At 45.2% G+C, this 53113-nt stretch overlaps 2 long non-coding RNA genes across 2 annotated transcripts; both read left to right on the plus strand.

Annotated features, from left to right (window-relative positions):
• Positions 1–14580: 14580 nt before the first annotated feature.
• LOC120048582 lies at positions 14581–15608 on the plus strand. Its single transcript, XR_005477017.1, has 3 exons — positions 14581–14668; positions 14811–14886; positions 15021–15608. It is a non-coding gene; the product is annotated as an uncharacterized LOC120048582 (long non-coding RNA).
• Positions 15609–36479: 20871 nt separating this feature from the next.
• LOC120048583 lies at positions 36480–36967 on the plus strand. Its single transcript, XR_005477018.1, has 3 exons — positions 36480–36567; positions 36712–36787; positions 36919–36967. It is a non-coding gene; the product is annotated as an uncharacterized LOC120048583 (long non-coding RNA).
• Positions 36968–53113: the final 16146 nt, after the last annotated feature.

A 53113-nucleotide genomic window follows, 5' to 3' on the forward strand; every position in this document is an offset into this window, starting at 1 on the left:
ATTAAAGTTATGTATAGTAACCCTAGGTGTAAAATAGTAAATAATGGCAACATCTCAGAAAGTTTTAAACTGTCAAGAGGAGTAAAACAAGGTTGTCCACTATCGGCATATCTATTTATAAATGCCATCGAAATGTTAGCCGTTAAAATTAGATCCAACAATAATATTAAGGGATTAGAAATCCATGGCTTAAAAACAAACGTGTCATTGTACGCTGATGATTCATGTTTTCTTTTAAAACCACAATTAGAATCCCTCCACAGCCTCAGAGGATCTAGATACTTTTTCTAACCTCTCTGGATTAAAACCAAATTATGATAAGTGTACAATATTACGTATTGGATCAGTAAAAAATACAACTTTTACATTACCGTGTAGTTTACCAATAAAATGGTCTGACGGGAATGTGGATATACTCGGTATACATATCCTGAAATAAATAAATGATCTCACTCCAATAAATTTGAATAGAAAGTTAGCATAAGATCTTTCTACCATGGAAAGGAAAAATCACCCTGATTAACTCTTTAGTCATATCACAGTTTACCTATTTGCGTATGGTTTTGCCTACACCTAGTGACCTGCTTTGTAAATTATATGAACAAAAAATATTCTATTTTATTTGGAATTGCAAGCCGGAAAATATTAAAAGGGCCTATTTATATAACGAATACGAATTCGGAGGGTAGAAATGAATAAATATAAAAACATTAGACCTCTCACTAAAGGAATCGGTAATATAAAAGTTATAGTTAAATCTAAAATGGTTCTTTAGTAAATTACTAAGAATGTCTCACCGCATGTTCAAGAATGGCCTTTTTCCCTTTATTCAGATTACAACTGCTTACTTTTGGTTATTTGAAAATGAAATAATCTCCAAAATATAGGTATTTTTTTAAACAAGCCTTAGAAAGTTGGTTGCAATTTCAGTTTAATCCACCTGAAAAGACAGAACAAATTATACAACAATATTGTGGTTAAACTCAGGTCTTGGCTTGGTCTTCATCGACCTGGCCAAGGCTTTCGACTCAGTCAATCATCGTATTCTTATCGTCAGTCTCAACAGCCTTGGTTTCTAAAATGACTGCCTCGCCTGGTTCACCAACTAATTCTCAGATAGAGTTCAGTGTGTCAAATCGGAGGGCCTGTTGTCCGGACCTCTGGCAGTCTCTATGGGGGTACCACAGGGTTCAATTCTCGGGCCGAACCTTTTCTCTGTATATATCAATGATGTCGCTCTTGCTGCGGGTGATTCCTTGATCCACCTCTACGCAGATGACACCATTCTGTATACATCTGGCCCTTCTTTGGACACTGTGTTAACAAACCTCCAAACGAGCTTCAATGCCATACAACACTCCTTCCGTGGCCTACAACTGCTCTTAAACGCAACTAAAACTAAATGCATGCTCTTCAACCGATCGCTGCCCGCACCCGCCCGCCCGACTAGCATCACTACTCTGGACAGTTCTGACTTAGAATATGTGGACAACTACAAATACCTAGGTGTCTGGCTAGACTGTAAGCTCTCCTTCCAGACTCATATTAACAAGACATTTGTGGAGTGGTTGAAAAACGAGTTTTAATGACTCCAACCTAAGTGTATGTAAACTTCCGACTTCAACTGTATGTATATATACAGTGGGGGGAACAAGTATTTGATACACTGCCGATTTTGCAGCTTTTCCTACTTACAAAGCATGTAGAGGTCTGTAATTTTATCACACAAAAATCCAGAAAATCACATTGTATGATTTTTAAGTAATTAATTAGCATTTTATTGCATGACATAAGTATTTGATCACCTACCAACCAGTACGAATTCCGGCTCTCACAGACCTGTTAGTTTTTCTTTAAGAAGCCCTCCTGTTCTCCACTCATTACCTGTATTAACTGCACCTGTTTGAACTCGTTACCTGTATAAAAGACACCTGTCAACACACTCAATCAAACAGACACCAAACTCTCCACAATGGCCAATACCAGAGAGCTGTGTAAGGACATCAAGGATGAAATTGTAGACCTGCACAAGGCTGGGATGGGCTACAGGACAATAGGCAAGCAGCTTGTTGAGAAGACAACAACTGTTGGCGCAATTATTAGAAAATGGAAGAAGTTCAAGATGACGGTCAATCACCCTCGGTCTGGGGCTCCATGCAAGATCTCACCTCGTGGGGCATCAATGATCATGAGGAAGGTGAGGGATCAGCCCAGAACTACACGGCAGGACCTGGTCAATGACCTGAAGAGAGCTGGGACCACAGTCTCAAAGAAAACCATTAGTAACATACTACGCCGTCATGGATTAAAATCCTGCAGCGCACGCAAGGTCCCCCTGCTCAAGCCAGCACATGTCCAGGCCCATCTGAAGTTTGCCAATGACCATCTGGATGATCCAGAGGAGGAATGGGAGAAGGTCATGTGGACTGATGAGACAAAAATAGAGCTTTTTGGTCTAAACTCCACTCGCCGTGTTTGGAGGAAGAAGAAGGATGAGTACAACCCCAAGAACACCATCCCAACCGTGAAGCATGGAGGTGCAAACATCATTCTTTGGGGATGCTTTTCTGCAAAGGGGACAGGACGACTGCACCGTATTGAGGGGAGGATGGATGGGGCCATGTATCGCGAGATCTTGGCCAACAACCTCCTTCCCTCAGTAAGAGCATTGAAGATGGGTCGTGGATTGGTCTTCCAGCTTAACAACGACCCGAAACACACAGCCAGGGCAACTAAGGAGTGGCTCTGTAAGACGCATCTCAAGGTCCTGGAGTGGCCTAGCCAGTCTCCAGACCTGAACCCAATAGAAAATCTCTGGAGGGAGCTGAAAGTCCATATTGCCCAGCGACAGCCCCGCTGTCCCGCACGCACAGTGAGGCGAAGACTTTTGGAGGATGGCCTGGTGTCAAGAAGAGCAGCAAAGAAGCCACTTCTCTCCAGGAAAAACATCAGGGACAGACTGATATTCTGCAAAAGGTACAGGGATCGGACTGCTGAGGACTGGGGTAAAGTCATTTTCTCTGACGAATCCCCTTTCCGATTGTTTGGGGCATCCGGAAAAAAGCTTGTCTGGAGAAGACGGGTGAGCGCTACCATCAGTCCTGTGTCATGCCAACAGTAAAGCATCCTGAGACCATTCATGTGTGGGGTTGCTTCTCAGCCAAGGGAGTGGGCTTACTCACATTTTTGCCTAAGAACACAGCCATGAATAAAGAATGGTAACAACACATCCTCCGAGAGCAACTTCTCCCAACCATCCAGGAACAGTTTGGTGACGAGCAATGCCTTTTTCCAGCATGAGTGAGCACCTTGCCATAAGGCAAAAGTGATAACTAAGTGGCCCGGGGAACAAAACATCAATATTTTGGGTCCATGGCCAGGAAACTCCCCAGACCTTAATCCCATTGAGAACTTGTGGTCAATCTTCAAGAGGCGAGTGGACAAACAAAAACCCACAAATTCTGACAAACTCCAAGCATTGATTATGCAAGAATGGGCTGCCATCAGTCAGTATGTGGCCCAGAAGTTAATTGACAGCATGCCAGGGCAGATTGTAGAGGTCTTGAAAAAGAAGGGTCAACACTGCAAATATTGACTCTTTTCATCAACTTCATGTAATTGTCAATAAAAGCCTTTGACACTTATGAAATGCTTGTAATTATACTTCAGTATTCCATAGTAACATCTGACAAAAATATCTAAAGACACTGAAGCAGCATACTTTGTGGAAATTAATATTTGTGTCATTCTCAAAATTTTGGGCCATGATTGTACACACACACACACACACACACACACACACACACACACACACACACACACACACACACACACACACACACACACACACACACACACACACACACACACACACACACACACACACACACACACTCATTTCCCCCACAACAACCGTAGACTCGGATTCTCAACAGTTGCACCATCCCAGAGTCCAACTCAAGAAAGGTCTTGATTTCCGAATGCATATACAGTTGCTACTGTATGAGAAGGCATGCAAAACTGAGCAAAAAAAGGGCAGAAATGGGGAGATTTGATTAACCATTGTTACGTCCTAGATGATGGAGGTCAGATATAACCCCTTTCCCTGAAACACCCAAAACATGGTCCCCCGTAGTGACCATATTCCCAAGCATCTCCGTGCAGTCAGACCTTTGATTTTGTGCCACCATGGCCACAATAATATGATCCCTCTCTGAATGTCTGAGTGTGACCCCCTCCCCATAGGTTACTGCAGCCAGTGTGGGGGGAGGGGGCACCCCACCGGAATCCCCACCGGCTAGGTATAAGGTTGTCAAGGTTCTCATTAGCAGCTTTGAGAATTTCCTTGTGATTATGCTCTCCCATCAGTGGGCTTTGGATTTGCAGGACCAACCCTGCCAGGCAGGCTCAGAATCTTGAGGGGGCGGTGCTGCTTTAGTAGGTCTCTGACCACATTAATCTTTCTGATTTGGCTGCGCATAGGCTACTTACAGTAGGCCCATAAAACAGATAGGGACTTCTCCTTAGTATCTGGGTCGTTCAGGTGGGCGTCTAGGGTATAGGGCTGTGGACCCTTCCATCAATATAAGACCATAAATAAATTAGATGTATAATTAATTTTAAAAATGTAGTTCCACCATGATAGGACAATAAATAAATAAATTAGATGTATAATTCATTATAAAATGTATATCCCTCATCTGCACAACATTGAAAGCTTTCTCACAACCCCTACTCACAGACATACATTGGTTCTGGGATATGCAACCATTTCCTTTCTCACTCAATGCCACTTTCCCAAAAAACAAAAAACACACACCACACCATCCACACATACTGTGCCTTCTGTTTACTGTGTTTTCATCTCCATCCTGTTGAATTCGTGCTTTTGTGTTCCAATTAGTTATATTTGAAGATAGATAGAAAATATGTATATCAATATACCGTTTATCTACCACGAGAGCTACGCGTTTCCCTTTCAATCTATTTTTCTTGAAAATTGGATACAGAACTTTGCGCCGTTCTGCAATTTCCTTCGGCAACTGGTCATTCATGCATATTTTCGTGCCGGAAAGTATTTTACCCAGGCTTTTAACCATTATTTTATCTTTAAAGAAAGCAAATTTGGCAACGATTAGGCGTTCATACCTCTGCCCTCTCTGTCTGAAGCGATGTACACGTTCGATTTGGATTTTGTAGATAGCTTTGCGTGGGATCTGAAGCGCTGTTAGGAGGAATTCTCTAACTACACATTCAGGAACTTCTCCTTCTTTCTCTTGGATACCTGTAAGTACCAGATTCTCTCATGGATCTAGTCTGTATGTCAAGTAAAGCTTCTCTCAGAACAATGTTCTCCTTTTTAAGTTCATTAACTTCGGTTTCAATCTATTGACTGGCCCTTTTAGCTTGCTTGTGTCTTTCTCCAATGTGTGAACGCTGCGTGTAACACATCCGGTGTCAGGATGAATAAAAAGCAAGGTCTGCTAACTTTCTTTAATTATGTTTAATTACCGCAAACAATGAATGGCAAATGCAATTTTCGTATATACGGGTTCGCTGTATCACCACGCAGGGTTAACAGGGAACTGGCAGGAAGTACGTAAACAGCTGTTCTTATACCGTGATGACGTAGTTTCAGCGCGTCTGTTGGCCTATCACAGTAGAGGCTGGGCGCGGTTTAGACTTTGCCCCGCCTTTGCTGGCCCTCGGATTTGTCCAAGCCCCTTGGCGCGTTCCTTTTGTCCACATCTGGTTGCTGGGTAGATTAGATCCGTCTTGTGTCTGTTGATTCTACACTGAAACAGTTCCTAATATGGTATTGTCCAGTATTCTAACCTCCTGGTTGGTCTAGAGAGATGCACCCCTCCCCTCTCCAGACTGTCCACAGCTTTTATGGCCTGTGTTGGTCAGTCCTTACACCTACACACACACACCCCCCTCTGTATTGTTTGTGTGTGTGTGTGTAACAAAACAATATTCATCTTCAACCAATATGCTAACAGGCTATAGTGCATAAACATAAATCCTAACAATTTCCCCCTTTTTACACCCTCATGGGGTGTAACCAACTTATATATCCATATACTGGGTTGTCGTTGAAACCTTCAACCTAGGAGGATATTTATTTTCATGAAATGTATCATTTTTATGCAAAACAAAAATAAAAAACATCGGTGGGGTTTTAGATTCCCCCTTTTGACACCCCCAAGGGTGTCATCACAACAACATGATTAGACAGAATATATATTTTAAAAAAAATTAAACCCTCTGGTCTCTCCCTCTATACATCTTGTACCAGGTGGGCTCCTTGCCACCCGGGAACTTCAAACCTTCACAACAGGGAGGACTAATGTAATGACCTGGATAAAAAGTATATTGTTTCTTTTTATTATTATTAATTTTTATTTTTATTATACGACCACTTCACCCACAGCAAACCAAGGGTCATCCTCAGTCAGACCCATCTTTCTCCTGTAGTTTGACTCAGTATCAGCATCTCCATCCGGAGCATCAAACAAAGGCATCATACCAGCATCCTTCGCTACATCTGTAACAGATTTCTTTAGACAAGGTATGATGCAAGCAGCACAACACATTAACATAAGGAATACAACTACTAGGGTCAGAAATCCAGTAACCATCAATGTAGTGTACTTACCAAACCAACCACCCAGCCAGGGGAACAGTCCATCCTCCTCCACACCTGCAAAACCCTTTATCTCCACAGAACTTTTCCAACCCGCTCAGAGCTTTTGAATTGCTCCCATCCGGACTGGTATTTATTAGGAATAAACGTACAACACTGTTTTCCACACATCTTACAAACACCCCTCTGGTTGGCCAGAATCATGTCAAGTGCTAGCCTATTTTGTCTAGCGGTTCGAGAGGTGGCATCCAATTGTTCAGCCATCCCCTTAAGTGCGGTGTGGTTAACTCATTGTTGATTATAGTAAATATAATTGATCCAGGCAGTTTGCTTATCATCAACAATATCTGGGCCAATAATGGGCAACAAATGCCACAGACCATCATTTATGTTTAACACCTAGAATTCGTGGGGGACCCCTACAGGGAACCCCAACAGGTTGGTGTGGATGTTATCTGTACCCTCGGACCAAGGAGCGTCACGTTTCTGCCGTCTCCTGGGTTGGTCCCGCGCCTCTGTGTCATGTGTAGCTCCCAGGAGTTGGTTAGCTGTAACCTTAATAATAGTCAATGGTGTTATCAGACTGGCCAAAGCACATGTGCCCTGCCAGTCTTCTTTCAAAATGGAGGTCAACCGCCTGACAGGTCCACGCATCCACCATACATCAGCAACACCTCTAGTTTGGTTCAGCCCTTCAATGGGCCAGGTGGCATTAATAGTGACATTAGTGATGCAGTAGGGAGCCTCCCATAGTCTATACCCCTACCTGTACCAGTGATACAGCTGTAATTTCCCCCATATGCCTCAACTCCCCACGGTGCCTTCTGGGGGGGACTTCTGGGAACACAAGACTCAGAGCTTTACACAGGGTCGAATTTAGCTTGTTATGGTAAAAACCCTCCATCATGCACATCCAACCTCCCCACTGCTTAGGGCCAATGGGTGAGTAGCCAGAACAGGTCTAGCATGTCCACAGATCAGTCTTTTCTATTAAGTGTTCTGGCGGTGTATCTCCTATAGGCTAACCACATGTTCTCCCTACCCTCATATCCAGTTTCAGTCCCCAATTGGTCACTGTCTGCGATATCCCTTACATTTATTACCTGTACCGGATTGGAGAGCTTAGGTGATGATGTGGCACACGGTCTTGAAGTGGTGGAGGAGTTCGGCTGAACTTGGCCTTGGCCTGTTGGAACTGGTGGTGGTTTTGGCAGTACTGTGACGGTAACCATCCCCATCGTATCTGCCCCGTTTCTTTCCAATCCCAGGGTATAGGTACCTGCATCGGAGAGCTTAATAGACTTGATGGTTAGTAGGATTTCATCACCTTTACAAACATCAGTCTGCCCCTCACTCCTTCCCCAGATAATGGGAAACCTGTCTACTTTTGTCAGGTTCCCTTTGCTGTACGGGTAAACCCTCCTCCATTCCCAATAAGCACACCCATGCCCATTACACAGGTACACTGGCACACTCCTATACACAGGTGTTAAAACCAAACATTTTGGCTCAATTCTCCTGGTTCCACAAATATCTCAATTTCTTCCCTGCTTATCCAGATTAAGTGATCCTTCATGCTTGGTTAATACAAAATCCTCATCGTCTAAACTATGGGTCAGGTTTCCCTCTTTAGCCTTCTCGGGGGCTCATGGTGTATCAGGAATATGGCTCCCACAAATCAGACAGCACAGAACAACCAATACTCCTCTAAAGCCCCACCCTCTCCCAGAGAACACATCATCAGCCAGTGGCCAAGCCACACTTTCACTTCTATGAACGCTCACAGCGGTGAAAGGTCAGGTATAAGGAAATCTTCAGTAGAGAGTTGGCCCCCAGTACCCTGTTGGTTCTGGTTCTGCTCCTACCCCTGTGATTGTTCGACAGTGTCAGTGTGTCTTACCCTAATACAATGTGTGATATGCCCCCCAGGTAGCTCTTTCAGTTATCCTCACTGCGAATGCAGTCACCAGGAGTGCTTGGTATGACTCCTCCCTCCGTGGCTGCTTCCAATCCTTTTTCTTTAGTGATTGGACCCAGACCCAGTCCCCTGGCCCATTTATGTGGGTAATCTCCTCCTGTAGTTCTCCTGTAGAGCATACAATCTTGGACATACGGGTTTGGTTAATTAACAGTATTTTAATGTGTTCTGCTAGAACCTCTGTCATTCTATCTGTTCTATCTGATTAGCTAGAATGTCATCCATTATTATCCTAGTCAACCATCTCCAGAAATTTGTAACTAATAGGCCACACCACAACGTGTCCTATTCCATCCCCCTTTTGATACATGGCTCCGCCCTTGTATCAATACTGGCACAAATCTAACAATTCTCTGTCAAGTGTCTTATCTACTTTAAGAGTTATCAGTGCTGTCCCTTAAGTTCTTGAAACCAACCAAGTCTTCATTGTGTTTTCAGGCCCATATGCTTAAAATGTCCAATGGCGCCCTCTAGTGACTTTTCACCTTCACTACTATCCTTAACATTAATATCACCAATTTGTTATCAAATTACCTTAAACTCAAACGCCAAGGCCCTTATATTCTCCATTTTAAGTGGCTTTTCAAGGAGGTTGATCAGACAACCCTAAAAAGTCACTTTGGAAATCATACCCCCACTTTTGTGTGTTTATCCCTTTAAGATATTTTTTCACTGGGAAATTTAGAAATCCCCCTCTAACCCAAACGTTTACTACAAACAAAACCTAGTAGTTATAACTGTCCCTTTAACATAAGCTATCATAAACTTTTACGATTAAACTATTCTGACCTTCCTATTTTATAGTAAAATACAGTCCAGTAAACGCCAACAATCGGTGATGGCCACCTAGCATTTTTGTTGCTCGTTTTTAGCATCTTTTTAGACTACCCTGACGATATTCAGCTACTTTTAAAATTCTAAATTGGAACTTTTAACAACTTCTGAAAAGTGGCTCAAAGCTATAATGCACGCATTTTCCCTCTAAATGACACAAAACATTTTCTCTGTCCCTTCTCAGTCACAACATCATTGCTTCGATAAACCAAAACCAATTAATCACCATTGTATCACTAATGTTGGATCTTGAATAGAATTTACAACATCAATCAACATCTCTTAATCAAAATTATACTGCCCGAAGTACAGTAAATAGTGTACCTGAACGGTCAAACCCATTTGCATAACGTTATTGTGTATCCCAAATAGTGTCGCAGTTTTACGTAAAAGTTTTATCGTAAAAGTAAAATCAACTTTTCAACTTTCTCCACTCCCAACTTTTTAAAACCCCATGTACCTCGCTAAATTTATATCGCAATAATGTATTTTAGTCTCTCGGTACCAAGGCTGAGATACTAACCCGAGTCTCCCGCGCCGCAGTCAAAAAATGCTTCTCCGTCATAGCCAACCCTATCTGCGCCTCCCTATCTTGCCTTCTCCATAGCATCTGCAAGTTAACCCCTTCGTAACTCTCCCTCTCTTTTTCTGGCTTCAGACAACCACACTCTAGCCGTGTCTAGCCTCTCTACCGTCTGCTGTATCAACTTTATCATTAATTGTAATCTTTCTACATCCATACTCTCAAACTCGTACATTCCTCTCTACCCTGGGCATTAGATTCACCCAAACATTCCACCGGGTTCCCCGTCGACTGGGAGCCCCTCCTTCCACTCTCTATCACTCATCTCCTTACCATTATCCCTCTCTAGAACAGATTTCAACTTCCTCAAAAACCTTTCTATTTCTGGAGACATTATATATCCGGTGCGTATACTCGCGTATGTGTGTAAATTAATTTAAATGATCAACCTAATGTTATATCTTTATTTTAAATTATCAACCTAAATCTACCTTTTTAATACACTCAATTCTGCAATGTGGATCCCCTAGGAATATACAGTCTCCATCTGAAATATTCTACGTACTTTCATTCGCTAGGCAAATTGTCCCATATGAACTGTGTCCCTGACACTTCCTTTTAAAACATTCAATCTTGGTATTAGTACACCGACTAAATACCCAATGCACCACAATTACACGGCAAACTTATTTTTCTTATTAGACACAACCTTCGTCGTTATATCCACGTTTACCTCACACCTCACATACCAATAGATTCGTCGACCTATCCTCACACAAACTGGTAGATTTATTCTACCCAGTGCATTGCATTCGTTATCATATGGCAATTTAACCTCTATAGTCCCCGACTATTCTCACTTTTCCCACACTCGTCTTCACATCCACGTCAGTACATTTCACTTACACATTGCATTTTAGAGCTTTTGATCAAATAAAATTGCATTTGCCATTACCTGGTCCACGGCATTTTAGACTATTCGTATATTGGATATAAGGAATTTGGTAACTTACATCGAACAAGCGTCTCACAAAATAAATTTGGATAATGCCAATGTGCAGAACTTTAGTATTTTATACAATAGGTATCTGCTCACCCTTTTTTTTTTTTTTTTGTAGACCGGTCTTTGTGAGTAACGCCGTCTGACGACAGTAACTGTAAATTAGCTGGCTCGTCAATGTACAGTGAGTTCCTAAAACCCGGATGACGTCGGGGTCACCATGTGAACGCTGCGTGTAACACATCCGGTGTCAGGATGAATAAACAGCAAGGTCTGCTAACTTTCTTTAATTATGTTTAATTACCGCAAACAATGAATGGCAAATGCAATTTTCGTATATACGGGTCGCTGTATCACCACGCAGGGTTAACAGGGAACTGGCAGGAAGTACGTAAACAGCTGTTCTTATACCGTGATGACGTAGTTTCAACGCGTCTGTTGGCCTATCACAGTAGAGGCTGGGCGCGGTTTAGACTTTGCCCCGCCTTTGCTGGCCCTCGGATTTGTCCAAGCCCCTTGGCGCGTTCCTTTTGTCCACATCTGGTTGCTGGGTAGATTAGATCCGTCTTGTGTCTGTCGATTCTACACTGAAACAGTTCCTAATATGGTATTGTCCAGTATTCTAACCTCCTGGTTGGTCTAGAGAGATGCACCCCTCCCCTCTCCAGACTGTCCACAGCTTTTATGGCCTGTGTTGGTCAGTCCTTACACCTACACACACACCCCCCTCTGCATTGTTTGTGTGTGTGTGTGTAACAAAACAATATTCATCTTCAACCAATATGCTAACAGGCTATAGTCCATAAACATAAATCCTAACAAATGTCACAGCTTTTTCGTCACTCATCTCGAGGTTTGCCTTCAACTCTTTTATATCCTTACTGACTAGTGTTAAGTATGCCCAGTTTGTCATTTATTGATTTTAACAGATTGGTTTCGACCTTTACCATTCCCCGGTGGTGAAAAGATTAAATCGTCTGTGTATGTATGCAGCGGTCTTTATATGTACCACAGAAGAACCAAGAAATGAAGAGCGACACCACGGCTGTCTTTTTGGCTTTTACGTCGATCTGCAATAGTATTGTGAAAAGACAGGACAGGAACACATCAGTCTCCAATGCACCATCTGACAAGTTTTTCTTTCTCTCTCACACGGAACCCAAACCGTCTGCGCGCGTGCGCCATCGTGCATAAATGTATTTTGTCTCCCCCCACAAACGCAATCACGACATGCAGGTTAAAATATCAAAACAAAACTCTGAACCAATTATATTAATTTGGGGACAGTTCGAAAAGCATGAAATATTTATGGCAATTTAGCTAGCTAGCTTGCACTTGCTAGCTAATTTGTCCTATTTAGCTAGCTTGCTGTTGCTAGCTAATTTGTCCTGGGATATAAACATTGAGATGTTATTTTATCTGAAATGCACAAGGTCCTCTACTCCACCAATTAATCCACACATAAAACAGTCAACCGAATCGTTTCTAGTCATCTCTCCTCCTTCCAGGCTTTTTCTTCTCTTGACTTTATATTGCGATTGGCAACTTTCATAAATTAGGTGCATTACCGCCACTGGCCTCGTTCGTTTTTCAGTCACCCACGTGGGTATAACCAATGAGGAGATGGCACGTGGGTACCTGCTTCTATAAACCAAATAGGAGATGGGAGAGGCAGGACTTGCAGCGCAATCTGCGTCAGAAATAGAACTGACTTCTATTTTAGCCCGTGGCAACGCAGACGCTCGTTGGCGCGCGCGAGCAGCGTGGGTGCAATAATTGAATAATATAGATTTCTAAATGTATTTTGCAACCTATCAGTGTTTTCAGCCTGTCAGTGTAAGCCTGTCAGTGTCAGCCTGTCAGTGTTTTCTCAGACTCACACAATCACATTCATACATAAAGCCATAATGTATAGTATAAAATAATAACCAGTACTTAATACAAACAATGTATGATCTTAATTCTTAGACAATAAAACCATACCTGCAATAGTATTGTGAAAAGACAGGACAGGAACACATCAGTCTCCAATGCACCATCTGACAAGTTGTTCTATACAGGAGCATGAAGAAAGGTAAAACACATATCCTGTCTTACATCCCCAATACATTGCTAGGTGCTTTCAGTGTTGACAGTATTAAAATACAACAACTCATGTACAAAAACACTGTAATACAAACAAGCTACAACGTGAAATCGCCTTTATCCCATTCAGACCTTAGAGGGCTAAAACTACATCTCTCATAATGCAACGCTAGCATCAGTCGGCAGTTCAGCTAACCGTTTGCATCACAGAAAGGCATGCTAGCTAGCAACAGCAATACTTTTTAGCACTCTGTAAACTATTTTAATAACAACAATAAAACTTTGAAAGTTAAATGTTTCCATAGTCTCACACTCCCTTATAACAATATCTACAGCATTAACCTTGGGGTGTTTTATTTCACGTTATGGACTTCCACAAAGGAGTAATCTGCAACACATACCTTTATCTCTCAGTGTTTTCTCAGACTGAGGAGAACGGGGGCCACGGGTAGTACCAGGGTGTTAGTAGGTGACGTAAGCACCCAGATGAAATAAAATACATTTAATGAAATAAAACCCAAAGATGTTAACATCATTCAGCTACTGTAGCTGCCTACTTAAAATCAACAGGCAGCACTAGTAGCACAACAATTAAAAATAGACACCAAAAGTTATGTTCCTGGCGATCATAGCGATCTGACTCCCCCCTTCTGTCTGAACTTGGAATATTCCTGTTCGCGGGCTTGGGCCACTGACCCAAGTTGTTTGGGATAGGGGGCAGAATTTTCACTTTTGGATGAATAGCGTGCCCAGAGTGAACTGCCTCCTACTCAGTCCCAGATGCTAATACTGTATATGCATATTATTATTAGTATTGGATAGAAAACACTCTGAAGTTTCTAAAACTGTTTGAATGATGTCTGTGAGTATAACAGAACTCATATGGCAGGCAAAAACCTGAGAAAAAATCCAAACAGGAAGTGGGAAATCTGAGGTTTGTAGTTTTTGAACTCACCCCTATCGAATACACAGTGGGATATGGGTTATTTTTCACTTCCTAAGGCTTCCACTAGATGTCAACCGTTCTCAACCGTTCATGACTGAGCCTCGTTCTCAGTCATGCGCTTTCACTTGAGAGGTTGCTCTCGTTCCAGTGCATTTCTACAGACAATGGAATTCTCCGGTTGGAACATTATTGAACTTTTATGATAAAAACATCCTAAAGATTGATTCTATACTTAGTTTGACAAGTTTCTTCGACCTGTAATATAACTTTTTGAACATTTCGTCCGAATGGACCAGTCAAACCTCTGACCCACAGGAATTGTGATGCAGTGAGTTATAATCTGTCTGTAAACAATTGTTGGAAAAATTACTTGTCATGCACAAAGTAGATGTCCTAACCAACTTGCCAAAACTATAGTTTGTTAAAAAGAAATTTGTGGAGTGGTTGTAAAACGAGTTTTAATGACTCCAACCTAAGTGTATGTACAATTCCGACTTCAACTGTAGATTTGTGTTTGCTATTTGCTGTTTTGTTCTGTTTTGATAACTTCACATTATTTTCCTCATCAGTGGGAGGAGTCGGAGTGACCAGCCAGTAACCAGTATGCAGTACATGGATACAGCCAACTGTGCTTCCTCAGATCCCTGACCATTAAGGTATTTTTCTACAGTCTGTTCTATCTGTGATCATAATGTATACATCCTGATGAGTTGTTAAAGCCCATTAGCCTACATTCACTCTTGTAGTGTCTTATCAAATGAAGAGAATGCATCTGAGTGGCCCTAACTCTATCCACAGGAAAGAGCAGAAAGACACCAGCAGTGAAATCAACACAAACTACTACACCAACAATCACCTATATGGCAACATAGAGGTATGTACTGTAGGCCTACTGCATACATTTACAGTAGATATCTGAGATCTGAGAAGAACTTAACCCTAAGTACAAAGAATATGAGAAAAAAATAGAGGTGTTGTTGATGATATCTCTGATCTGGTTTCCTGTAGGCTGAAGAGGATGGCGACCCATTCAAGTGTGAGGGTGGAGATGATTCAGTCTATGGTAACGTGTGAACACAACAGGAAGCATTTGGAAGTCAGCTGGCCCAGAGGCCATGGTACTCAGTCTGTCAAAGATTCCAGTAAAATGTTAACATTTTAACCCAATGTAGCAGAACAGGTGACTGCTTTTATTTGTTAGCTTGATGTAGCTTTATGGTTCTAATGACAAAAGAATATGGTACATTCTTATTTGGCCTGTGGCTTTGTGTTATAGCTTATACAAGGCTTATGTCTATTATCTGTGACTTGGATAATTCAAAAATGTTTTTTACTAAATGTCATTTATACACAAAATACTAACCAGTATTTAACTATATCTTGTTTCACACTTCCCAGCTGTGTCTTGAGGGTAATCTGAGGATAGAATACGAGTCTGGGACTTTCAGTTTCTCCACTTGGGGTTGCTCTTTCATTTATTGAGATTTTCAACGTCTGTTTATTTTCATAGGGTTTGAGTTATTTCACACTACTGATTTTGTCAATATACTGTCGCTTTAGGTTTTTTGACCCTCTATAAGAACATACCAGTAACAGTTATGCAAATCAAAATTCAGATTATAATGAATTTGTATTAGATTAGGTTATGATTGATGATTGTAGCTCTGTATACATGATCAAATCTTAATAAATAAAACATGTATTTTTGAAACAAATCCTTCATGTGATTTGAAATGCATAGAAATTGATTCAGTGTATTGAAGTGTGGACAATGTGTGTTCTCCTACCTACATTCACTGAGAGGATGAGAAACATAGAGATCCTATTAAATTATTCAAATGTATATAATGTATATCCTCCACGCACCAGGCCTACTGTAGGTCTCCCCAGCCTGGTGGGCCCTTTGGCAGCGCCACGCACCAGGCTGTCTCTCCGTCTCCTCCCTCCAGGTTCTCCCGTCTGTCCTGAGCTGCCAGAGCCGCCCGTCTGTCCGGAGCTGCCAGAGCCGCCCGTCAGTCCGGAGCCGCCAGAGGCGCCCGTCAGTCCCGAGCCGCCCGTCAGTCCGGAGCCGCCCGAGCCGACCGTCAGTCCGGAGCCGCCCGAGCCGCCCGTCAGTCCAGAGGCGCCCGTCAGTCCAGAGGCGCCCTCTACGAGGGTCTTCAGTCCGGGGCCCGCTGCGAGGGTCCCCGCTCCAGAGGCGCCAAGACTGAGGTGGAGCGGGGTCCACGTCCCGCACCCGAGCCGCCACCATAAGAAGGCCCACCCGGACCCTCCCCTTTAGTGTCAGGTTCCGCACCTTTGGGGGGGGGGTACTGTCACGCCCTGACCTTAGTTATCTTTGTTTTCTTTATTATTTTGGTTAGGTCAGGGTGTGACGAGGGTGGTATGTGGGTTTTTGTCTTGTCTAGGGTTTTGGGTATGTCTAGGTGTGTGTGTGTGTAGTCTAGGCATTATGTAGGTCTATGGTGGCCTAGATTGGTTCCCAATCAGAGGCAGCTGTTTATCGTTGTCTCTGATTGGGGATCCTATTTAGGTTGCCATTTTGTGATTGTGATTGTGATTGTCTATGTGATGTTGCATGTCTGCAATCGTTATATTTAGCTTCACGTTCGTTTTTGTTATTTTGTATTAGTTTGGTTATTATTCTTCGTTATAATTAAAGAAGATGTATTCACATCACGCTGCGCTTTGGTCTCCTCACTACGATGTTCGTGACACATGTTGTGTTAGTTAATCCAAGTTTATCATTTTAAAAAGCTAATTGATCTTTAGAAATCCCTTTTGCAATTATGTTAGCACAGCTGAAAACGGTTGTGCAGTTTAAAAAAGCAATAAAACTGGCCTTCTTTAGACTAGTTGAGTATCTGGAGCATCAGCATTTGTGGGTTTGATAACAGGCTCAAAATGTCCAGAAACAAAGTACTTTCTTCTGAAACTCATCAGTCTATTCTTGTTCTGAGAAATTAAGGCTATTCCATGCGAGAAATTGCCAAGAAACTGAAGATCTCGTACAACGCTGTGTACTGCTCCCTTCACAGAACAGAGCAAACTGTCTCTAACCAGAATAGAAAGAGGAGTGGGAGGCTCCGGTGCACAACTGAGCAAGAGGACAAGTACATTAGATTGTCTAGTTTGAGAAACAGACGCCTCACAAGTTCTCAACTGGCAGCTGTATTAAATAGTACCTGCAAAACCCCAGTCTCAATGTCAACAGTGAAGAGGCGATTCCGGGATGCTGGCCTTCTAGGCAGAGTTCCTGTCCATTGTCTGTGTTCTTTTGCCCATCTTGATCTTTTCTTTTTATTGGTCAGTCTGAGATATGTATTTTTCTTTGCAACTCTGCCTAGAAGGCCAGCATCCCGATGTAATCATTAGTCCAACATTTGCAAACGAGAGTTTCTATTGGACAAATTCAGGTATGTTTATCCCCGTTCCGTTTGCTTCCGTTTAGGACAAGCTTTTTAATACACTCCTGATCAAACGCAAACACAGTTCACTTTCATAGCAACAACATACAAACAGCTCGTTGTATGTATAATTCCTTCTCGCATTTATCTACACTGTCACGTCCTGACCATAGTTCTTATGTGTTTTGCTTGTTTAGTGTTGGTCAGGACGTGAGCTGGGTGGGAATTCTATGTTGTGTGTCTAGTTTGTCTGTTTCTGTGTCCAGCCTAATATGGTTCTCAATCAGAGACAGCTGTCAATCGTTGTCCCTGATTGAGAATCATATATAGGTGGCTTGTTTTGTGTTGGGGATTGTGGGTGGTTGTTTCCTGTCTCTGTGTTTGTATTCTGCACCAGATAGGACTGTTTCGGTTTGCCACATTTTGTTATTTTGTTCGTTGTAAGTGTTCACTGTTTTTGTTTAATTAAACATGTTGAGCACTGGCTACGCTGCGTGTTGGTCCGATCCCTGTTTCACCCTCTCTTATAGTGAAGAGAGGGAAGGCTGCCGTTACAGAACCACCCACCAAACCCGGACCAAGCAGCGTAGCAACGGGCAGCAACGGCAGCAGCAGCAGCAGCGGGACCAGGAGAAATGGACTTGGGAGGACGTATTGGACGGAAAGGGTTGCTACACATGGGAGGAGATCCTGGCTGGTAAGGATCGCCTTCCATGGGAACAGGTGGAGGCAGCTAGGAGAGCGAAAGCAGCTGAGAAGGGGAACCGGTGTTATGAGGGAACACGGCTGGCCAGGAAGCCCGAGAAGAAATCCCAAAAATGTCTTGGGGGGGGGGGGGGGCTGAAGGGTAGTGTGGCGAAGTCAGGTAGGAGACCTGCGCCCACTTCCCATGCTTACCGTGGAGAGCGGGAGTACGGGCAGACACCGTGTTATGCGGAAGAGCGCACGGTGTCTCCTGTACGTGTGCATAGCCCGGTGCGGGTTATTCCATCTCCCCGCACTGGCCGGGCTAAATTGAGCATTGAGCCAAGTGCCATGAAGTCGGCTCAACATATCTGGCCTCCAGTATGTCTCCTCGGGCCGGTGTACATGGCACCAGCCTTACGCATGGTGTCCCCGGTTCGCCTGCACAGCCCAGTGCGGGTTATTCCACCTCCCCGCATTGGTCGGGCTACGGGGAGCATTCAACCAGGTAAGGTTGGGCAGGCTCAGTGCTCAAGGGAGCCAGTACGCCTGCACGGTCCGGTATATCCGGCGCCACCTTCCCGCCCCAGCCCAGTACCATCAGTGCCTACACCACGCACTAGGCTTCCTGTGCGTCTCCAGAGCCCTGTTCCTCCTCCACGCACTAGCCCTATGGTGCGTGTCTCCAGCCCGGTACCACCAGTTCCGGCACCACGCACCAAGCCTCCTGTGCGTCTCCAGAGCCCTGTACGCACTGTTCCTTCTCCCCGCACTCGCCCTGAGGTGCGTGCCCTCAGCCCGGTACCACCAGTGCCGGTACCACGCACCAGGCCTATAGTGCGCTTTGAGAATTCAGTGTGCCCTGTTCCTGCTCCCCGCACTAGCCTTGAGGTGCGTGTCTCCAGTCCGGTACCACCAGTTCCGGCACCACGCACCAGGCCTACTGTGCGCCTCAGCAGGTCAGAGTCGGCCGTCTGCCCAACGCCGCCTGCACTGCTCGTCTGCCCAGCACCGTCTGTACTGCCTGCCTGCCCAACGCCGCCTGCACTGCTCGTCTGCCCAGCACCGTCTGTACTGCCTGCCTGCCCAACGGCGCCTGCACTGCTCGTCTGCCCAGCGCCGTCTGAGCTGCCTGCACTGCTCGTCTGCCCAGCACCGTCTGCCTGCCTGCCTGCCCAGCACCATCTGAGCCATCCGTCTGCCCAGCGCCGTCTGAGCCATCCGTCTGCCCAGCGCCGTCTGAGCCATCCGTCTGCCCAGCGCCGTCTGAGCCATCCGTCTGCCCAGCGCCGTCTGAGCCATCCGTCTGCCCAGCGCCATCTGAGCCATCCGTCTGCCCAGCGCCATCTGAGCCATCCGTCTGCCCAGCGCCATCTGAGCCATCCGTCTGCCACGAGCCTTCAGAGCCGCCCGTCTGTCCCGAGCCATTAGAGCCGTCCGTCAGTCAGGAGCTGCCAGAGCCGCCAGCCAGTCAGGAGCTGCCACAGCCGCCAGCCAGTCAGGAGCTGCCAGAGCCGCCAGCCAGTCAGGAGCTGCCAGAGCCGCCAGCCAGTCAGGAGCTGCCAGAGCCGCCAGCCAGTCAGGAGCTGCCCTCCAGTCGTGAGCTGCCCTCCAGTCGTGAGCTGCCCTCCAGTCGTGAGCTGCCCTCCAGTCGTGAGCTGCCCTCCAGTCGTGAGCTGCCCTCCAGTCGTGAGCTGCCTTCCAGTCGTGAGCTGCCTTCCAGTCATGAGCTGCCTTCCAGTCATGAGCTGCCCTACAGTCATGAGCTGCCCTACAGTCATGAGCTGCCCTACAGTCATGAGCTGCCCTACAGTCCGGAGCTGCCACTCAGTCCGGAGCTGCCACTCAGTCCGGAGCTGCCACTCAGTCCGGAGCTGCCACTCAGTCCGGAGCTGCCATTCAGTCCGGAGCTGCCATTCGTCCTGAGTTGCCCCTCTGTCCTGAGCTACCTCTCTGTCCTGAGCTACCTCTCTGTCCTGAGCTACCTCTCTGTCCTGAGCTACCTCCTAAATCATGTGGGGGCCTTGGGGAGGATTCCTAGGCCAAGGTCGGGGGCGAGGGTCGCCACTCAAAGGACGCTAAGGAGGGGGACAAAGACAGTGGTGGAGTGGTGTCCTCGTCCACCGCCGGAGCCGCCACCGCGACAGATGCCCACCCAGACCCTCCCCTTGAGTTTTAGGGGTGCGTTCGGAGTCCGCACCTCAGGGGGGGGGGGGGGTACTGTCACGTCCTGACCATAGTTCTTATGTGTTTTGCTTGTTTAGTGTTGGTCAGGACGTGAGCTGGGTGGGAATTCTATGTTGTGTGTCTAGTTTGTCTGTTTCTGTGTCCAGCCTAATATGGTTCTCAATCAGAGACAGCTGTCAATCGTTGTCCCTGATTGAGAATCATATATAGGTGGCTTGTTTTGTGTTGGGGATTGTGTGTGGTTGTTTCCTGTCTCTGTGTTTGTATTCTGCACCAGATAGGACTGTTTCGGTTTGCCACATTTTGTTATTTTGTTCGTTGTAAGTGTTCACTGTTTTTGTTTAATTAAACATGTTGAGCACTGGCTACGCTGCGTGTTGGTCCGATCCCTGTTTCACCCTCTCTTATAGTGAAGAGAGGGAAGGCTGCCGTTACATACACGCTCTCCTCCTCTCACATCTTCCCTTCTCTTGTGGACTTCATTGCACAACACATCACCTATCTGTGACCAGGCAAAAAAAACTTTCCAAGCCATACCTTCACATCATGACCGCTAACCACACACATCCTAAATCATTCTCACTTCATAGTTAACCTAGCTGCTAGAACTAAGGTGTTAGTAAACCTGCTACAATCATGCAGTACAGTGTACAGTCAGCAGCAAGCAGTTTATCAGTTAAATAGGCGGGGCCCGGTGGTAATAAATTAATAAAACTAAAAGCTTACCTTGACTTGGAAGAGTTCCAGTGTAGCATCCCTTTCTGTTTGAAGCATGTGTTGGAGTAGGCTAAACTAGCTAACTACATTCGACACTAGCTAAGTAAGTGAAACTGAACAAAAAATATACTGCGAAATATCTCTCTCTCTCTGTCTCTTGCTTCTCCTTAATTTTGAAAGAAATGAATTTGTTCAAAACTGTTCAACTATTGTCTTTCTCTCTCTTTGAGTCAACTACTCACCAGATGTTATGCATTGCAGTGCTAGCTAGCTGTCGCTTATGCTTTCAGTACTAGATATATTCTCTGATCCTATGATTGGGTTGACAACATGTCAGTTCATGCTACAAGAGCTCTGAAAGGTTGGAGGATGCCCTCCAGACGTTGTTATAATTACTGTATAAGTCTATGGAAAGGGATAAGAACCATGAGCCTCCTAGGTTTTGTATTGAAATCAATGTACCCAGAGGAGGACGGAAGCTAGATGTCCTCCAGCTACACAATGGTTCTACCCTACAGAGTGCTGTTTAGGCTACTGTAGACCTTAATTGCAAAACAGTGTGTTTCAATCAATTATTTGGTGATGGCTCGGGACAGACGGGCAGTTCAGACGGCGCTGGGCAGACGGATAGCACAGGCGGCTCTGGGCAGAGGACACGCACCTTAATCCAGTGGGGTTAATATGGAGGGTGGCCGTTAGGAGGAGGCCACGAAAGCGGGGATTGACTATGGTGCAAAATGTTTCCCTGTACCCATCATGAGGTTGCTACAACCTAGCCAATGGATGAACATTTACAGCATAGGTGCACAGGTTAACAGAATTTTGAGTAATCAAAGTGACAGACAGTGACACAGTCAGTACCACCTACCACAATCTTGCCTTGATTTAGCTGATCTAGTGTATAATCATTAGTCCAACAGTTGCAAACGAGAGTTTCTATTGGACCAATTCAGGTATGTTTATCCCCGTTTTGTTCTGTGTGATTCCCTTTAAAAATGGCTTTTCAACAGAATTGGCGCAATGAATACACCCCTGATCACACGCAAACACAGTTCACTTTCATAGCAGCCACATACAAACAGCTCATTGGATATATAATTCCTTCTCGAATCTATCTACGCGCTGTAATCCTCTCACAGGTTCTCTTTGCTTGTGGACTTCAGTGCACAACACATCAGTTGTCTGTGCCAGGCGAAAAAACCTTTCCAAGCCAAACCTTCATATCATGAATGCTAACCTCACACAGCCTACATCGTTTTCACATCATAGTCAACATAGCTAATAGAACCAACGCATTAGTAAACCCGCTACAATCATGGTGTACAGTGTACAGTCAGCAGCAAGCAGCAAGCAGTTTAGCATTTAAACCGGCGGGCTCCGGTGGCAATAAATTCATAAAACTGAAGGCTTACCTTGACTTGGAAGAGTTCCAGTGTTGGATAGCCATAGCCAGCTAGCTAACATGGCATCCCTTTCTGTTTGAGACGGTTGTTTGAGTAGGCTAAAACAGCTAGCTGCATTCACTATCTAGGTAAGTGAAAGTGAAAAAAATTATAATACAATGAAATATAGCTAGCTCTCTCTACATTTTTTTAAGACATTTATTTGTTCAAAACTGCTCAACTATTGTCTCTCTCTCTTTGAGTCAATTACTCACCACATTTCATGCACTGCAGTGTTAGCTAGCTGTAGCTCATGCTTTCAGTACTAGATTTATTCTTTGATCCTTTGATTGGGTGGACAACATGCCAGTTAATTCTGCAAGAGCTCTGATAGATTGGAGGACGTTCTCCAGAAGTTGTCATAATTACTGTGTAAGTCTATGGAAGGGGGTGAGATCCATGAGCCTCTTAGGTTTTGTATTGAAGTCAATGTATCCAGAGGAGGACGAAAACTAGCTGTCCTCCGGCTACACCATGGTGCTAACCCAGAGAGTGCTGACGAAGCTTCTGTATACCTTCACAGCAAAACAGTGTGTTTTAATCAATTATTTGGTGACGTGGATATATTTAGTATATTTTTATCTAAAAAGGTAAACTTTTTTATTGTTTCACTATTTTTATTTTTATGAAATTCACTGAGGAGGATCGTCCTCCCCTTCCTCTTCTTAGGAGCTTCCACTGCCTAACATACAAAGTCAACTTACTAGACTAGGTTACAATGTGTATTACCATGAACTTCAAATAGGCCTACTAGTGAAGAGACCCCCTCAAAGTTTGACTTGTTGCATTTAGGGAAGTGTTAGGAATTTTGTTAATAAATAGTTAAAACAAATTCTAGCTTTAGATAAAACTATAACAAATTGAACTCTGCATGCCTGGTGAAAAGAGATTTGTGTTGTGGGTCATAAAATAAGCAGAAAGGGTCGTTAAACTATGGTTGAACTGACCCAACTTAGCCCTGAGGTGTTAGATAAGGCTGTGGGTAACTTTTTAGGTCTTCCATTATCTTGAGTTGTCTGCTAAAGTGGTAATAAATTATAGTGAGCCTTCAGGATAAATGATTATATGGTGTGTCATATGAGTGCCCTGTGAAGTTGGAATGAACTTTTGAACCTGTTTTCTATTTGTCAGGACAATGAGACTTAATTCTGTAACCTATGACGTCATATCTTGTATATAAACCTGTGTTTATGATCAAATGGCAGCGTGCTCCGAGAATAAACACTATTATCTAATTTTAATAAGACTGTATCCTGTCTATTTTATGTTAATAAGTATCTTACAAATTCTTATAAATAGACAGATTGAATTTAATTAATGAGTATATTGTAGGAATTATTTAATTCCACTAACAGGAAGCTAAGAGCCCCCCCCTGGCGCCCCAATAATTCACACCTTGACTTTAGGCCTACTGCATTATGTTTACAGCTACTGTAGAGATCTGAGAAACTTTGCTCTAAATACAAAGGATTAAAATAACATTGGAGTTGTTGTGGTTGACGATATATCTGATCTGGTTTCCTGTCGGCTGTCATGCCCTGACCTTAGTTATCTATGTTTTCTTTATTAGTTTGGTTAGGTCAGGGTGTGACGAGGGTGGGTATGCTTGTTTTGTATTGTTTAGGGGTTTTTGTATGTCATGGGGTGTTGGTAAGTCTAGGCATATGTATGTCTTTTGTGGCCTGAATTGGTTCCCAATCAGAGGCAGCTGTTTATTGTTGTCTCTGATTGGGGATCATATTTAGGTTGCAATTTACACTCTTGGTTTTGTGGGTTCTTATTCTATGTTTAGTTGCCTGTCTGCACTAGCCATATTAGCTTCACGGTTCGTTTTGTTATTTTGTTTGTTTTGTTCAGTGTTCATTCTTTAAATAAAAAAGTATGTACGCTTATCACGCTGCGCCTTGGTCTCCTCCCTACGACGGCCGTGACAGAAGAACCCACCATAAAAGGACCAAGCAGCGTGTTCAGGGTGAGCAGACAGCATGGACATGGGACGAAATACTGGGCGGTAAAGGATCCTGGACGTGGGAGGAAATATTGTCAGGAGAGGATCGCCTACCATGGAGGCAGGGGGAGATAACACGGGATGAACGGCGATGATATGAGGGGACACGTTTAACACGGAAGCCCGAAAGGCAGCCCCAAGATTTTTTTTGGGGGGGGAACACGAGGAGATTGGCTGAGTCAGGTTGGAGACCTGAGCCAATTCCTCGTGCTTACCGTGGGGAGCGTGTAACTGGTCAGGCACCGTGTTATGCAGAGATGAGCACGGTGTCTCCAGTTCGCATTCTACCACCAGCATTCTACCACCAGTGCCGGCACTGCTCTATTCCAGCTCCTCGCATTTGCCAGGTTAGAATGGGCATCCAGCCAGGATGCATTGAGCCAGCTCTACGTCCCAGATCTCCAATGCGTATCCATGGCCCAGTGTATCCTGTGCCTCCTTCCCGCACTCGCCCTGAGGTGCGTGTCCCCAGCCCGGGTACCACCAGTGCCGGCACCACGCACCAGGCCTCCAGTGCACCTCCACAGTCCAGTACGTCCTGTTCCTGCTCCTCGCACTCGCCCTGAGTGGCGTGTCCTCAGCCCGGGACCACCAGTTCCGGCACCACGCATCAGGCTTCCAGTGCGTTTCCACAGTCCAGTACGGCCTGTGCCTCTTCCCCGCACTCGCCCTGAGGTGCGTGTCCTCAGCCCGGTACCACCAGTTCCGGCACCACGCATCAGGCTTCCAGTGCGCTTCCATTGTCCAGAGCTTCTGGCGACAATACCCAGTCCAGAGCTTCCGGCGACAGTACCCAGTCCAGAGCTTCCGGCGACAGTACCCAGTCCAGAGCTTCCGGCGACGTTTCACAGTCCGCAACCTCCAACGACGGGCCACAGTCCGGAACCTCCAACGACGGGCCACAGTCCGGAACCTCCAACGACAGGCCACAGTCCGGAACCTCCAACGACGGGCCACAGTTCGAAACCTCTTACGACGGCCACAGTCCGGAACCTCCAACGACGGGCCACAGTCCGGAACCTCCAGCGATGATCCCCAGTCCGGAGCCTCCAGCGAGGATCCCCAGTCCGGAGCCTCCAGCGGCGATCTCCAGTCCGGAGCCTCCAGAGGCGATCTCCAGTCCGGAGCTTCCAGCGACGATCCCCAGTCCGGAGCCTCCAGCGACGATCCCCAGTCCGGAGCCTCCAGCGACGATCCCCAGTCCGGAGCCTCCAGTGACGGTCCCCAGCCCGGGGTCTCCAGTGACGGTCCCCAGCCCGGGTCTCCAGTGACGGTCCCCAGCCCGGGGTCTCCAGCGAAGGTCCCCAGCCCGGGGTCTCCAGCTAGGGTTCCCGGTCCGGGGCCTCCGGCAATGATCCGCAGTCCAGAGCCTCCGGCGATGATCCACGGTCCGGATCTACATAGGCGGAGGGATCAGTGTGAAGAGGGGGGGCAGCGTCCAGAACCAGAGCCGCCACCGAGGGTAGATGCCTACCGGGACCCTCCCCTATAAGTTCAGGTTTGCGGACGGGAGTCCGCACCTTTGGGGGGGGGGGGGGGGTACTGTCACACCCTGACCTTAGTTATCTATGTTTTCTTTATTATTTTGGTTAGGTCAGGGTGTGACGAGGGTGGGTATGCTTGTTTTGTATTGTCTAGGGTTTTTTGTATGTCTAGGGGTGTTGGTATGTCTAGGCATATGTATGTCTATGGTGGCCTGAATTGGTTCCCAATCAGGATCATATTTAGGTTGCCATTTTCCCTTTTGGTTTTGTGGGTTCTATTCTATGTTTAGTTGCCTGTCTGCACTAGCCATATTAGCTTCACGGTTCGTTTTGTTATTTTGTTTGTTTTGTTCAGTGTTCATTCTTTAAATAAAGAAGTATCTACGCTTAACACGCTGCACCTTGCTCTCCTCCCTACGACGGCCGTGACATCGGCGGAAGAGGATGGCGACCCATACGAATGTTATGGTGGAGACGATGCAGTCTATGGTAACATGTGTTCATAACAGGAAGCATGTGGGAGTCAGCTGGCTCAGAGGCCATTGTACTCATTCTGTTCCAGTAAGGTTCCAGTAAAATATTTACATTTTAACCCAATGTAGCACAGCAGCCGACTGCTTATTTGTTAGCTTTATTGTTCTTATGGCTAAAGAATATAGTACATTCTTATTTGTGTTGTGGCTTGTGTTATGGCTTTCACAAGGCTTTTGTTTGTATCTATGGCTTGGGTGAATCAGAATGAACCTGATATGAATGGCTATACAGGTATAATTATTGGGAAGTGTATATACAGTATATTATTGTTTTTGTGTTGCTCCTTTCAACTGCAATCTACTTATGTGTAACTGATACTCAGGTCAGCACAGTGCTTCTGTGGTCCCCTTGAATGTACAGAGAGATACAGTATAGTGTCATTTGTCAAAACAGGCCATATTGAGATATACTGTATGTACATGAGATGGAGAATACAACGATTGTGAAGTAAAGTACCTTGAAAATCGTCTCCAGATCAGATTGAATATGAACATGTGTAAATGTTCAACAACAGTGATCAAATGAAAAAATCTATGTGTTTCATTGCATTTTTATATAGTGTGTAATGTTTGTTCCTGAATCTCCCAATCTACTACTGAGTTATTTTTCATACACTCTGCTCCACATTGATCTGCTATTTGGGGAAAAACAAACATCTACTGTTATCATAAATCAACATCATAAATCAAGTACAACATTTTTTAAAGGTCAAGTAGAAGTAATTATTAGTCACCAATGTCTACTTCTTCTCAGGGGTCTTCACTAGTTAACACAGCCACAAAGTCATAAACCCTGCCTATATCTACAAATTATCTTCTTAAAATATGGTTTAAACCTAACTCTAACCTTAAATTAAATTAAGAATAAAAAAATAAAAAAAGTCCCTTGACTTTGTGGCTGTGTTATCTAGTTGAAACTCTTCTCAGGTCGTGGTGGCCTCTGTAAATCATCACTTCTCATCCTGTTGGTTCATAGAAGGTATTACATCATATGTTTATGTGAAATGGATTGAGTATTGATGAGCAAGAGAAGTAGAGGACTAAAATGTGAACAAACTTAATGCAGCACCAGTTCTGTCTGGTCTGCTCTAGATTTACATCAAAGATTATCAGGACGATGTTGTTGTAGATTTGGATCACAATAAATGGTGTTGCAGTAAAAGCCCATCTAGAGAATCTATCCCAAAGTGATCCCCTATAAAGTTATATTGTTACGGCTCTCGTTGGTGGTATGAAGAGTAGACCAAGGCGCAGCGTGGTAAGTGTTCATGATTCCTTTTATTTCAAAAACACTCAAACAAAATAACAAAGGTGAAAACGAAAGTGCACAGTTCTGTCAGGCAGAAACACTAAACAGAAACACAACCTAATGGTGGGAAAAAGGATAGCTAGATAGACAGCTGCCTCTGATTGGGAACCACACTCGGCGAAAAACAAAGAAACAGAAAACATAGAATACCCACCCAAAACACACCCTGACCTAACCAAATAGAGAAATAAAAAGGCTCTCTAAGGTCAGGGTGTGACAGTACCTTCCCCGAAAGGTGCGGACTCCGGCCGCAAAACCTGACTCTATAGGGGAGGGTTCGGGTGGGCATCTATCCTCGGTGGCGGCTCCGGTTCGGGACGTAGCCCCCGCTCCGCACGCTGATCCCTCCGCTTCCGTGGAACCGGACCGTGGATCGTTGCCGGAGACTCCGGACCGCGAATCGTTGTCGGAGGAACCGGACCGCGGATCATCGCCGGAGGCTACGGACTGCTGACCGCCGCTGGAGGCACCGGACTGCAGACCGCCGCTGGAGACTCCGGACTGCAGACCGCCACTGGAGGCTCCGGACTGGGAACCATCGCTGGAGGCTCCGGACTGGGAACCGTCGCTGGAGGCTCCGGACTGGGAACCGTTGCTGGAGGAAACTCTCAACGTTCCAGAATGTATTGTAAAATACCAAAATAACGATTTGAGTGCAATGTTCCCCTTGTGTATCGTTTATATGGTAGATGGTTTAGACTGTTTGTACTCAGAGTATATATTTCAATCCCTGACCTTAGAGAGCCTTTTTATTTCTCTATTTGGTTAGGTCAGGGTGTGATTTGGGTGGGCATTCTAGTTTTCTATTTCTTTGTTGGCCGGGTATGGTTCCCAATCAGAGGCAGCTGTCTATTGTTGTCTCTGATTGGGAATCATACTTAGGCAACCTGTTTTTCACCCTAGTTTGTGGGATCTTGTCTTTGTATAGTTGCTGTTTAGCGCTACAGAGCTTTACGTTCGTTTATATTTTTGGTGTTCATTTAATAAAGTACGATGAACACTTTGGTCTCATTCGCTTTGGTCTCATTCAATTGACGACGGACGTAACAGATATGTTACATAGACAGAACATGAGAGGGAGCCAGGATTGGTGTGAAAAGAGTAGACCTACACAGGGCCTTTAGTTTGATTATCTACTGTTCTCGCCATAGATTGTACTCTCTCACTCCCCAAGAATACATAGAATAATGAAGACACACTCCTGTGAAGGCTACTACATGCAACACATAGCCACTGAAAGATGAAAATAGGTCACCCATAGGGGTTTTGATGTTGATAGCATCGAAGGGTCAGCTACACTCAGGAATACAATAAAACTGCTTCAGCATTTGTGTTCAGCATGTTCTTTGCTTGTAATCTTTTAATTACTCACTGTAACATTTGACACTTTATCATGTTAATGGGCATGTTTTAGTCGATGCATTCAGGCGCAATAACCGTTATCTATGTATGCGGTCCTACAATTAGACCTCTTGTTACTTCCTGATTGAGTCACTGCTCAACTTGATTCGAAAAGCCCTACATGACAAACAACACTTTCTCACCATACACACATCTACTTGAAGACCGGACATTGTTATAAGGTAAAGACTATTTTAATAATTGTGTTAGTTTAGGATATACTGTATGCAGTTTTTTTTGTTGCTTGGAACTGTTTAGAATTGGGCATGACTAATTTTTATTTTATTTATTTTTATTTCACCTTTATTTAACCAGGTAGGCCAGTTGAGAACAAGTTCTTATTTACAACTGCGACCTGGCCAAGATAAAGCAAAGCAGTGCGACAAAAAAAACAACAACACAAAGTTACACATAAACAAACCTACAGTCAATAAGACAATAGAAAAATATATGTACAGTGTGTGCAAATGTAGAAGAGTAGGGAGGTAAGGCAATTAAAAGGCCATAGAGGCAAAATAATTACAATTTAGCATTAACACTGGAGTGATAGATGTGCAGATGACGATGTGCAAGTAGAGATACTGGGGTGCAAAATAGCAATAGGATAAGTAACAATATGGGGATGAGGTAGTTAGGTGTGCTATTTAAAGATTGGTTGTGTACAGGTACAGTGATCGGTAAGCTGCTCTGACAGCTGATGCTTAAAGTTAGAGGGAAATATGAGACTCCAGTTTCAGTGATTTTTGCTATTCGTTCCAGTCATTGGCAGCAGAGAACTGGAAGAAAAGGCGGCCAAAGGAAGTGTTGGCTTTGGGGATGACCAGTGAAATATACCTGCTGGAGCGCGTGCAACAGGTGGGTGTTGTTATGGTGACCAGTGAGCTGAGATAAGGCGGGGCTTTACCTAGCATAGACTTATAGATGACCTGGAGCCAGTGGGTTTGGCAACGGATATGTAGTGAGGGCCAGCCAACGAGAGCGTACAGGTCGCAGTGGTGGGTAGTATATGGGGCCTTGGTGACAAAACGGATGGCACTGTGATAGACTACATCCAGTTTGCTGAGTAGAGTGTTGGAGGCTATTTTGTAAATGACATCGCCGAAGTCGAGGATTGGTAGTATAGTCAGTTTTACGAGGGTATGTTTGGCAGCATGAGTGAAGGAGGCTTTGTTGCGATATAGGAAGCTGATTCTAGATTTAATTTTGGGATTGGAGATGCTTAATGTGAGTCTGAAAGGAGAGTTTGCAGTCTAACCAGACATATAGGTATTTGTAGTTGTCCACATATTCTAAGTCAGAACCGTCCAGAGTAGTGATGCTAGTCGGGCGGGTGGGTGCGGGCAGCATTCGGTTGAAGCGCATGCACTTAGTTTTACTAATGATCTTTACCAATATTAAAAGATAGATTAGTGAAATATTTCTACCTAGTCACAGCCATAGAGATTCTATTAAATTACTAGAGGGGCTATGTCATAAACCCTCACAGTTCCAGAATGTATGAAAATGGAAGCAATTGTGGTCAGGGAGAAATCCAAACCAGTCTAATTGGAATGAATGGCAGTAGAGGCATAGGTGATGCATTTCCTGCTTTTACTTTTGCAGGAAAATAGAAGAAGGCATGTGATATATAAGAAATTGTGTAACAGAATTATTGTTAACCTTCAATATTGTCATATCATTATAAATGACAGTGTATATATAGGTTATATACACCTATTCTGTATAAATAGCCTCTTAAATATATGTAAATAGACCAATGTCTCAATGTTTGTTTTCTTAGAAAGCTGTGTCTTATTATTTGACATAATGTCAGTACTTGTTGCATTTACCACTTGTCTAAGTCCTATCATCAACTGATGTCAGCCAGTATGTTGGCATATTGACAGTTAATAAAAAATAAAAAATGGAACCATTCCACTTAAACTGGCTGGCTAGTGTAAGTGGAATAGTTATCACAGCACACTGGCTGACCATGGTTGACCAACTCCCTGACCAAAATGGCTGACCTTTTATAAGACCTTTCATGTCCATTCTAGTATTCTATTCCCAATTCTATGGTCACAGCACAGATCATGATACAGACTGTGAAAGACTTTATCACAAGTACATTGTTTGAATGAAATTGTGAATTGCAATGCATATGACAAACAGTTTGATTTAATCATGTGCTGTTAGTCGTACTAACTGAGTGTGAGTAATGACTAAAGTGAGAGGGTGGAATGGTACAAGATACATTTTTAAAAGATTTAAAACTAATTTCAAGAGAATTCACACTTAGCTTCTGAAAGTCTGCGTTTGGCAATGTGGGATAAAAAGTCAAAATCGATATTTTATAAGACATTACACTTTAGGGGGTTAAATCAATCAAAGTGTCACGGCCGTCTGTCACGTTCTGACCTTAGTTCCTTTTTTATGTCTTTATTTTAGTTTGGTCAGGGTATGAGTTGGGGTGGGCATTCTATGTTGTTTTTTCTATGTTTTGTTCTGTTGTTCTATTTCTATGTGTTTGGCCTAGTATGGTTCTCAATCAGATGCAGGTGTTAGTCGTTGTCTCTGATTGGGAGCCATATTTAGGTAGCCTGTTGTCTATTGTGTTTTGTGGGTGGTTGTTTCCTGTGTCTGTACCATACGGGACTGTTTCGATTTTCATTTGTTCATTCACGTTGTTATTTTTGTAGTGTTCAGTTTTGCATATTAAAATGGACACTTACCACGCTGCATATTGGTCCGATATCTCTTACTCCTCGTCAGAAGAAGAGGAAAGTCGTTACACCGTCGTAAGGAGGAGACCAAGGCGCAGGGTGGTAAGCGTACATTCTTCTTTATTAAAAGAACGAACACTGAACAAAACGAACAAAATAACAAAATGAACCGTGAAGCTAATATGGATAGTGCATACAGGCAACTAAACATAGATCAAGAACCCACAAAACCAAAAGGGAAAATGGCAACCTAAATATGATCCCCAATCAGAGACAACGATAAACAGCTGCCTCTGATTGGGAACCAATTCAGGCCACCATAGACATACACATACCGAGACTTACCAAAACCCCTAGACATACAAAAACCCTAGACAATACAAAACAAGCATACCCACCCTCGTCACACCCTGACCTAACCAAAATAATAAAGAAAACATAGATAACTAAGGTCAGGGCGTGACACAAAGATTATTGGTCACGTACACAGTTTAGCAGATGTTATAGTGGGTGCAGCGAAATGCTCATGTTCTAGCTCCTCACAATACAGTAAAAATGTTGTGCTGAAAGCAAAAAAAGTACCAACAAATAAAAAGACCCCAGCCATTATCACCTTGATTGCTGTAGGTTCATTCACCTCAGTTGATCTACAAACACATAGCCAATTAGCTATACAATTAGACGCTACACATTAACTCACATTAATTTAGCACCGGGATTAAAAACTATAATTTAATACGTACAAAGGGATCTGTTAGGAATCTGTTGTGATGGAGTTGTACAGCTAATTTCCTGCAATTCTACACATTTTGCCATTACCTATGAAATCTGGGTGAGAGTAACTAACAATGTGGGCTCCCTGGAGGACATAGCCCCTGTGTACCCGGTCGGTAATTCAGCCATTATTACAACAAGTTTAGATAGCTGGCTAGACTAATTAACCAATCTTTTGAAAAATACTGACATGGGCTAATTGAGTGACTGTCAGTGAGTGACATATAACAAGAAGAAAACTGCTGATGAACAACCAATAAAAAAAATGCACCTTTCGTATTCTACTATTCTAACTTTCAACAGTAAGTTGAGACCCGACTGAAACAATTACAGAGGTCCGGACTTCTGTGTCCTCTTACGTGTATGTAGCTACGGCCATGGTTATTGTATTTAGAATTGCGAGTGGCTAATGACCTTTATCAATGCCAAGCGTCAGATTAGTGAAATGTGTAGTCGAATTACGGCACAGATCATGATACACCACAGGATGTGAAAGATTTGATCACAAGTACATTGTTTGAAGAAAATTGTGAATTGCAATTGATATGACAAAAAGCTTGATTTAATCATGTGGTTTTAGTGGTACTGAGTGTAATAGTCCTGACTAAAGTTAACATGGGGAAAGGTACAGAAACAGTCATAAGATTTTATGCTAATTTCAAGAGATTTCACCTTTAGCTTCTGAAAACCTTTGAGTTTGGCAATGTGAAAAAATCTTGTCGAAGACATTACATTTTAGGGGGTTAACCCTCAAGGGAAGAGCTAACTTCAGTCAGAGACAAAATAAGTGAAGCCCAAAAATAAAGAAATCACTTTAGATGTGAAATGGATAGTGTGAGCAGGATGGTAATATTTCCTTTATATGTCAGTGCCCTTAGTCTCTGAAGAAGGGTGGTTATAAGTCTACAGCAAGATAGATAATAGTAAGCAAGATATTGGACATTGAAAGTCTCATATGTAACATTAAATATTATATGGAGAGTAACTTCTCCCTTTTTCCTGCAGGTCCAGCACTGAAAGGAAGGGATGGGAATTGAACAACTGCTGTGGGATTTTCTTACTCACTGCTTTTGGCTTGGAGGTATGGCTTGCATACTGTATATAGTCAATTATTATATATTTTTTTGAATTTGTTCAAACTAACCAGTGTGGTCAGTTGCATGTCTAACTGTCCAACACCTCTTACTAAAATGTTTCCCACTGCTATTTGAGGGATGGGAGTTGATGCCTCGTCATGGACTGCTGAGGTGCCCAGCTCAGTCTCTGGCCTACAGGGCTCACCCATTGTGATTCCTTGCTCATTCAAATCCCCGGATCCAGAGAAGAAGCCCACTGAATTCACTGGCATCTGGCTCAAAGACAAAAATGAGGTTATATACCACAAAGACAGCTCCAAAATCATTCAAGACTACAAGGGTCGTACAGAGCTGGTGGGAGACCTCCTGCAGAAGAACTGCTCTCTCAGAATCAACCCTCTCCATTGCAGTGACAAAGGACCCTTTACTTTCAGGATTGAAATCAAAGACTATAACAAGTATTCATACAGAGGACACAGTCTCCATTGTAGTGTGCAGTAAGTTCCCAAGGGAAGAATTGACAAGGAGAATTTCAATTGTTGTATTATAGTATCCCATTATTTACCCTAATGATAGCTGTAGCTTCTTGTTGATTTAAATTATAGTGCTGAAAGGAAAGAACCAAGAACTCGTGGATGCACACCTCAAAAGAACTGCAATAACTGTTCTGTCTTTGCTGATTTCAGGCTCTCCAGGCCCCCCCTCTCTGTCAGTGATGGAGGAGGTGAAGGTGGGGGAGGAGGTATCTGCCTCCTGCTCTGTGTCTCACTCCTGCCCATCTGATTCCCCTCGCATCACCTGGAGCCACTCCGGAATATCCAGTGTCCAATCACAGCAGCTGACCAAGGGCCAGTGGGAAGTGACGTCATCCCTGACCTTTAACCCCAGCAGTACTGATCACAACCAGTCTCTGGTCTGCACAGCAGCATACAGGGGGGGGAAGACAACGAAAACGTTGAAAACTCTCAATGTCAAATGTAAGTGGACCACATCTGTGTGTTAACATTGTTTGGTAAATTACACTTTCACTTCTGTGAAAACTGAATAGATCTGTGCATATGACAAAAGTGAAACTAGAAACAAAACTTATTCGAAAAAGAAAACATTAACTTTGTCCAAAGTCTGGATGTAGCAAACTTCCCTTTTGAAATCTAAATAAATTGAAAGCATGTAATTGATCCACTGAATTTCTCCTAAGATGTTTATTACATAGTAATATCATTCTTACTAATGATGTTATTCATAGATGCCCCAGTGGATGTGAAGGTTAAGGGAGTGTCCAGTGTGAAGGAGGGAGACTCTGTAGAACTGAGATGCTCCAGTGACAGTAACCCTGCTGCACACAGCTACCGCTGGCACAACAGCAGAGGGCGTCTGTCCACCACTGGACCCACACTCACACTGGAGAATGTGACCAGACTCACTGAAGCCCTCTACTGCACTGCCATCAACACAGAGGGACAAGGTCAATCCAGCCCACTGAAGCTCAATGTAGAGTGTAAGTAGATGCCGCCATTCTGTTAATAAGGTGTCAGGACCCGGTTACGAACTCGGGTCTCCGGTGTGAGAACTTAGCAAACTGAGCCACTAATAGTCGGCAGAACCCAGAAGATGAGGCAGACACAGCAGTACTTGAGACGGTGTTTTAATAAAGTAAAAAGGAAAGTTCTTCAGGCAAAAATCTAAATCCACAACGTCAAAAGTAATACCAAGAGAAAAAGGTAATCCTCCAAGTCAAAAGGTAAACCCACAAGGTGGTAGGTACAGCAGGAAAAAGCCTCAAAAGATAATCAAAAATAAATGAGAACAAAAACAGAGTACCACAAGAGAGTCCTACTGGCGCAGCAAATGTTCACAGCATCGCTAGGGCTGGGTGCTAACATTCAAACACAGAGCAAAGAACTGAGGAAAACTAAGGGTTTAAATACATTCAAGGGAAACGAGGCACAGGTGCAAATAATAACTGGAAACAAGGGAAAACAAAAGGGTCAAAAAAGCACAATGGGGGCATCTAGTGGCCAAAACCGGAACAATCCTGGCCAAATCCTGACATAAGGAGCATGTCATGTCTGTGTATAAAATATTAAGAACGTTCTCTTCAGGATGTAGCACTACATGTTCAGTTAAAACCAAACTATTCATCATTCTCATCCCAGACCCCCCTGAGATCAAAGTGGGCTCTGCCTGCACTTCAGACATCTCCATGGTAACCTGTCTGTGCATTGTGAATTTGGAGCCCCCCGGCACCGTGGAGTGGTCTCTTCCAGCCGAACCCCTGCCCACCCTGCCCAGTACCAGACATGAGAGGCATGGGTCAGTTACCATGGTGACCCTACAGAGGGCACTAGGCTTCTCAGAGACCGTCCACTGCCATGCCAGCAACACACAGGGCAATGCCACCTTGTCCTTCACTGTGTCCACAAATGGTAAGGGAAACAGTTGGGGAAGTGTATCATAAATAAAGTATTACATACTATATTAAAGGATATTATAAAGGATGTTATTTGTACATTAATATATCATATTTATTTGTTTTTGGACAGATAAGATGTTGATGCTATACGTTTCAATTGGTATTGCTGCATTAGTGGTGGTAGTAATACTAGTTCCCATGTCAGCTCTCCTATTGAACAAAAAGGGGTAAGTTACTCTTTTATTTCTTTTTGGAGGGAGCTACGCAGATTTGTATTTGTTTTTAGCTGTTTTGTTCTGTTTGTATAAATTGGCATTATTTTTCTCATCAGTGGGAGGAGTCGGAGTGACCAGCCAGTAACCAGTATGCAGTACATGGATACAGCCAACTGTGCTTCCTCAGATCCCTGACCATTAAGGTATTTTTCTACAGTCTGTTCTATCTGTGATCATAATGTATACATCCTGATGAGTTGTTAAAGCCCATTAGCCTACATTCACTCTTGTAGTGTCTTATCAAATGAAGAGAATGCATTTGAGAGTGGCCCTAACTCTATCCACAGGAAAGAGCAGAAAGACACCAGCAGTGAAATCAACACAAACTACTACACCAACAATCACCTATATGGCAACATAGAGGTATGTACTGTAGGCCTACTGCATACATTTACAGCTGCTGTAGAGATCTGAGAAAATGTTGCTCTAAATAAAAGTATATAAAAAAACAATAGAGGTGTTGTTGATGATATCTCTGATCTGGTTTCCTGTAGGCTGAAGAGGATGGCGACCCATTCGAGTGTGAGGGTGTAGATGATTCAGTCTATGGTAACATGTGAACACAACAGGAAGCATGTGGAAGTCAGCTGGTTCAGAGCCATGGTACTCAGTCTCTAAAATGTTCCAGTGAAATAAACATTTTAACCCAATTTAGCATAACAGGTGACTGCTTGTATTTGATAGCTTCGTGTAGCTTTATGGTTCTTATGGCATAAGAATATGGTACATTCTTATTTGGGCTGTGGCTTCGTGTTATGGCTTTTACAAGGCGTTTGTTTATTATCTGTGGCTTGGGTGAGTTTTTACTAAATGTTAAATATGCACAATAAAATAACCAGTATTTAACAATAGCTTGTTTCACCCTTCCCCAGCTGTCTGTTGAAATTGTGTCTTGAGGGTAATCTGAGGATAGAATACTGTCACGTTCCTGACCTGTTTTCCCTTGTTTTGTATTTATTTAGTATGGTCAGGGCGTGAGTTGGGTGGGTTGTCTATGTGTTTTCTATGTTGGGGTTTTGTGTGTTCGGCCTGGTATGATTCTCAATCAGAGGCAGCTGTCAATCGTTGTCCCTGATTGAGAATCATACTTAGGCAGCCGGGGTTTCACGTGTGTTTTGTGGGTGTTTGTTCCTTGTTACTGTTTCGCCACACGGGACTGTCACGGTAGTTTCATTTTGTTATTTTGTATCGCATATTGTTTTCGTGTTATTAAATTACCATGGAAACTAACCACTCTGCATATTGGTCCGATCCTTCTCGCCTCTCCTCGTCCGATGAGGAGGACGACATAGACTATCGTTACAGAAACACCCACCACCAAAGGACCAAGCAGAGTGGGAAAGAGCAGCAGCGGAGAAAAACCCAGGACTCATGGACGTGGGAGGAGATTCTGGACGGCAAGGGACCCTGGGCTCAGCCAGGGGAATATCGCCGTCCTAAGGCGGAGTTGGAGGCAGCGAAGGCAGAGAGGCGCTGGTATGAGGAGGCAGCGCGGCGACGCGGTTGGGAGCCCGAGAGTCAGACCCAAAAATTTCTTGGGGGGGGGCACACGCGGAGTGTGGCAAAGCCGGGTAGGAGACCTGAGCCAACTCCCCGTGCTTACCGTGGAGTGAGAGGGCGTCGTACTGGTCAGACACCGTGTTATGCGGTGGAGCGCACGGTGTTCCCAGTACGCGTGCTTAGCCCAGTGCGGGCTATTCCACCTCGCCGCACTGGTAGGGCTAGGCTGGGCATCGAGCCGGGTGTCATGAAGCCGGCCCAACGCATCTGGTCTCCAGTGCGTCTCCTCGGGCTGGCGTACATGGCACCAGCCTTACAAATGGTGTCCCCGGTTCGCCAGCATAGTACAGTGCGGGCTATTCCACCTCGCCGCACTGGCAGGGCTACGGGGAACATTCAACCGGGTAAGGTTGGGCAGGCTCGGTGCTCAAGAGCTGTTGTACTCCTTCACGGTCCGGTATATCCGGTGCCACCTCCACGTACCAGTCCTCCGGTGGCAGCCCCCCGCACCAGGCTGTCTCTCCGGGTTCTCTCTCCAGTTGCTCCCACCTGTCCAGCGCTGCCAGAGCCTTCCTCCTCTCCAGCGCAGCCAGAGTCTGAGCCGCCCGCCTGCCCAGCGCCGTCTGAGCCGCCCGCCTGCCCAGCGCCGTCTGAGCCGCCCGCCTGCCCAGCGCCGTCTGAGCCGCCCGCCTGCCCAGCGCCGTCTGAGCCGCCCGCCTGCCCAGCGCCGTCTGAGCCGCCCGCCTGCCCAGCGCCGTCTGAGCCGCCCGCCTGCCCAGCGCCGTCTGAGCCGCCCGCCTGCCCAGCGCCGTCTGAGCCGCCCGCCTGCCCAGCGCCGTCTGAGCCGCCCGCCTGCCCAGCGCCGTCTGAGCCGCCCGCCTGCCCAGCGCCGTCTGAGCCGCCCGCCTGCCCAGCGCCGTCTGAGCCGCCCGCCTGCCCAGCGCCGTCAGAGCCGCCCGCCTGCCCAGCGCCGTCAGAGCCGCCCGCCTGCCCAGCGCCGTCAGAGCCGCCCGCCTGCCCCGAGCCGTCAGAGCCGCCCGCCTGCCCCGAGCCGTCAGAGCCGCCCGCCTGCCCCGAGCCGTCAGAGCCGCCCGCCTGCCCCGAGCCGTCAGAGCCGCCCGCCTGCCCCGAGCCGTCAGAGCCGCCCGCCTGCCCCGAGCCGTCAGAGCCGCCCGCCTGCCCCGAGCCGTCAGAGCCGCCCGCCTGCCCCGAGCCGTCAGAGCCGCCCGCCTGCCCCGAGCCGTCAGAGCCGCCCGCCTGCCCCGAGCCGTCAGAGCCGCCCGCCTGTCCCGAGCCGTCAGAGCCGCCCGCCTGTCCCGAGCCGTCAGAGCCGCCCGCCTGTCCCGAGCCGTCAGAGCCGCCCGCCTGTCCCGAGCCGTCAGAGCCGCCCGCCTGTCCCGAGCCGTCAGAGCCGCCCGCCTGTCCCGAGCCGTCAGAGCCGCCCGCCTGTCCCGAGCCGTCAGAGCCGCCCGCCTGTCCCGAGCCGTCAGAGCCGCCCGTCTGTCCCGAGCCGTCAGAGCCGCCCGTCTGTCCCGAGCCGTCAGAGCCGCCCGTCTGTCCCGAGCCGTCAGAGCCGCCCGTCTGTCCCGAGCCGCCAGAGCCGCCCGCCGGACAGGAGCGGCCAGAGCCGTCCGCCGGACAGGAGCGGCCAGAGCCGTCCGCCGGACAGGAGCGGCCAGAGCCGTCCGCCAGCCATGACCAGCCAGAGCCGTCAGCCAGCCATAACCAGCCAGAGCCGCCAGCCAGCCAGGATCTGCCAGAGCCGTCTGCCAGTCATGAGCTGCCCTTCAGTCCGGTGCTGCCCTTCAGTCCGGTGCTGCCCCTCAGTCCGGTGCTGCCCCTCAGTCCGGTGCTGCCCCTCAGTCCGGTGCTGCCCCTTGGTTCAGTGGGGTTGATATGGAGGGTGGTTGTTAGGAGGCCACGGGGGCGATTAAGGAGGCGGACAAAAACATTGTTAAAGTGGGGTCCACGTCCCGCGCCAGAGCCGCCACCGCGGACAGACGCCCGGAGTTCGCACCTTGAGGGGGGGGTTCTGTCACGTTCCTGACCTGTTTTCCCTTGTTTTGTATTTATTTAGTATGGTCAGGGCGTGAGTTGGGTGGGTAGTCTATGTGTTGTTTTCTATGTTGGGGTTTTGTGTGTTCGGCCTGGTATGATTCTCAATCAGAGGCAGCTGTCAATCGTTGTCCCTGATTGAGAATCATACTTAGGCAGCCGGGGTTTCACGTGTGTTTTGTGGGTGTTTGTTCCTTGTTAGTGTTTCGCCACACGGGACTGTCACGGTAGTTTCATTTTGTTATTTTGTATCGCATATTGTTTTCGTGTTATTAAATTACCATGGAAACTAACCACTCTGCATATTGGTCCGATCCTTCTCGCCTCTCCTCGTCCGATGAGGAGGACGACATAGACTATCGTTACAAATACGAGTGTGGGACTTTCAGTTTCTCTGCTTGGGGTTGCTCTTTCATTTATGGAGATGTTCAAAATCTGTTTTTTTTCCATAGGGTTAAACTATTACACAATACTGATTTTGTCAAAATACTGTAGCTTTAGATTTCTTGACCCTCTCTATAAGAACATTGCAGTAACAGGCATACAAATCAAAATACAGACAATTCATTTTATTAGGTTTTGATTGTAGCTCTGTATACATGATCAAATCTGAATAAATAAAAAATAGCTTGTTTCACAAAACATTTTTTTTAACAAATCCTTCATATGATTTGAAAGGCATAAAAATGTATAAAATGGATTCAGTGTATTGAATTGTGGGCATGGTGTGTTCTCCTACCTACATCATTGAGAGGGTGAGAAACATAGAGATGCTACTAAATTATTCTAATCTTCAGGAAATGCCCTTAAGAACATTTTCATTTACAAAAGGCCTACTGCGGGGACGGGGGTTGGGATTAAAAATAAAAATATAGGACAACAAACACATCACGATGAGACACCACAACACAACATAAAGAGAGACCTAAGACAACAACATAGCATGGCAGCAACACATGAAAATGCAGCATGGTAGAAACACAACATGGCAGCAGCACAACATGGTAGCAGCACAAAACATGGTACAAACATTATTGGGCACAGACAACAGCACAAAGGGCAAGAAGGTAGAGACAACAATACATCACGTGAAGCAGCCACAACTGTCAGTAAGAGTGTCCATGATTGAGTCTTTGAATAAAACAGTCCAGTTTGAGTGTTTATTGCAGCTCGTTCCAGTCGCTAGCTGCAGTGAACTGAAAAGAGGAGCGACCAACGGGTGTTGTATGTGGAGGATGAGGGCTGCAGTAGGTATCTCAGATAGGCCTCACTCCTCCCTAAAAGGGTTTTATAAATAAGCATCAACCAGTATGTCTTGCGACGGGTATACAGAGATAACCAGGTTACAGAGTAGTATAGAGTGCAGTGATGTGTCCTATAAGGAGCATTGGTGGCAAATCTGATGGCCGAATGGTAAAGAACATCTAGCCGCTCGAGAGCACCCTTACCTGCCAATCTATAAATTACATCTCCGTAATCTAGCATGGGTAGGGTGGTCATCTGAATCGGGGTTAGTTTGGCAGCTGGGGTGAAAGAGGCGCGATTACGATAGAGGAAACCAAGTCTAGATTTAACCTTAGCCTGCAGCTTTGATATGTGCTGAGAGAAGGACAGTGTACCGTCTAGCCATACTACCAAGTACTTGTGTGAGGTGACTACCTCAAGCTCTAAACCCTCAGAGGTAGTAATCTCACCGGTGGGGAGAGGGGCATTCTTCTTACCAAACCACATGAGCTTTGTTTTGGAGGTGTTCAGAACAGGGTTAACCTCTTGACGCTTTTATTTTTTATTTTTTAATAACGTTCCCAAGGTAAACGGACTATTTCTCAGGTCCAGATCGTAGAATAGCATATAATTTACAGATTAGGATAGAAAACACTCCAAAGTTTCCAAAACTGTCAAAATATTGTCTGTGAGTATAACAAAACTGATTCTGCAGGCGAAAACCTGAGGAAATCTAACCCGGAAGTGATTTATTTTTATTTTTTATCTGTGTTTCCTGGCCCGTCTTTCTTCCATTTAAAGGGGTATCAACCAGATTCCTTTTCCAATGGCTTCCTCAGGCTGTGACCAGGCTTTAGACATAGTTTCAGGCTTTGATTTTTCAAAACTAGTCAGGTGTCCTCTGATTAGTTCCTGCGCGCGAGAGGGGAAGCTCTCCATTTTCTTTCTCTCTTTTATTGAATAGGTTACGGTCCGGTTGAAATATTAGCGATTATGTTTGTTAAAAACAACCTGAGGATTGATTATAAAAAACATTTGACATGTTTCTACGAACATTACGGATACTTTTTGGAATTTTCGTCGAACGGAACGAGGCTTTGGTTTTCTGAACATAACGCGCAACCCAAATGGCGTTTTTTTGTTATAAAAGTAATATTTATCGAACAAAAAGAACATTTGTTGTGTAACTGGGAGTCTCGTGAGTGCAAACATCCAAAGATTATCAAAGGTAAGCGATTAATTTTATTGCTTTTTGTCTGACTTTTGTGACCATGCTAATTTGGGGCTAGCTGTTGTAGCATTGATTGATACACTCACAAAAGCTTGGATTGCTTTAGCTGCAAAGCATATTTTCAAAATCTGACACAATAGGTGGATTAACAACAAGCTAAGCTGTGTTTTGGTATATTTCACTTGTGATTGCATGATTATAAATATTTTTAGTAATATTTTTCAATCTGATACGTTTGGGAATTTTCTTCTGCCTTTCAGGACCGGAACGAGGCTGTAGTTTTCTGAACATAACGCGCAACCCAAATGGCGTTTTTTTGTTATAAAAGGAATATTTATCAAACAAAAATAACATTTGTTGTGTAACTGGGAGTCTCGTGAGTGCAAACATCTGAAGATTATCAAAGGTAAGCGAATAATTTTATTGCTTTTATGACTTTCGTGACCATGCTAATTTGGGGCTAGCTGTTGTAGCATTGATTGATACACTCACAAAAGCTTGGATTGCTTTCGCTGCAAAGCATATTTTCAATATCTGACACGATAGGTGGATTAACAACAAGCTAAGCTGTGTTTTGGTATATTTCACTTGTGATTGCATGATTCTAAATATTGTTAGTAATATTTTGCGCCCTGCAATTCAGCGGTTGTTTAGGAAAATGATCCGTTTAAAGGGATCCGTAGCGCAGAGAAGTTAAGGGTAGAGAAAGCTTGTTGGACACGAAGAAAGCTTTGTTGTAGAGTGTTCAACACAAAATCCGGGGAGGGGAAAGTTGAGTATAAGACTGTATCATCTGCATATAAATGGATGAGAGAGCTTCCTGCTGCTTGAGCTATGTTGTTGATGTAAATTGAGAAGAGTGTAGGGCCTAGGATCGAGCCATGGGGTACTCCCTTGGTGACAGGCAGTGGCAGAGACAGCAGATGTTCTGACTTTATACACTGCACTCTTTGAGAAAGGTAGTTTCAAATCAGGCCAAAGACCCCTCAGAAACACCAATGGAATGGTCTACCGTATCACAGGCTTTGGCCAAGTCAATAAAAATTGCAGCACAACATTGCTTAGAATCAAGGGCAATGGTGACATCATTTAGGACCTTTACAGTTGCAGTGACACATCCATAACCTGAGTGGAATCCAGATTGCATACCCAAGAGAATACTATAGACATTGTGACAAACCTCTTCAAGATTAGGAGAATTTGTCACAAATTAAGCGGGAAACTGTCACCAAAATCACCCCAGAAAATCACTCCCCCTTCGAACAGGACAGTACCTGTGTGTTTGTTTCTCCGTCCTGGTCCACACAGGCCGCAAGGATAGCAGGGTTCGGTACACGAATCGGGTTCTCGATAGGTCCAGCTCCAAACGCCAACAGGTAAGTCCAAACAGTCCAGCTCATACACGGTAAATCCAACCAATATATATCGTCTCTTTCTCTATGGTTCACAGAACCTTCCAGCCCCTCCTCTCTCTCTTCCTGGTTTGTCTTGACCCCTTATCTGTGGGTCGGCCCCAAATTCTGAGCGTTTCCCTTGCTTCTGGGAATTGTAGTTTTGGCGGTCGTCCATTTTGTGATCTGTAGTTCTGATCGGGGTGGCCATTTTAGTGAGAGGGCAGAGCCCGTTTATTAGTTCTGCTCTCACATATCTGCCATTTATCACTCGACCCCCTTCTTAGCCACACATCTCCCCCCTAGATCCAACCCCCTAGGTCGTGCTACCGCAGCAAAATATCCGTGCATGCGGGATAACCCATCCACATTTCCTTACCTTGCTCTGTGTTTTAATTCAAAGCGAAACGGTTGGAGACAAAAACCACCGCATCACCCGAGCGTTCTTCTCTCTAGCCCTATGCATCCAGGTGAGTGGGGCATGGTCACTGATGAGGGTGAAGTGGCGCCCTAGCAAGAAGTATTTCAGGCTTTCTCAAGCCCACTTTACTGCCAGCGCTTCTATCTCAATGACTGAGTAGTTGGCCTCCCGTGGTTCCAGCTTCCTGCTTAAAAACAGGATGGGGTGTTCCACCCCTTTTACCTCTTGGGATAGCACTGCTCCCAAGCCGACCTCTGAGGCATCCGTCTGAACCACAACCTCTCGCTCAAAGTCTGGTACCACCAGCACTGGATTACAGCAGAGAGCCTTGGGGTTTGATTAACTTGATTAACTTCTTATTGATTAACTTCTTATTTCGACATCTGGATGAGAAGTGTGCCCAAAGTAAACTGCCTGTTACTCATGCATATAATTGGTAGATTTGGATAGAAAACACTCTAAAGTTTCCAAAACTGTTAAAATAATGTCTGTGAGTTTAATAGAAATGATATGCCAAGCAAAAACCCTGAGGAAAATCCATCCAGGAAGTGGGATTTTTTTGATGTGGGTAGTTTTCAATTGAATGCCTATAGAGTATCTAATGGGTTAGGACGCACATTGCAGTTCCTATGGCTTCCACTAGATGTCAACAGTCTTTAGACATTGTTTCAGGCTTGTTTTCTGAAAAATGAAGAAGAATGAAACCTTTCTGTCAGTGGACTGTAGAATCATGCAGTGCTGGTTTGCGCGCATGACCGAGTGCACGCCCTTCGTTTCTTTCCCTTTCTATTGAATACGCTATTGTCCGGTTGAAATATTATCGATTATTTAGACAATTGACAACCTGACGATTAATTATAAACATTGTTTGACATGATTCGACGAACTTTACCGGTACTATTAGGATGTATTTGTCTGCATGTTTTGACCGCCTTTGAGCCAGTGGATTACTGAACAAAACGCGCCAACAAAACTGAGTTTTTGGGATATAAAGAGGGACTTTATTGAACAAAACAAACATTTATTGTGTAGCTGGGACTCTTGTGACTGCAACCATATGAAGATATTCAAAGGTAAGTGATTAATTTTATCGCTATTTCTGACTTTTGTAATTCCTTTACTTGGTTGTAAAATGTTTGTATGCTTTTGTAAGCGGGGAGCTGTCCTCAGATAATCGCATGGTATGCTTTCGCCGTAAAGCCTTTTTGAAATCTGACAAAGTCTGACAATCTGACAAAGTCCCACCTCGACCACAGCCAGTGAAATTGCAGGGCGCCAAATTCAAAACAACAGAAATCCCATAATTAAAATTCCTCAAACATACAAGTATTATACACCATTTTAAAGATAAACTTGTTGTTAATCCCACCATAGTGTCCGATTTCAAAAAGGCTTTACGACGAAAGCACACCAAACGATTAGGTTAGGTCAGCAACTAGTCACAGAAAAACACAGCCCTTTTTCCAGCCAAAGAGAGGAGTTACAAAAAGCAGAAATAGAGATACAATTAATCACTAACCTTTGATGATCTTCATCAGATGACACTCATAGGACTTCATGTTACACAATACATGTATGTTTTGTTCGATAAAGTTCATATTTATATCCAAAAATCTGTTTACATTGGTGCGTTATGGTCAGTAATGTTTTGCTTCCAAAACATCCAGTGATTTTGCAGAGAGCCACATCAATTTACAGAAATACTCATCATAAATGTTGATGAAAATACAAGTGTTATGTATGAAATTAAAGATATACTTCTCCTTAATGCAACCACTGTGTCAGATTTCAAAAAAGCTTTACGGAAAAAGCACACCATGCAATAATCTGAGTACAGCGCTCAGAGACCAAAACAAGCCATACAGATACCCGCCATGTTGTGGAGTCAACATAAGTCAGAAATAGCATTATAAATATTCACTTACCTTTGATGATCTTCATCGGAATGCACTCCCAGGAATCCCAGTTCCACAATAAATGTTTGTTTTGTTCGATGAAGTCCATCATTTATGTCCAAATACCTCCTTTTTATTCGCGCGTTTAGTTCACAAATCCAAATTCAAGAGGCGCAGGCACTTAGTCCAGACTAAAAGTCAAAAAGTTCCATTACAGTTCGTAGAAACATGTCAAACGATGTATAGAATCAATTTTAGGATGATTTTAGGATGTTTTTATCATAAATCTTCAATAATATTCCAACCGGACAATTCCTTTGTCTTTAGAAATGAAAAGGAACGCAGCTCACTCTCACCCCCGCACGCATGACTTAGCTCATGGCATTCTGCCAGACCTCTTAGTCAAACAGCTCTTATTCGCTCCACCTTCACAATAGAAGCCTGAAACAAGGTTCTAAAAAGACTGTTGACATCTAGTGGAAGCCTTAGGAAGTGCAATCGGACCAAATTTTACACTGTATATTGGATAGGCAAAGACTTGAAAAACTACAAACCTCAGATTTCCCACTTCCTGGTTGGATTTTTTATCAGGTTTTTGCCTGCCATATGAGTTCTGTTATACTCACAGACATCATTCAAACAGTTTTAGAAACTTCAGAGTGTTTTCTATCAAAATATACTAATGATATGCATATCCTAGCCTCTGGGCCTGAGTAGCAGGCAGTTTACTCTGGGCCCGCTTTTCATCCGGACGTGAAAATACTGCCCCCTACCCTAGAGAAGTTAATGAAGTAGTGATTTAAAGAGCTCAGCCATGTGCTCCTTGTCAGTAACAACCACATCAACGTTAAGGGACATGAGCAGCTGTGAGGAGGAGGGTTTATTCTCCAGGTCTTTAACTGTTTTTCAGATCTTCTTGGGGTGAGACCCACAGAGAGAGAACTGCACCTTAAAGTAACTAACTTTGGCCTTCCGGATAGCCTGAGTGCACTCATTTCTAATTTGCCTGAACGAGAGCCAGTCAGCCTGAGTATGCATGTGCCGAGCGATTTGCCAAATGGAATTCTTGAGCTGGAGTAAACTCTGCCAGATCACGGTCAAACCAGGGAACCGGTTTTTAATTCTTATTTTCTTTATGGGCAAGTATTTATTAACGATACCACTGAATGTAACGGCGGCCTTCCCTCTCTTCACTAGAAGAGGGGGTGAAACAGGGATCGGACCAACACGCAGCGTAGCCAGTGCTCAACATGTTTAATTAACAAAACTACTGTGAACACTAAACAAATACAAAATAACAAAAGTGGCAAACCGATACAGACCTATCTGGTGCAGAACACAAACACAGAGACAGGAAACAACCACCCACAATCCCCAACACAAAACAAGCCACCTATATATGATTCTCAATCAGGGACAACGATTGACAGCTGTCTCTGATTGAGAACCATATTAGGCTGGACACAGAAACAGACTAACTAGACACACAACATAGAATTCCCACCCAGCTCACGTCCTGACCAACACTAAACAAGCAAAACACATAAGAACTATGGTCAGGACGTGACAGAACCCCACCCCATGATGTGCGGACTCCGAACGCACCCCTAAAACTCAAGGTGAGGGTCTGGGTGGGCATCTGTCCGCGGTGGCGGCTCCGGCGGTGGACACCACTCCACCACTGTCTTTGTCCCCCTCCTTAGCGTCCTTTGAGTGGCGACCCTCGCCCCCGACCTTGGCCTAGGAATCCTCCCCAAGGCCCCCACATGATTTAGGAGACAGCTCAGGACAGAGAGGTAGCTCAGGACAGAGAGGTAGCTCAGGACAGAGAGGTAGCTCAGGACAGAGAGGCAGCTCCGGACAGAGAGGCAGCTCTGGACTGGAGGGCAGCTCATGACTGGAGGGCAGCTCATGACTGGAGGGCAGCTCATGACTGGAGGGCAGCTCATGACTGGAGGGCAGCTCACGACTGGAGGGCAGCTCACGACTGGAGGGCAGCTCACGACTGGAGGGCAGCTCACGACTGGAGGGCAGCTCATGACTGAAGGGCAGCTCATGACTGAAGGGCAGCTCCTGACTGAAGGGCAGCTCCTGACTGGCTGGCGGCTCTGGCAGCTCCTGACTGGCTGGCGGCTCTGGCAGCTCCTGACTGGCTGGCGGCTCTGGCAGCTCCTGACTGGCTGGCGGCTCTGGCAGCTCCTGACTGGCTGGCGGCTCTGGCAGCTCCTGACTGGCTGGCGGCTCTGGCAGCTCCTGACTGGCTGGGCAGACGGATGGCGCTGGGCAGACGGATGGCTCAGATGGTGCTGGGCAGGCAGGCAGCTCAGACGGCGCTGGGCAGACGAGCAGTGCAGCAGCTCAGACGGCGCTGGGCAGACGAGCAGTGCAGGCGGCGTTGGGCAGGCAGGCAGTACAGACGGTGCTGGGCAGACAAGCAGTGCAGGCGGCGTTGGGCAGACGGCCGACTCTGACCTGCTGAGGCGCACAGTAGGCCTGGTGCGTGGTGCCGGAACTGGTGGTACCGGACTGGAGACACGCACCTCAAGGCTAGTGCGGGGAACAGGAACAGGGCACACTGGACTCTAGAGGCGCACTATAGGCCTGGTGCGTGGTACCGGAACTGGAGGTACCGGGCTGAGGGCACGCACCTCAGGGCGAGTGCGGGGAGAAGGAACAGTGCGTACAGGGCTCTGGAGACGCACAGGAGGCTTGGTGCGTGGTGCCGGAACTGGAGGTACTGGGCTGGAGACACGCACCATAGGGAGAGTGCGTGGAGGAGGAACAGGCCTCTGGAGACGCACTGGAAGCCTGGTGCGTGGTGTAGGCACTGGTGGTACTGGGCTGGGTCCACGCACCATAAGACGAGTGCGGGGTGCTGGAACTGGAGGAAATGGGCTGGGGCGGGAAGGTGGCGCCGGATATACCGGACCGTGCAGGCGTACTGGCTCCCTTGAGCACCGAGCCTGCCCAACCTTACCTGGTTGAATGCTCCCCGTAGCCCGTCCAGTGCGGGGAGGTGGAATAACCCGCACTGGGCTGTGTTGGCGAACCGGGGACACCATGCGTAAGGTTGGTGCCATGTACACCGGCCCGAGGAGACGTACTGGAGGCCAGATATGTAGAGCCGGCTTCATGGCACTTGGCTCAATGCTCACTCTAGCCCGGCCAGTGCGGGGAGGTGGAATAACCCGCACCGGGCTATGCACACGTACCGGAGACACCGTGCGCTCTTCCGCATAACACGGTGTCTGCCCGTACTCCCGCTCTCCACGGTAAGCATGGGAAGTGGGCGCAGGTCTCCTACCTGACTTCGCCACACTACCCTTTAGCCCCCCCCCCAAGAAATGTTTGGGATTTCTTCTCGGGCTTCAGGGCCAGCCATGTTCCCTCATAACACCGGTTCCCCTTCTCAGCTGCTTTCGCTCTCCTAGCTGCCTCCACCTGTTCCCATGGAAGGCGATCCTTACCAGCCAGGATCTCCTCCCATGTGTAGCAACCCTTTCCGTCCAATACGTCCTCCCAAGTCCATTTCTCCTGGTCCCGCTGCTGCTACTGCCGCTGCTGCCCGTTGCTACGCTGCTTGGTCCGAGATTGGTGGGTGGTTCTGTAACGGCGGCCTTCCCTCTCTTCACTAGAAGAGGGGGTGAAACAGGGATCGGACCAACACGCAGCGTAGCCAGTGCTCAACATGTTTAATTAACAAAACTACTGTGAACACTAAACAAATACAAAATAACAAAAGTGGCAAACCGATACAGACCTATCTGGTGCAGAACACAAACACAGAGACAGGAAACAACCACCCACAATCCCCAACACAAAACAAGCCACCTATATATGATTCTCAATCAGGGACAACGAGTGACAGCTGTCTCTGATTGAGAACCATATTAGGCTGGACACAGAAACAGACTAACTAGACACACAACATAGAATTCCCACCCAGCTCACGTCCTGACCAACACTAAACAAGCAAAACACATAACAACTATGGTCAGGACGTGACACTGAAAATATAAAAAAAGATGTAAAAAGCGTCAAAGCTGATTTAATACCAATTTACAGAGGCCAGGTCATGAAGGAAGGCTTGCTCATAATTTTTGTTTTAGCAAGCGTCTATGACAAATCAGGACAGGTCGTTTCACTGAGCAGCCATTACGAACACAGGCTGTAAAACAGTGATCACTAAGGTCATTACAGAAAAGCACCAGACTGATACCTTTCAGGATCATTTGTAAGGATAACATCTAGGAGAGTAGCCTTTTCTGGGTGTTTGGAGTCATATCTTGTGGGATTGGTAAAATTTTGAGAAAGATTTAGGGAGTCCCATTGAATTAGGACTTGGTCAGGTGGTTTAAGCATGTCCCAGTTTAAGTCCCCTAGCAGGACAAATTCAGACTTAGTGTAAGGGGCCAGGAGAGAGCTTAGGGCATTTAGGGTACAGGCCGGTGCTGATGGTGGCCAATAACACCCAGCAACAGTCAACAAAGAGTTATTTCAAACTTTAATGCGTAAAACCAGCAAATCAAATTGTTTGGGGACAGACCTGGTGGAGACAACCAAGCACTGTAGGTGTTCCTTGGTAAAGATTGCCACTCCACCACCTTTGAAAGATCTGTCTTGCCGAAAAAGGTTATAGCCAGACAGGTTAACATCAGTGTTCAAAACACTCCTTCTTAACCACGTCTCAGTAATGACCAACACATCTGGATTGGAGCTGTGAACCCACACTTTCAATTGATACATTTTAGGTAATACGCTTCAAGTGTTAACCTGCAGAAAACCCAGGCTTTTACGAGAGCAGAAATCAGTGAAGCAGATATCAGAGCACAAATCAGAATTGGGGCTAGCAACGGGAGAGGGGCCAGGTGGTACATGCACATTTCCAGATATAACCAGCAGTATTACAATCAGGGCACGGCAGAGGACAGGGAGAGCTCTGCAGTGTTGACTTATAACATTTGAATGTGCATTCAATGGCAAAAATATCATATTGACAGAAATTTCATCAGGTAACATGACTACAAAGCCAAACTGCTTCGCTGCCAGACAAGGCTCCGCTGACAGCCAAGTGTAGCGGTGGTAAGGTGTTGGAACTGCTTTGGGACTCTGCTGTTGGGACAGCTTTATGTAGGCCCAGTTTGTGGGCACCGTTTGTCATTGTTATAGTGCAATTAATGTATTGTTTAGTGTTGTGTAGTGGCTTTGCTGACATTCATCTCCCAAATGTTTGTGTTTGTTTGCCCAACCAAGATGTACTTGCTAAAATCGCCAAGTGATACATCACATGCCTTACTTTTATTTCCCTGCATAAGTAAAAGCAGGAAATGCATCACCTTTGCCTCTACTGCTACTCATTCCAATTTCACTGGTTTGGATTTCTCCCTGACCAAAATGGCTGGCATTTTCATACATTCAGGAACTTTGAGGGTTTATAACATAGCCACTCTAGTAATTTAATAGGAATTGGCTGTGACTAGGTAGACATATTTCACTAATCTATCCCTTAATATTGATAAAGATCACTAGTCACGCCCAATTCTAAATACAGTAACAGTTCCAAGCAAAAATGCTGCACACAGTATATCATTCTCTAACACAATTATTTAAATAGTCTTTACTTTATAACAATGAATGGTCTTCCAGTAGACATGTGTATAGTGAGAAAGTGTTGGTTCAACATAGAGCGCCCCACCCTCGCTTGTCATGTATGGCTTTTCTAATCAAGTTGAGCAGTGACTCAGTCAGGAAGTAACAAGTGGGGTAGCTGTAGGACCTCATACATACAGTAGATAGTGGTTATAGTGTCTGAATGCATCAACTAAACAATACCATTAAAATGATAAAGTGTCAAATGTTACAGTGAGTAATTAACAGATTACAAGCAAAGAATGTGCTGAACACAAATGCTGTAACACTTTATTGTATTCCTTAGTGTAGCTGACCCTCCGACGCTTTCAATATCAAAACCCCTATGGGTGTCCTATTTTCATCTTTCAGTGGCTGTGTGTTGCATGTATTAGCCTACACAGGATGTGTCTTCATTATTCTATGTATTCTTGGGGAGTGAGAGAGTACACTCTATGGAGACAACAGTAGAGAATCAGACCAAAGGCCTTGTGTAGGTCTATTTTCATACCACCCCTTGGTACCTCTCATGTTCTGTCTATGTAAAATATCTGATATATTCATATTCTGGGTACTGTAGTCATATGGTAAAGAGGAAAGCCTGACTTCCATGTGCAGAGTGGAGTGGTTTGGGAAATTCCAACTCAAATAAATGAGGTGAAACAAAATTGACAGTGTGTAAAATATAATTGTAATACTGCAAAATGTATGTATTTAAATAGAGTAAAGACAAGTGTATAGTTGTCCTGACCTAAAGACATTGCTGTCAGGTGTGGGTAAAATCACTTGGGAAGAATATGATGTCCATGGTTCTGATTTCTGTGTGCGTGTGTGTGCGCATGTTCGTGCAAGTAGAAAAACATGTTGACTGACCCTCCTTGTAGAGAAACGCCAAACCATCCTCCTCTCTTTCATGTTGACTGACCCTCCTTGTAGAGAAACGCCAAACCATCCTCCTCTCTTTCATGTTGACTGACCCTCCTTGTAGAGAAACGCCAAACCATCCTCCTCTCTTTCATGTTGACGAAACGATCTATCACTCTGTCATACAGTACACGCTTTTTTTTGTGGTCCTAGGCTACCTGGCAGAAATGCTTGCTTGCTGGCTTAACTTCCATTCATGGGACACGTTACCTAGTTAACATTAGCCTTCTACATCTAGCTACATATTGAACTTCCATCCTCTCAGGGGCATAACAATGTATGTATTAAATGTTGGATCAGAATCGCCATAGAGATCCTATTAAATTACTAGTGGGGCTGTGTCATAAACCCTCAAAGTTCCAGAATGTATTGTAAAAAAACAACAAAATAAGCAACATTCCCCCTGTGTATTGTTTATAT

Source organism: Salvelinus namaycush, chromosome 5 (assembly GCF_016432855.1).
Source record: "Salvelinus namaycush isolate Seneca chromosome 5, SaNama_1.0, whole genome shotgun sequence".
Classification (NCBI taxonomy): Eukaryota; Metazoa; Chordata; class Actinopteri; order Salmoniformes; family Salmonidae; genus Salvelinus; species Salvelinus namaycush.